At 34.5% G+C, this 70,671-nt stretch overlaps 2 long non-coding RNA genes across 2 annotated transcripts; one reads left to right on the top strand and one right to left on the bottom strand.

Annotated features, from left to right (window-relative positions):
- Nucleotides 1-42,825: 42,825 nt before the first annotated feature.
- LOC130048421 (uncharacterized) lies at nt 42,826-60,820 on the bottom strand. The gene is made up of 3 exons (XR_008797204.1): nt 59,220-60,820; nt 44,615-44,914; nt 42,826-43,576 (listed from the first exon to the last, which is right to left on the bottom strand). It is a non-coding gene; the product is annotated as an uncharacterized LOC130048421 (long non-coding RNA).
- Nucleotides 60,821-62,394: 1,574 nt separating this feature from the next.
- Nucleotides 62,395-63,930, top strand: LOC125660915 (uncharacterized). The gene is made up of 2 exons (XR_007364542.2): nt 62,395-62,621; nt 63,826-63,930. It is a non-coding gene; the product is annotated as an uncharacterized LOC125660915 (long non-coding RNA).
- The last annotated feature ends 6,741 nt before the right edge of the window (nt 63,931-70,671 follow it).

The raw sequence follows: 70,671 nt of genomic DNA, 5'->3' as shown, positions 1-70,671 counted from the left end.
TGAAGAACATGGTAGTAAAGAATTGACTAGATACTTCTTTATATAATGGAGGGTTAAAATATACTCAGATTTCAGATGTTAATTATGAAAATATAGCACAGCTATTAAGAGTTTTAACACTCCTATCATGGGCTGCAGTTACAATATATTTAAAGAGTTTCATGCAAAACTAATAACTGCATTTATTTAATGAGTTACGATATCTACCATAAAGGACATTTACTAGGAGAAACAGACCTTTGGAAACGGGTCGACAATCACCGGTCCTCTGTCAACACTAACACATATTTGCCAATGTTTACATCTGCCAATGTATTTCCTTATATAACAATAATTATGAAATTGGCAAACAGTTTCATATAACATGTTGTTCACGTGCTTTTACAATGCAGTAGGGGATTTAGATTTTTAAAAAATGCAAGTAAAAGTCCAGATTGGCATCAAAATGGCTGAGTAATTGGGCTAATTACTTTCAGGTGTCCCATCTCCTCTTGGAAATCCTGGTTCCTCCACTGCAATGACACAATAACAGAAAAAGTATTCTAAGAAACCTATCAGAATATTTATACAGAGATTATTTTGTAAACAGACAATACTTTCATCAATTAATACTAATTAATATTAAGCAAACTGTTTAGTTGTTTCATTTTAAATGCTGTCTGCAACTACTAGAACTAGGGCTAAAACTTCAACTTCTGCAACATGGTGAATTCATATGATGACTTTGATATTGGAAGACAGAGTTAGATGAAAGACGAATATAACGTACAGTGATCAATCTCATAACTCTTAACAGCAATAGAACACAGGGAGATGGGCAAACACGGACCCCAGGACTTTATGATAATAACATGTTGTTAGCCTGGTTAGTTTTGGACAAACAGGACAGTGAATCAGAGAGGAATAGTAACTGTTGACAATGAAATTGTTAATGATTCCCTCTGAAATCTGAAGAATATTCACAGTAAATCAAAATAACAACATAAACTTTAAATCAAGCCTATTGGATCAAGCACAAAGTTGGCAGGTCAACATAAGACTTAAATAATTGACATTGTCAGACACTATGTTACTGATTTATAAAATGCATAAGTAGCCTTATCTACTGCACAGGCAATATTTACATCTTATTATACCTGTTGGCATGGTTTTGCATATTCATAGAACATTACATATGGGGTGTTTTTCATACACTATCATGTGTTTCTTCTTTCGATACGAATGGAAATTCATCTGAAATTAAGACGATTAATATACAAATATAATATTGAGAATCTGTAAGATTGTACACTATAAGTCCAATAAAAGCTTCAAACACTCCCATCATCGCACAGGAAAGTCATCGTATAAACTTCAGCTATAACCTATAGTCTGATCAAATTAAAGCACGTCATTAGATCTATATGTAATAAAAAAAATGTCCAAAAATGAGTCGAGGAAATTATATCTGTTATTGTAGGTTCAAAATAGGAAAACTAGTGCGTGTTATTTATAAAACTCAGTATGTATCTTCACATGCAACCCATCAATAGTAGAAAAAACGAAGTGACACGGTTAGATTTAATTTAACACACCTGAAAAATACGCGATTTGGCGAATCACCTATTTACTTGAAAAAAAAAGGATACGACTCTATCAAACAAGCGTGTCACATGGAAAACCAAGTATTATACATTAATTCCTAAGATCTGTCTCTGGCAACTAATGACATAAAATCGAAAGTGACACAGCTAATTAAGCCATGATACGCTCATTTACGTACATTCCCATTACTTACCATTGAGTCCGCTATATTGGATTTAGTTCAGCGGAAGAATCCATTCGACAGCAGATACCTGGCCTTCGTTCTTTGAACATCGGAAGGCCTTGGGTACCAGACTAAGCCTGTTGTTTCCATGCAATAGTCATCACGTCCATGACTCGACATGAGATAAGCTGGTTTTAAGGCTCGAAAACATTGTCAAAGTCAGGGCACCATTTCGAGTCTTCATTAATATCATACTTCAGAAATCTTGCAAGTGAAGAAAAGCTGTCTGTCAGATCGTATTTATTTTCTCTTACACACCATGGAGGTAAAAAAGCAACCTACCTGCACTTCGTCTAAATCTGTCCTACATGGTTACAACCGCGATCATGATTCCTAACGATGAACATGCCGTTGTTCCTTTCCAAAACTTGCAAAAACCTGACCATAAGCTTAATGTTAACTTGATCTATCTATCTTCTACAAATTCTCCCATATCCTCTGAATTTAGGTCGAAATATGTATTCAACGATTGCGTTTCCAACTTCACATAGGCCAACGCCATGGTTCTCCATCGCAACCAAATGACACCACGTTCTTGTCTTCAATTCAGTTGACTTTACGCTTTAAATTACTTTTATTTTACGCCCATTTCGTTTTCTTAACCTTCTAAATTAAATATTTACATCTTACATAATCTAAGATAGTGTTCCTAATTATTCATTATTCATTCCATAAAAATTCTAAAGAACAGCACTTTATGGAAGTTCGGTAAGAACCGAAATCAAAATATAAATATAAATATAAGAATTAAAATATCATTTTTGAGTGCTATTGGGATTTGACATGAAACTAATATGTGCTCAAATATACTATAATTCCCTTCATATACCAAAAACAATAATAAATGATAACTTATTTCTTGAGTGACTACACATTTCAATGGCAGCAATCATTGGTGGGGGGACATTGCATTACTGGTTATTAATTATGACCCAAATTGGTTAAATTCCGAGAGAGAGCAAGAAGAAACCTTTTTGATGCACTGGATGAAGACATTTGACCCTCAAGGTTCCAACAAGCCTCTGACTCACAAGACTGTAACCATATTTTACATTTCATTTCTAGCTTAAATCCTAGTTTTCCAAGTTAATTTGTAAGATCGTATACTGGTTTACAGTACTATATGTCAGTCTAACTTTCAAAGCTTTACCTGCACCCTTCATGACAGAATAACCCATCAGTTGACTTAAGCTATCATTAAACGGAACAAAGATAACATCAATAAAGTTTCCATTAAGGCCATATCTTATGTAAATATACCAAACTCTCATGGATATATTATGGTTTTGTATGGATTCAAAATAACACATAAAAATTCCCTATCAAGATACTGTTTTGTAATTCAAGAAAAAAATTAACAGTAAGACACCTGGTTGTTACTACCTTAATAAACGCTGTACGGTGTGTCGCAGCCGTTTTACCGAAGGAAGCCTCATCAAGGTGACTTCACATGGCCTATATGATTTCCATTAGTATTAAGAGATTTTTTGTTACGAGTAAGAATAATATTGGATATTAGATTTTATAAAGCAGACTTTTTGCCGAGTATAAGGCAGAGGGTTGGGATGGGGATGTTATACACACAAGCATGTACGTCGTGTAAATATTATATCAAACTGAAGCACAAACTTTGTGTTTTGATTAGCCTTCTACCGACGATTGTATTGATTGATTGTATCTTGTTTAATGTCCCCTCGATAATTTTTCACCCATATGGAGATGTCACCAAGACCGATGAAGGGTTTCAAATTTAGGCCTATGCTCGGCGCTTACGGTCATTGAGCAGTGAGAGATTTTTTAGCGTGCCACACACACTGTGGCATGGACCATCCGGTATTAAGGTCATCTCAGAGGACCCGTGACATTCACCCCTGATGCCGAACCTTTGGCGATGGACTGTCACTACCCATTTTAACGACTTAGGTTTGTCGCGGCCGGGATTCGAACCCCGGCCTTCCGCATGCGGAGCGAACGCCCTTACTTCTAGACCACCGCATCATTAAATTACACGTTTAAAACAATCGTGAAGAAAATGTAGATTTTAGGAAAGAAATTTATTAACAAGAGGCAAATAAAACATAAAAAAAACAAGATAATAATCAAAGCCACACTTATATATGCTAGAAGGTCAAATTTTCAATCCATATGCCTTACTCAATACTGTTTAAAATAGAATCTATGGTTCAATTTTAAAGAAAAACTAACAAATTCAATTTCAAGACATATACACTACACACTATGAATTTAAAATAAATCAACCAAGGGATTTTATTTTAAAAGGTATTTTACAACTCCTTCCCCGATCAGCAAGAAAGGATCAGCATGCAGACTGAAAAATTCTATGTTAATGTTTTGAGTGTCATGCCTTATTTTACTTTTCAAAACTAATTGAACGTGATATTCGTCAATGTATTGATAACCTTCGACCCCCCCCCCCCCTTCTCTACTTTTAAAACCAATCTCTGAAGTGAACTTCCGGCCCCATATAAGTATATTGAAGCAATGTCGTAATCGAGATCAAAATATCCCTTCGTTCCCTGTAGTGACGTTGTGATATCGTCCGGTTTCACATTCGTCATTCCCTTAGGTTCTCGGAGGTCACACTATATAAGCCGGGGCAATTGGGATGATAAGCATTCTGTGTATGACGGCCGGGGTGAAAGGTAGCCAGAAAAGAATAAGGTTTTGCAAATATAAGCTGAATAAAGTCTTACGTGCCTGAAATAGGCTTTCGAGACTTTGAGTATATGAATATATACTGTTTATCTGGCTTGTATACTGAAGTGAAACTAGAGCGCTTTAGTCCCCGACAGGCGCGTGGGCTTTAGTCCTTGAAAAGCACATTCGCTTAATGCCCTGAAAAGTGCGTGCGCTACAGAGAAACGAAGTTATTATTATGTAAATACTTGTAATATAAATCTGTGATTCAGAAGTATGTTTTGCCGATCAATTCAGGTAGAATAGCCGAAGCCCAAGAACCAGAAACTTTCAATATCAATAAGCAGCTTTCGATACATGTGTATATTTAATCCGATCTTACTTTTAATGTAAGTTTATTGATTATGTGTGCAGTTACTAAGAAATACGAAATGTTTTACTGTCGTGTAATTCATGTCTAATTTATGTGAAAGCATAGTGATAGCGTCATAAATATATTTAGCGAGTAGTGGTGACACATGTGAAGGAAACTTTGCCATGTAACTATCGACAAAATATGGAGGATCTGAAATATATTTCAAGAGATACATGAACTATTTTTTTAAACACTTTATGCCGTGGAACACTGACTGGTAAAAGTAGACAGATTGTAAACACGAGTTCCTGGTATGTTTCGTCTGCTTTACGAGTTCGATAGCATGACGGAGCAAGCAGCGATTTTTGATCTAGGTGATATTAATGAAATTGAATAACGTTATATGGGGTTTTGTCAACGAAAGTAATTTAGATGAAGATTGATTGATTGAATATTATTTAACGTCCCTCCTGAGAATATTTCACTCACATGGAGACGTCACTACTGCCGGTGAACGGCTGCAAAATGTTGGCCTGTGTTCGGCGCTTATTGCCATTGAGCAGGGAACGATCTTTATCGCGCCACACCTGCTGTGACACGGGACTTCGGTTTTTGTGGTCTCATCCGAAGGACCGCCCCATTCAGTCGCCTCTTACGACAAGCAAGGGAGTACTGAAGACCTATTCTAACTCGGATCCCCACGGGAATTTAGATGAAGAGGTGTCGAGCTTTTTACTTCGTGTCGAGCTTTTTACTTGATATTGAAATGGAACCGAGTCGCATTCCACCGTTCCTACGACACAACCACTGTTCAACGTCTCCTCGAACGCAATACAGCATACATCCAGTCACCACTTGTTCTCTTCCTTTATATCTAATTCAGCTTTCAACGACTGCATATTTAATTTGCCGTACAATCCATTGAATTCTGCACAGTAACTCTACCTAACCCGATCGCACAGCCAGTTTTGTTGTTGTTTTCATGGTTACGGATGGGTATTCCTACCCGCAATTTCAAAAACATTAATTCAAACTCAAGATGGGAGAAACTTTTTGTTTTTCGATTTAAAAACATAATTCAATAAGTTTGTCATCAATGCGCTATGCTACGCGCATTGATGAAGCTTTCAGCCCAATGCATACATGCATCAAATAAAGAATTATTAATTTAATTTCTTAATTCCAAGTAATATTTTCTATTGCCTTTGAATTTGTTTAACCCGACTTCTATTATTTGTCATAAGGAGGTCAGCTCCAATTATTTTGTTCCTAAATGCAATCTTTTTTTTTAAGAAAAGAGATTTAGAGACAAGGTGCAAAATTGAGGAAACACTTCCGCAAATCCCCCAATCTGAAGCTTGTGATGAGCTGTGTATCATACGATTCCTATTCATTTACCTATCCTCTAACATCAATGTAAACATACCAACTTTGAATTTTTTTTTGCACTGTCTTCTGCGTTACTACATATGACAGGACATCAAACAATATACCATGAATGTAAAGTGCCCATTTTGAAAGTAATCACTCTTTCATCGGATGAAATGAACGATATAAAACGCGCGGTGCTAAGTTGTGTATTATTTGCTTTTTTTGTATTTATACAGAGAAAAAGAGAAGCAAAACCAGTTTACACTTTATTTGGAGAGCATTGGCCGTGGAATAAAGCAAGAATTTGTGGGATGTCATTCAATAACAACTCATATGGGCAAACCCACACAAAAAGCAACATCAACACAAAATACAACATCAACCAATAAGTTCAGAAATGACCACCCGGGTCAACCGCGGATGGTTACGTAATTAGAGTATGTTAAATTAAACCAATATTTAGCTCAATTATACGATGCATTATGTTAAAATCTCTGATTTTGTCAACAGGGAGTTTCAACAAATCACAGTCACCAATCACAGAACAGTTTCAAATTCACTGGCAACACAATAGATATGGATCATGGGAGTAGTGATAATAGCAATCATTTGACAACAGTCACAATTTCACAAATTCAGTCTCAGATTCATTGCACAGAAGAGCTTCAAATTCAATGCCAATACACCAATACATATAGAATCAGTTGACTTGATGTGCGCAAACGCCTCCATCACAAAAGACATGCCACGACAACATAACAAGAAACAGTTACCATCTCGTATACTAAGGCAAGGAACTAGTATCCGAAAAAACACAAAAGAACAGAAGCTTATAGACCTTGAAAATGTCCCTATAGCATATGGGATGGGTGGGTGGGATTTTGAATATATGCCACTTTCTGATGCTGACGTCAACCAGAGCAGCCAAAGAAATAATTTGAGAGGTGTCTTTTTGTGTTAGCCATTGTATTGTGACATCTGTTCAAAATTTAGTTCGATTGATATTATATAACTAATTATCTACTAATCGCATTAGGATTTTTAGAATATTAGGCACTCGATATATGTACGGATGGTTGTAGATTGTCTAATTACATATATCGGTATGATTGTACCGCATGTACAGTAACTTGGTTTCATGAAATTGATATGTGACTTTTGATTTTTCAGGTATATTCATCTGTTAAGGTGATATATAGTGTATCTTCAAAAAAATATCTGGTTGGGCAGGAACTGATAATTCATAGATCCGCAGCCATGTATTATTAAGACCATCATCTTTCTACCTTCAAAATTGTTATAGTTTCGCTTGCTTATTTCTTTTGAAATATTTGGGGGTGAGTGATTTTTATTAAATTTATTTCATGTGTCGCCTGCTTTGATATTAATAGTAGATAACTCCCATGGATCTTCATGTTACCCGACGTCCGCCTGTTGAGTCGTACTTTGATAATAAAACAGTCTTGCACAGGCAAGACATGCAAAGTCCCGGCTTTTCACCATAACATGCGGATAAATCGCCTTTCATATTGAGAACAGAAAAGGAAGTTTAATGAGTCTTTATTATTAAATTTTCATACACCCCCTCCAAAGTTTCCATTGCTATAAGGAACAGGGGAAGGGGGGGGGGGGTCGTCCTCAACTACATGGGCTCAAGTCTTAAATTCCAAGAGTCACATACTTATTAGTTCTTGTTCACCATTCTATATATAAAAAAATGAAAATGGGGGTCCAATATATCAGTTTTAATTAATTGCCAATGACCCCCCCCCCCTTTCACAATCTATTATACGTGCCTGTTGTATTGTATCTATTAAAAAGAAATGAAATATGGCATATTAACTGTATGCTGTTTTTATATTTCGAGTGACTGAGATCCCTCCAGGAAGAGGACCATCTCTCAACACAACTGGGTTTAAGCATAGAGAATAAGATTCACGAGCGTTTCATCAGAGCTGTGGCTGGACCAATTACAGGAACACGATCAAAATATGATATGCCTAATTGTGACATTTGGTCATCACTCTTGGGACAAGTACCAAGGGTGCAACCACATGCAGTCTGTTGTCTTTGGATGGTCAACAGGTACAAGTTGCATATACAATTGCATATACATATATAGGGATTTCCATTCCTGACGACACTAGTGTATTCTTAACTTTATCATTGTCTAGCAATGTGTTTCAAATTCAAGTACATTGTACATTGCTCTTGTCGTTAAGATTCTTTGCAGATAGTGATATAGTTGAAGTGAGAAAGGGGAGTTGAAAATTGTTTTATTTACTGTACATAACTTTCTTTAGTTAGTTTGGTGGTTGTTTATATACATGCATGATGCTGCTGGGGTAACATGGTGATATGAGTTGGAAGATGCATCGTGAGCAGTTCAGTCTTGGATGTTCATATTGTCACATTGTCAATGAATCAACAATTTGTTATTGTTTATATACTCCTCAACAACCCACTGACACAATGTTCATTTAGGCTATCAATTACAGTTATCATGTGATCTATCTGATTTGGTATTATATAGACACAAGTGCAGTGGGGATCTTCCACATATTTTGGTACCCATATTATTTTTAAGAATTGACAATATAATGGGCCCATCACAGCTGTCTTGCTATTTTGAATACCCAAACATCGATTCAGCTCATTTTCTTCAAAATTTGTGATGGGCTTTCTTTTGAATTTGTGTTTACTGGTCCCATTCTAGTTTATATACCGTTATCTACATTTTACAAACTCTTAGGCAAGTTGGCTGTCAAAGTGCTTTTCAATTGATTTGAAATTGGGTTCAGTTAGGAGTCTGATTAATATTTTTTTTAAAATATGTGCGCTATTTTGATAAATGCATCTCAATGGGTTGAATAAGTAGTCCTAAATCTGACAACTTTTTAGGCTAGCTTGGACACTTTTGATCATTACCTGGAAGATCTAACTTTTGTCGATAGGTAGAATTCAGGTAGTGCCAATCTCATGAGTTGGATTGAATTGCAAGTTTGAGTGAATTAAGTCTAAGATCGCGAGTTTTTAATTCATGCAGTTGAGATTACTATTTGCGTTCATATAACTCAGGTGAATTATTGCTGGTATAGTTTAATTAATCTAATTTCAATGGGTAAGGGGAAAATCCTATTTAAGAAATCCCTAGTTGGGACCAATTTCTCTTACAAATAAATTAGATCAAGCAGATTGATTGATTGTGTCTTGCTTTGGGTCCCTCTCGAGAGATTTTCAATCGTAGAGGCGCCGTTGTGGGCAGGGGGGGGGGACTTTGAATTTGGGACTGTGCTCGATGCTTGAGGCCATTGAGCAGTGGGGTTTCTTTGGTATGTGTCCTGCTGTGACACGGGGGATCAGTTTGTTTTTTCATTGTATCCGGGGACATATGGCGTTCACACCTGATGCCGAACGTTCGGTGATGTAGCTGTTACTGCCTATTTTTAGTGACTTGGGTCTGTTGCGGCCGGGGTTTGGGCATCTGACCTCCGGCATGGGGGACGAGCGCTCTACCTTTAGACCACCATGGCGGTCGGATCAAGCATACATTCATTTGGAGAGGGTATACTGTTTATTTTATTGCAACATACACTGTCATTAGTTATAATGCTATTTTGTATTCAACAATTTTGAAGATAAGCGATGTATAATATTGGAAGGACCTCTGGCATTCCGAAGCTCGTTTTTTTGTCACAGCTGAATATTATTATGATGAAATAACAATATTGTTGAGTGATTATGTCATTTATTGAAACAAATGACGACAGAGAAAAAAAATACATCATAGTTAAAATTTTTCACAAAATCAATTGGTCGAGACCACTTAATATGAATAATAGAACTAGATTTGCAACTGCGCAAATAAACATATATACTAATGATGTCAAAAAGGTCGCGCACAAAAAAGGACAAACACTATAAAGGGATATGCGCCATTACAAAAACCAAATGCAAAAGAGATCATCGAGTAATTATGCAGTAAAAATGGGATGGAGGAGGGGATGTTGAGGTAACTAAATTACATCAGTCTGCGTGAAATTAAAATCGTAAACGATACTGCTATGAATGAAATAATTTTTAAAAATTCGCAGACCAAATTACTTTGTTACCTTTTGTAAGTATTGGATTCAAAATGATAATGTCACATTAGCAAATCTGAGGTCATGAAAAAGTCTTACGACGTAAGAATGTATTGATGCATTGTGATTACAATGTAAGCATGAAAAATGTGAGTGTCTTTACTTTTACGAAAAATTGCATACAACATATTATTCACAATCATATCACTTGAGTACTTGTATGGACAAAGAAAGTAAAGAGGAGTACAAACTTATGAATATAAAATAATTTAACGTTCCATTAAATATTTATTGATGTGTTTCATATCAATTGTTAGACCGTTCTTTATATACATGTACTGATTTTGACTACGGGTGACTGTTTACCTGATTAAGATAGATATCTCACGGCAGGTGTGTCTGATAAACAGGGAGTATTTACACCCAATTATATATGTAATGATATATATGGGCTGGTGTTAATTAAGTATTTTTGAGAGATTTATAAAATTCATCACCGTCCATAATCATCAAGGGATCGCACGTGTATTTGTTTTAACAGCTTCTGCGGTGAGGCAAGAACACTTTTTTATAATTGCGATAAAATATGAAATTCTCTATTCAGCCGTTTTCATGTAGAGAAACAGGCACTACATGTGTAAATCATGATTACGACAAATAGTGCATGGGGTTCGAGTTTTAAATTTTGTAGATACGCTAACATACGTACATGTACACATTCAGTAATTATTCATTCATATCAGCAAATATAGTCACCTTTACCTGTGTTCTTCTCAAATATAGATGTATGAGTGTAAATAAATGCGTCACATGTATCATTTTCTATCAAATCTGATTATAATGTAAAAAAAAAAAAAGTCAGTGCTGTAGTTAGATATAGTAGACTTTAATTCAGAGATCTGATGTCAGAAATGGAGCAACACCTTACGAATCTTGCGTCTTAACATCATCACAATAACAACAAGGCTATGTCGTGTGGACCTTTGTATGAAATTTGATATGTTTGCAATTTAAATTTCTCAGTTACTAAAAGCACTATCCTATCTTTAGAAATAATTTTTTCCACATTGTTTGGAGTTTGTCTTTCTGATTTATTTTATCAAATGAAATCTCTTATAATATCATACTGCCACAGATACCTAAATTTATGGTTGTCAATGCAAAATCCGAACGTATCAGACTGGATTTGTGTGCGGAGAAAAAAGCATGTAACCGTGTGAAAAAGTGAATACTGTTAGAAACATGTAGAACATTGTTGACTTATCTAAATATCGAGTTGATGGCATTTTTACAGATTTTGTCTTCCAATGTAGAAGCTTATAAGTAAATATTTCTCATTAGTATACAAAAGCAATTAAGCTAATAAAAGGAAACAATTTGTTCCCATGAGAATGTAACAACAAAAAACCTGCTGGTATACCTGATCACAAAGGAATGCATGTATGTGGATATTGGCAATGAGGAACTGTAGCATATTTTGAATATCAACCAGATATTTTATTGAAGAAACAATTGTTTATGATCATGTCAAAACATTATCTTTCGTTTAGAGTCAAGTATTGAGAAGTCGTACGTACATATGATAATACACAACTTCACATATTCAAATTAAACCGTAATTCACAATGTACGAAGAAGTACAAGATCAAGATTACTCTGATTAACATATTGATTTATTTATCATTTCTTTTATCCTTTGAAATTTTCTTTCATCTCATCTGCCCCTAGGACCTACATTGTATAAAATTTAGAAGGGGAAAAACCAGTGCATATGCAAGGATGTGGAAAAATATATATTTGTATAATCATAGACCCAGCATCAGTGAACGGACACTGAACTATTTGGGAACAAACGGGTTTTATTAGGTAAAATGATAGCCAATATCAATGTGCAAAATAGAGTTGATTGTGTATATATCATGAAAAATATAATGTAATCAAAATGAATACCCCTCCCCCAGTCCAGCATTTAAAACTAGGAATTAACAGGAATGGTTTAGAAATAGCATTTAAAATGAAGAACGTTTACAAACACTGCACATGTACACTGTAGTTTGCGCTTTAATTTTTTAAGTTCGTACCAATATGATTTCAATATTTGTGATTATTGAATTGACGGTATATGTATGCAATGATATCCAACTTGTACATACACTCAGGTAAGGACTGCGTACAATGTGGATATTGTCAATGAGGAACTGTAGCATACTTTGAATACAAACTTCAGAGTACACAAACGAAGTATCAGAATGACGCATGATAAAGATTTTTTTGGATAGCTCTTCACAAAACATTTTATTGAAGAAAGACTTGTATATCATGTAAAAAACATGTATTTGATTTAGAGCCAAGTGTTGAAAAGTTGAACTTATAATAAACAATCTCCTATATTGAAATGTTATTCGCAATTTACGAAGAAGTACAAGATCAGGATTATTCTAATTAACATATTGATGTTCGTTATCAAAGTTTATATCCTTTGAAATACCATTGATTCAGTTTTTTCTCATCTGCCCCTAAGATCTACAATGTATCAGATTTATAAGAAAAAATCTAGAGCATATGCAAGGATGCGGAGAAAATGTATATTTGCTTCAGTACAGACCCTGCAGCAGTGGAACAGTAATCGGACACTGGACGGTTTGGGAACGGATGGTTTTGATTGTGGAACGAACATTGAACGGTTTTAACGGAACAGATCTTTCGTGGGAACGCATGGTTGTTATCGAGAACGGGAAGTAAAACGAACGGTTAGGTCAAGACGAGAACGATCGGGTTTAAAATTCTGTATTTTTGGACTCTTTCGGAACCATTCTAAAAGTGCAATGAATAGGGAGGAACAGTTATGTACTGTAACAATGCGTGTCTTTATAAAAGTTCACACAAACGAATTACATATACCTATATGCACCGTTATTCATAAAAACGGATTTTATTCACATTATTTATGCTTTGAAAATTTTCCTGGTTCCATGTAAGGAAACAGTTTGATAAAATTATGAAATATTAATTAAAGAATATCAATAGTTTCTTAGCTTATATGAAAGCAGTTTTCACCATGTATTATGGAAAAAGAAATTAGTATGCGAATCTCGTAGGAATTTGATCAGTAACTCGTAACTGTACGATATATAGCTTCATAGAATGTGTACATTGAATGAATTGATCAAAAAGTATATACATGTATCTTATGAAATAAAAAGTGTTTGGTACATATAATTACAATCTTTTATGCCTAGGAAAAGTGAATTAAACCAGCGAAATTCTTTTGAGATATGATATATTTACTGACCGGTCGTGGTAGCTCATTGTTAGAGCGTTCGCTTCTTAACCGGGAGGTCATGAGTTCGAGCCCCGCTCTTGTCATGGCCGCGTCAAACTTAAGACATTGAAGTAGGTAATTAAGCTCCTTCGCTCAATGCTCGACATTCAAATGTGAGGATCACGGATCTTTGTGATATGATCTTAAAATGAAGGTCCCGTGTCGCAGCAAGCACTGGTACGATAAAAAACCCTCACTAATACAAGACCATGGGCCAGTAACACATTACCTCCCCCCTCTAGGGATTTTTCTACACTATGATTTTTTGAAAGTGTGTATAAAATAAAGGTAAATGAAGGTTGTTTGATAAATTTATATAGGGGCGTTTTCAAGATATGGTCATTTGAATTTATAAATTTTTTGGCAAATTCAACATGGCTGTTACGGTGTTCCATACCGAATTAAAGACGACACAACGGGATGGGAGCTTCCCAGAAAGGACATTGCATTTGTAAGAAATACGTATAAAAATAGAAGACAGTGTATCATAGAAAGTTGTACATATTTCTAAATGCCTACAAATTCATGTCAAACGAAATTATACAGTGTATACTACATTCCCAAAATAACATACCTATTAACATGTTCAATATTAAATATGAAAAGTATGAAAAACGGTTCATTCCTAGATACTGTAATCCATAGACCCTATATATATATGATATATATGCAATATTGAGTTAGTAAATATAACTTACAACATAAAAATCGTTGTTCACATTTCCATGTCTTCACACGATATGTCTAATGCAAGGTGAATATAACGTATAGTGATCAATCTCATAACTCCTATAAACAATACAAAATAGATAGTAGGGCAAACACTGACCCCTGGACACACCAGAGGTGGGATCAGGTGCCTAGGAGGAGTAAGCATCCCCTGTTGACCGGTCACACCCGCCGTGGGCCCCATATCTTGATCAATTAATCGGAGTTATCAGCAGTCAAAATCAGTGTGCCAGGAACGGCTTAACAATCGGTTTGAAACACGTCAGACAGCATTTGACCCATTGATAGGTTGTACAAATGTATTGACAAGCTAGATCGTTATAACGACCATAGAATTTGCAAAATGCTGATTTCAATCGAGACTGTTGAAACCCCTGTACCATCAACTTGTTTGTGGGTAGCTTACATCGATTTAAAAACTGACTATACGCAGAACAAGCTCTTGCATATCGAAGCAGTTGAGATATATAAATACCATATGGAAGCCCATACATGTATATAATCAATACAAAGGAAGCACATGGATTACATTTGAATATACAATGCAAAAAATTGGGTAAACCCTGATAAATAAAAGCCATAAGATCAGTTCTCAACAGACATCCTAATGATATTGATGGAGATTTTGACATTGATAGGTATATGCATTTACAATCAGGAAATGCCGTCCTTGATGGCAAATTATAGCAAACATGAAATCTGGATTGGGTCGGCCTACATAGTACTAAGCAGTTGTTAACAGTAGTGACTTGCTGAAATTATCAGACTACCTATCCACAATTGATAGTCCCATGATTATGCGTTATCGGGTCTGGTATGACCGTTTGGTCCATTTTTTGTCACGGGGGTTGAGTTTCATCAACAGCTGATGAAAAACTCATTCGAGGTTTTGCATGATGAAAATGGCAGAGAGCATGCGGTAATTTTCCATGAAATCAAGCAGAAGAATTGACATGGTGATCTTGAGACATCTGATGCTCCACAGGATAAGCGAATGTACTCATCCAGTTTGCACCCTATGACAACTTCGTCCTGTCACAGACCCGAATATCACATCATTATTCAATCACTGTTCCAAAGCTGCACTGATGTTTCCACAATCAGAGAAAGTGTGGTTCACAGCAACGCCTGTCAACGCGTACTAGTTTTTGAAATTAATGCCTGACTTATCTAGAAATTCTGGATGTTCTCATTACATCGCATTCTGCCTCAGAACGACTGTAATTCAAGACTTTAACGACGATGGTTTTGTACTCCGACATATTATGTTCATGAGTGGGCACCAGAACGAGACGTCCATACGAAGTTATAGCAGGGTTTGCAGTGCCCATCAAAAGGGATACCTTAGTAATTCACTGGCAAAACGTGCAAGACCCTCTTCAACACTCACTCATCCCCCTGGAAACCGTAGCAACCCTCAGGAGAGCACTGTATATCTTGTCTCGGATCACATTCCACACCATACACATATCCAACGGTTACCATTCGAACCAACATTGAATTTTGGACTTATTAACAGTTCCACTCAACAAAATTCCAACAATTTTCTATTCATAGGATTCAACTAATGCTTCCAACGCTGCACCTTTCAGTTCACACGGAACCCGTTTTCGAGTAAACAGTTCGTGGAATCCGCTATTACCGATTTTTAATTGATGTTTTCATAAATTACTACGTCAATTTCGAAGTGGCATAGAATGCAATTCAAGAGGGAATCCTTAATTGCAATTAAATCATATGATGTTTTATCATTCAAACTCAATGTTTTAATGTATTGAAATGATAAGGACTGAATTTATTATTTATATAATTTGGATGGAGATATACCACGAATACAAAGATGAAAAACTTTGCATCATGCACTACGCGCAATAATGGAGTTTTCCTTCTTTTTTCATGGTATACTTCAATTCAACGGAAAAAAATTCCTTCCTTAAATCTAGCAGTTGGACGTTTCCTTCATGATACCTTTACCTTTGTCAACGTAAAGAAACCTTCCCCATGGTATAATGTTTCTTTTATTGCAAAATACACTGTCATTAGTTATAATGCTATTTTATATTCAACAATTTTGAAGATAAGCGATGTATAATATTGAAAGGACCTCTGGCATTCCAAAGCTCGTTTTTATTACAGCTGACTATTATTATGATGAAATAACAATATTGTTGAGTGATTATATCATTTATTGAAACAAATGACGACAGAGAAAAAATACATTATAGTTCAAATCTTTCACAAAATCAATTGGCTGGGACCACGTAATATAAATAATAGAACTAGATTTGCAGCTGCGCAAATAAACATAAATACTAATGATGTCAAAAAGATGGCACACAAAAAAGGTCAAACAATAGAAAGGCCTATGCACCATTACAAAAACCAAATGCAAAAGAAATTATCGAGTAATTATGCAGTAAAAATGGGATGGAGGAGGGGATGTGGAGGTAACTAAATTACATCAGTCTGCGTAAAAATAAATCGTAAACGATTCTGCTATGAATGAAATAATTTTTAAAACTTCGCAGACTTTGTTACCTTTTGTAAGTATTGGATTCAAAATGATAACGTCACATTAGCAAACTCGAGCTCATGAAATAGTTTTACGACGTAAGGATGTATTGATGCATTGTGATTACAATGCAAGCATGAAAAATGTGAGCGTCTTTACTTTTACGAAAAATTGCATACAACATATTATTCACAATCATATCACTTGAGTACTTGTATGGACAAAGAAAGTAAAGAGGAGTACAAACTTCTGAATATAAAATAATTTAACGTTCCATTAAATATTTATTGATGTGTTTCATATCAATTGTTAGACCGTTATTTATATACATGTACTGATTTTGACTACGGATGACCGTTTACCTGATTAAGATAGATATCTCACGGCAGGTGTGCCTGATAAATAGGGGGTGTTTACACCCAATTATATCTGTAATGATATATATGGGCTGGTGTTAATTAAGTATTTTTGAGAGATTTATAAAATTCATCACCGTCCATAATCATCAAGGGATCGCACGTGCATTTGCTTTAGCAGCTTCTGCAGTGAGGCAAGAACACTTCTTCATCATTGCGATAAATTATAAAATTCTCTATTTAGCCGTTTTCATGTAGAGAAAAGGCGCTACATGTGTAAATTATGATTACGGCAAATAGTGTATGGAGTCGAGTTTTAAATTTTGTAGATACGCTAACATACGTACATCTGTACATGTACATATTCAGTGTTTATTCATACAAATCAGCAAATATAGTCACCTTTACCTGTGTTCTTCTCAAATATAGATGTATGAGTGTAAATAAACGAGTCACGTGTATCATTTTCTATCAAATCGGATTATAATGTAAAAAAGGTCAGTGCTGTAGTTAGGTATAGTAGCGTCTCTTTGACTTTAATTCAGAGATCTCATGTCAGAAATGGAGCAACACCTTACGAATCTTGAGTCTTAACATCACCACAATGACAACAAGGCTATGTCGTGTGGACCTTTGTATGAAATTTGACATGTTTGCAATTTAAATTTCTCAGTTACTAAAAGCACTTTCCTATCTTTAGAAATATTTTTTTCCACATTGTTTGGAGTTTGTCCTTCTGATTTATTTTATCAAATGAAATCTCTTATATATCATACTTCCACCGATACCTAAATTGATGGTTGTCAATGCAAAACCCAAACGTATCACTAACGGATCAGACTGGATTTGTGTGCGGAGAAAAAAGCATGTAAGCGTGTGAAACAGTGAATATTGTTGTTAGAAACATGTAGAACATTGTTGACTTATCTAAATATCGAGTTGATGGCATTTCTACAGATTTTGTCTTCAAATGTAGAAGCTTATGAGTAAATATTTCTCAATATCATATACCTAGTAGTGTATCAGCCCTGATACACCTATCTTGGCTAGGGTCAGACAGCTGCAAGTAGGTAGGGTTGTCCCGCCGTAAGGGCCGAGATATCTCTGTCTCGGTCCGTTGTCAAGGGGCTGTCTCGTCCTCAAATTTCAAATGGCTATTTCTTCTTTAATCTTTTGAAATCTAACATAACTAGATGAAAAAATGAATTTAGACACATTTTTTTTTCAAATATAATACTTTCTTCCACGACAAAATTTAAATTAAGCAGAAAAATTAAATAAAAACGTTTTCAAAAACAGCGCTAAATTGTAGCGAGTATCTAAGCAAAGGGGGGTAACCCAAGTAAGAATTGTTTATTTAGAACAATAACACGTTTAACTTAATTTCAAAACAATCAACGTTCTAGGCGACAGAAAACAGTAGGAGGATTATGGAGGGTGTATCACCAAATGAAGCATTTTCAGAAATTCCCGGTCCTAATGGAGGTGTTAATTTACGGCAATTTTGATGTAGAAAACTGCTTTAAAACGATTTCTAAGATCTAAAATCCCGAGGACTTGGCAATAAAACGAAAAAAGCAGAACCATTATCTTCCGACGTATTTCAACGACTTATAGATGCGAAACAGATGGGAAACGGTAAAAAAAAATCTTACTTCAGTATAAGGTAACAATCCCTAAGCAAACAGATAGCAGCATCAGATCTGTAAACATTCCCGTTCATACGATGACTCCACGTAAACAAAGTTCTACACCTCTTACAAATTATATGAAATAATGAAAACGGGCGAGTTTGGTAAATCCGAAAAAATGAATAAAAATAATTCACTTATCTCCAATTTTAGTATTAATTAGCAAGCCCCTAGGAACTGCTTAATAGTATATATACATGTACATGAACAACACAGCGATAGATATGACGAGTTTCTCAGCCAAGCAGTTCAGTTAATTCTAGACCACACGTGGGGATGTCCATAATTAATTACCCAATTATCGTGACCAGCAATGGAATAAAGCTACAAAACACAGGCTTTAACATGTTTCACAATGCCAATAGTACTGGAAACATAACCATTAAGGTAAACACACTGAAGGAATGAAATAGTCAAATATCGTCGTACAGTATATCACGTATTTATGTTTGGGTCAATAACCCCCCCCCCCCCAATTTAAAAAAAAATGTTTATCAACTTGTTGTGTTTTAGGTATATGATATAAACAATATCACACTCTAATGTTGATCTCGGACCTGGGATTGCCCCTCGGGCTCGGGCCGAGATAAACTCTGGGGGCCAATCCCAGGTCCGAGATCAACATTAGAGTGTGATATTCTATATTTAGTATACAAAAGCAATTAAGCTAATAAAAGAAAACAATTTGTTCCCATGAAAATTTAAAAAAAAAACATGATGGTATACCTGATCACATAGGAATACATGTATGTGGATATTGTCAATGAGAAACTGTAGCATATTTTGAATATCAACCAGATATTTTATTGAAGAAACAATTGTTTATGATCATGTCAAAACATTATCTTTCGTTTAGAGTCAAGTGTTGAACATGCATACGTACATATGATAATACACAACTTCACATATTCAAATTAAACTCTAATTCACAATGTACGAAGAAATACAAGATCAAGATTACTCTAATTAAGATATTGATTTATTTATCATTTTTTTATCCTTTGAAATTTTCTTTCTTCTCATCTGCCCCTAGGACCTATATTGTATCAGATTTAGAAGGGGAAAAACCAGTGCACATGCAAGGATGTGGAAAAATGTATATTTGCATAATCATAGACCCAGCATCAGTGAACGGACACTGAACTATTTGGGAACAAAAGGGGTTTCATTAGGTAAAGTGAAAGTCAATATCAATGTACAAAAAAAAGTTGATTGTGTATATACCATGAAAAATATAATGTAATCAAAATGAATACCCATCCCACAGTCCAGCATTTAAAACTAGGAATTAACAGGAATGATTTAGAAATAGCATTTAAAATGAAGAACGTTTACAAAAACTGTACATGTACACTGTACTTTGCGCTTTAATTTCTTAAGTTCGTACCAAGATGATTTCAATGTTTGTAATGATTGAATTGACGGTATATGTATGCAATGATATCCAACCTGTACATACACTCAGGTAAGGAATGCGTACATGTGGATATTGTCAATGAGGAACTGTAGCATATTATGAATACAAACTTCAGAGTACACGAGCGAAGAATCAGAATGACGTTTTATAAGGATTTTTTTGGATAACTCTTCACAAACATTTTATTGAAGAAAGACTTGTATATCATGTAAAAAACATGTCTTTGATTTAGAGCCAAATGTTGAAAAGTTGAACTTATAATAAACAACCTCCTATACTGAAATATTATTCGCAATTTACGAAGAAGTACAAGATCGGGATTATTCTAATTAACATATTGATGTTCGTTATCAAAGTTTATATCCTTTGAAATACCATTGATTCACTTTTTTCTCATCTGCCCCTAAGATCTACAATGTATCAGATTTATAAGAAAGAATCTAGAGCATATGCAAGGATGCGGAGAAAATGTATATTTGCTTAAGTACAGACCCTGCAGCAATGGAACAGTAATCGGACACTGGACGGTTTGGGGACGAATGGTTTTGATTGTGGAACGAACACTGAACGTTTTTAACGGAACAGATCACGGCGGGAACGGATGGTTGTTATCGAGAACGGGAAGTAAAACGAACGGTTAGGTCAAGACGAGAACGATCGGGTTTAAAATTCTGTATTTTTGGACTCTTTCGGGACTTTTTAAATACATATAATTTTTTTTAGAGAGAGAGAGAGAGAGAGATCATCGAAAGGACCGCCCCATTTAGTCGCCTATTAAGATAAGCAAAGGGGTACTGAGGACCTATTCTAACCTGGATTTTCACGGGACAATGGTTTTCTTGCCCCATTATTCGCCTCTTACGACAAGCAAAATGTACCGAGGACATATCCCTTCTAACCCAGATACCCACGGGACAACAATAAGTAAAGTTCAGTATATTGATTTGGTTACTATAGGGGGAATGTTTTATCCAACCTGTAGAAAAACGTACACTAAGTCCGATGATCTAAACAAGTCAGAACCTAAAATTGATATAATTCTTGAGCAACATGGAAAAGTATTTGACTTTATCCGAATATGTGGATATAAATATCATGTAGAATTATGCGGTTGAGAGTATGACAATGCTCAGAGTAAAAGAATCTGCTATGATAATCAAAAGGCAGATTTTTGACTGCCACAAAATTGTCATGCAATAACTTACCATGGTCAACTCTCCATCATCTCTGAATACATGTGTATATAATATCTCATTGCATGTCTCTCTCAATTCGAATCAGACAACCCATCTTATTTTCAATGGCAAAAAGGTTTCCCAAATCGTACTCTCATGACATATGTGTCTCAGCTATGGATGGCAAATGCATATTTCCTAAGCACCTCACGTTTAAAATGACGATGCACCATCTGACGAGAAATACTAAGTTAATTACACTATCAAACAGGTTATGTCACTGTAGATTGATTGTTGTATCTTGCTTAACGTCCCTCTCGAGAATTTTTCACTCATATGGAGACGTCACCAAGATCGGCGAATGGCTTCAAATTTAGGCCTTTATTCGACGCTTACGGCTATTGAGCAGTGAGGGTCTTTAGCGTGTCACACCTACTGCGACACGGGACATTTGTTTTTAAGGTCATCTCCAAGGACTCGTGACATTCACACCTGATGCCGAACGTTTGACGATGGAACTTTCATTACCTGTTTTAACCACTTATGCTTGTCGCCGCCGGTTGTAGAAGTTATTCACAGATTCAAGAGTTTGAAACTACTAATTGCAATGCGACTACAAATTCTGGATTAATATTGTATGCAAGAATATCTCTTTCAAATAACTCAGTTATTCATATACCTCGCCTTCTAAAATGTCAAAGAACTTCATATATAAACAAGACGTTAAGTTCTTCAATGCAAAATACATTTTTACAAATGTTCATATTGTGCTTGTAAGATTCTCAAAGTTTTTCCAATTCTAAACAATATTTTAATTACAAAGTTCATGAGTTTACCCCAAAACTTGAAAATTTCCCCTTCCATTAATGTCAAACTCGAAATGAACTGCATCCACTTCACCCTCTTATCTGGATGTTTTAGAGCACGCATCTATATGCATTGAGATTATCCTATTACAATCAAAAGTCTTCGAAATATCTAAATGCCACAGCAAGGAATTTTTTTTTGCTTCTCACGTAGAAGTTTTTGAATAACTTCTTCTTCATATGAATATAAAAACAAGTCAGTTAAGAAAGGAGCACATATTCGTGTCCATAGAAATTCCAACACACAGCAGAGTTCAGGTGTCCCGAGTAAAGTTAAAAGAAATATCATAGAATGTGCCCCGGTGCATTTCACACTATACATGTATGACGTCACAATATAAAAGTACGTCACGACGTACAGGTATATAGCTGTATCGCGGGAAAAATGTCATAATGTTTTCTCGCTTATTTACTGCCGTTATCTAGCGTTCAAGCTGTATATGTTTAAATCTGTTTGTCAGATGATTTTTTTTTCACTTTTCTTTGATAATATATGTCTCATATTTTTATATATTGTTTGCACGAAAGACTGTAAAGTAATCTTTATATTACTTTGTGACTTTGAAATCAACCCCGATGTGTATATAACCATTTGGAATAACGAAAACCAACGGATGTACATATCGACTCGGCACATGTGCAAGATGACGATATTTCATTTCGATCAAGGCATATTCTTAAAGGTAACTAGTTGCAGATTTAAGATTTTGATAAGGAAGGTAAACTATTTTGCCTCGTTTAGATGCGATTACGATGTGAATATGGAAAATGCCCAACATTTGAGTTGAGATTATAGAAATTGCTATATTTGAGAGGATATTGTACGGATCCGTATCACTTTTTAAATCTACCATATCAATGTCGACATATCAAGCCCAAACTGCAAATGATTTGAGTGTATCTTTCACCTGTACCAAGGTGATAAAGAACTAAAAGTCTAGCGTATAGAAATAGCTCTACGTCACTTGTATGACGACGTAATAGTTAAGCGAAGAATTTCCCCACGTGATACGATGCTTCTTTATGTATTGACAAACGATTTTTACTAAAAATATGCGATGCTTGGAAGAATTTTACTTTAATATGAATATGTTTTTACTTGTTATTTTACTCGGAACACCTTAACCCCGCTTTGAGTCTGTTGGGAGACCTGATCACAAAAGACCACGAAGATATTGTCAATGAGGAATTCTAGCATATTTTGTATTTCAACTTCAGAGTACTTGAGAGTGAAATCAGAGTGATGTTTAAGAAAGTACCTTTTTGGATGACTGATCACTAAATATGAATATTTCCATTTTTCATTTTTATTGAAGATGTTAAAATCTAGTCTTTAATTCATCGTGAGGAATGGTTGTGTAAAGTGTTGAAAAGTCAAAGGTTTTGATGTTATTGATTTGTGAAAAGTTTGCGATTTCAAGTTTACTAAAAGTTCTTTAGAACGTTTTAGAATCCGCGTTTGATTAACACCACTTCTGGCATATGTAGTCTCACAGTAAGTTCCTCCTTCACATATGTTGATATGTTCGTGAGGAGGATAAAACGTCGTCGATCTAATTAAATTTTGTGTTGAAGGTTACAATAAGATTTGTTTCTCTTCTGATACAGAAGCTTTTGATAAATCATCCCTGGGGTCGGCTAATAAAGGAGCAGAGTTTGAGCGGATGGGAACCGAACATTTTACTAACACTTAATTTCCGTATTCCATCTAGAGTTCGTCGATGAGGAAGTCGACAACCTTTTTAATATCAACTTCAAACTGATTTGCGTAGAATTAGAATAGTGTTTAACAAAGAATGAATATGTTATAGAAATAAAAGCGAGTAATCTTAATTGACGAGTGATGCTTCTCGTGAAATGACACGGTAATATATTTATCGCTTATATTTAGATACTACAATTGTCAAATTAAATTCATTCCCCCGACGAGGCTTCTTTGTGTAGAGATTTGTCCCAGATGAGATGTCACATAAACAAATTTGTATATTGTGAGTTCACGATTCTCATGCGGGTAAATAACGCAAAACTGTTTCACAGATCTAAACAATGTTCAGAATAGAACATTCATATTAGTATGGATATTATTTTGAAATATAAAACAATTAAAAAAGTCAGAAAATACAGAAAATTCACTCAAAGCAATGCTTAAAAATTAACCTTTATTTGCACTTAACTACGAATAAGCATAAGTGATCTACTTATGAGAGCGAAAAGTATCATAAAAGGTGAAGATAACGAACAGTGATCAATCTCACAACTCCTATAAGCAATACAAAATAACTATACACAGAATAAGCTCTTGCGGATCGAATCAGTTGAGAGATATAAACGTCATATATTATACAAGTGATAATGGAATATTGCTACATAAATATGGGAAGTAAGTTGATTGAAAGAAAGAGCAGTATGATGCCATAGAAACATTTTCGAAAAAACGAGACATTGTTCTTTCTTTTCTCCCCAATGGATTTGGAAACGCGTTATTTTATACTTGATGCTTGTTCAAACAATATTGAAGTTATAGTGGATTTGTTTTCCTTATCATATTCTTCTACATGCAAATAAGGCAGCAACGTGTGTGTCTATATCTGTATTAACGTCCCTGCACTACTCTGCTTTGCACGGCGTAGCGTGAACGGAGGCAATTGGCGTGGTTTGCGACGAACACCTAACGCTGGCCTATCGTAGTTCCTGGGAAATCCTTATTCTGTAATTCCAAGCTTGAAGAGGTTGGTTTGTATGCAAACGAACTCTGGCGGAAATTTGTAACCAGATGCATGGGGGAAAGTATGTACGATATTTAACATTCGTTGCCACCTCCTATTGCTTGTTTGCACCGTTTAAACAACAAGGGCCATCTAACAGTAACTATACATTGAATAAAGGCTCTAGGTACTCCATATGTTCCATATTGCACTCTCTTCTAGTGTTAATACATTGATTATAGCCAAATATGGTTAAACACCATACTACATAGCTAATTTGACAATCACATGGATAGATAAAACGTGAGTTTTATTAATACATGAAACATATTTAATATGTATCTATATGTGTAATACTGTTCTTAGCTACAACGTTTATGTTGATGAAAGTTTGATATGTTTCAATTCAAATGTTTTACTTACCTTTAGTTATATGTATTAAAAAAATATGAATGTGTTTAAAACATACAATTTATATTTGTCGTCCACCATGCTATTTGGCACATGGTAAATCCTTGCTTGCGAAGAGTAAGATGAAAGGTGAAGATAACGACTAGTGATCAATCGCATAACTCATATAAGCAATACAAAGTGCAGTTATAAAAAATCAAGGAAATCAAAAAGAAAAATCAAATATCCTTACGCCTAAATCAGTATCTTCATCTGACTCCGTAGGGGTATTTTACACGTAATTGGGATTTATAGTGGATTAGATCTTTTTTCAAATTCTTTCTTTTTAATCGATTAATCAAAATAGCCACATCTAACATCTTAATGCTCTAATGATGTAAAGATTATTAGACTATGGAATGCCACGTATTCCAATTGTCACAGATGAATTCATCTGGTGGCAAATATAAAGGAGACAGTAAGTTGTACACATCATCCACAGCAGGGAAACCAAAACTCACAGAGGAGAGACAGTCAACCACATCACAGGAGCCAACACGTGTGGAAAAGAATTTTACAGGTTTGACTACGTTTCAGAATGTTTTATTTGTCATTATTTCAGTAAGAGTAAACATTCTTCTAAGCTTGATGTAACAACAAAATCAAGTTATTTACACGTTGTGTATTTACCCCTTTTTTCCATGACGTTCTGTTTTGACTTTTTCACAAACTTCCTGTAATCTGGAAAATTGAATTTTAAACATATCATTTCAAAAGCATGCGACGACCTCATTCCTATTAAACAGTGCTACTTATGAATGACCTTTACTATAATAATTATGATACAGTACCCGCAACGTTATTCTTGACATTCCTATCGTGTTCTACCGTGCGTGTATCCTATCGTATCATGCGTGTATCCTATCCTATCGTGTATCAGGTTTTCCGTTTTCTATCGTGTTTTGTGTTTATCAGGTCTATCGTGTATCGTATTTTGCGTGTATCAGGTTTTCCGTTTATCGTGAAAATCGTTTATCGTGTAGCTTCGGAAACTATCGGGATCGTATATTAAATCTAATGAAAAAGTAAGATACTTTCCGAAAGCTTTATTCGTTTTGTTAAAGAAGCTATTTTTAGGAATCGAGGAAAGACAGTATATTTGAAGGAGAACATAAAGCTGTTGATTTTAAAGCAGAAAAAGAGCTATATGTCTATCCAGAGAGGGTGAAAATTTATCGCAATTTCATTCTGTCTGGAAAGTAGGCAGTGGTTTGTCGAGCAAACCCAGGACAATAAAACTGAAAGCTCCTTCATCTGGAGTTCATAAACAGTTCCTTGTCTAGAAACAATTATTTGTAATTAACACTAACAGAGAAATAGAAAGTTCCCATCTGAAAGGAAAAATCAGTAAATTACATTGTTTATTGCATATATTTTAATAATGGTTCTTTTTCTTCGGATTTTTTTCACCTGTATTCAACTTATATACCAACTACTGAACTTGTGCGCGTTCTTATCTATCTGATTTTGTGTATCACCCGTGTTTTGACAGTAAACATTCTCAGGGGCATTGTATTTCACACATTTAGAAGATTAAGTTTTAAAAGAGTGCAAGGGTATATTGCATCTCCCAAAGTTCTGCTCAATTGGACACGATTCAGCTGTCATCGTTGGTTTTTTTATATTTGTACATGTACATGTACACATATACCAATAGTCGTACATGTAGATACTGGAAATGTATGCCGGTTTTGATGATTATTTGAATTTTTTACATGCTAAACACAAACATTTAATTTAAAGCGTTTCTAAATTGCGACTTTAAATCAAGCCTGGTTTCGTATATGTTTTTAATAGTTTATTTATTTTTTGTTAACAAAATATCAATTCATATGAATATGTTCCAATTACTTATGACTATCAGTTATCACTCATAGTGTAGAAATATCTAACATATGAGCATGTGGTGTAGTGCAGTGGATTGAATTTAAAGCGGTCATTATGAAAATAATTGTAGTTGTTGAAAGAGCGGTGAACTCGGAGCTTGATGCAAAATAACCCCCCTCCTCTCTACACACAAAATATTACTTAGTTTTATTTGATATCCAAGATAATAGACAATAGAATAAGAGAACTATTGAAGCATGATAACACTACATTATATTCCATTTTGTTAATTCCCTGATTAATTGCTAAATACTCGGCATCAAGTGTGAATACCACGGGTCCTCAGAGATGACCTTAAAAACAGACGCCCCGTGTCACGGTAGGTGTGGCACGCTAAAAAACCCTCACTGCTCAATGGCCGTAATTGCCGAGCATAAGCCTAAATGTAAAAGCTCTTCACCGGTCATGGTGATGTCTCCATATGAGTGAAATATTCTTGAGCGAGACGTTAAGCAAGATAAAAATCAATCACTCCATTTATGATTCATATATTAAACATTCAAGGTGACAATATACGTTTTAGAATCATTGGCTGAGAAAATTCATATAGATATCTAATAATGAATTCAATACCGTATATAGTTTAGCTTCCGGATTTTACAATGTAGCTGTAATGACGTTAAAGAAAACATAAATAGAATTTTTAAAAAATAAAAAATAAACGTACAACCGTGGATAATTACATTATATGCTTTAGGTATATATTAAGTATTGAAATCCTTCAATATTATTATCAACATAATGAAATTATTTTGTACGTATCAAACTTTCGTTCTGTCTAAATTGTTTCTAAATTTACAACATTTCTATCAGGTTTTCCGTTTATCGTGAAGATCGTTTATCGTATTTTGCGTTTATCAGGTCTATCGTGAAGATCGTTTATCAGGTTTTGCGTTTATCAGGTTTACCGTGTATCCTATCGTATCGTGCGTGTATCCTATCGTATCGTGCGGGTATCCTATCCTATCGTGCGTGTATCGTGTTCTATCGTTTATCATGTCAAGAATAACGTTGCGGGTACTGTATGAATAAAAGATATGGCTACCTATTTAGACAGCTTCATACCGAACTACATATAGAAACACACTTGTAAACGAAACCAGCATTCGATGAAAAATTACAAATCAATTAAACACGCAATTGTATTTTCCCCAAAACCATTGGATTTTAAAACGCATATACTTGTATCTATCCATTGCTGCGTTAAATTAAACCACTGGTAAATATTACAATCCATGTGTTTACAATTCATTTCCTAATTGTTTGTACCATCCGTATGTTCGGTCTGATAATTCGTTATCTTCACTTTGCACTAATGTAAGTTTTTTCTATCTTTTTGAAAAAAAATACCATGCAATTTGAATGCAAATATTTGGCAATCATTATCTTACATACATGTATAGCATAACCCCAGCATAACTTTATTTTCTTTTTATTTTGAAATAAAACTTTCAAGTAAAAGGATATGATTTCGTAATTATCATATTACATTGTTCGCCATCTTCACCTTTCACAGATTGTATAAATAATGATTTTTCCCATTTTTTTTCTATTTCAAAACATATCATTTAGTTACATGTAAAAGAAAGCACGATGAGATTTTTGTCTCTGCCTTGCACTCACCTGAGTGCAACTGTGTCCGGAGTAAGAATAGGGCTTCATCATCAACGTATGTACTACGTTGTGTTCATTCAGAAATATATGAGAGAATAATCATTAATGAATTACAGATCTTTATTTTTGCATCTTAATCGTATTATATATTTTGTGAAAAGGGTCACTGTTATGTATGAATTGGCTAGTTATGCTCATAAGAGATGAATATTCGGATGTAATTCTAAATTAATTCTCTCACGTGCTAACTGTGAACGAAAGCAAGAGTCTGGAACTAACATGCAGCTAAGAATAGATGTAATGTAACAGTTTTCCAAATGAAGTAACGACCACCCTCTGTTAGACTATGAAAAGTTTGTGAAAATGATTCCTCTTTTTACCTCAATATACATGTACCTACTTGATATTTTCTGATATTTAAAGTTAAGAATATTTGTCTCTTCATTGTTTTCATTTTTGATCTGCAATTGATCTTTTAAGCTAAAATGAAATAACCAAATGTAAAACTTATACGGTACCAATTTTGATGCACCGGATGTGCATTTCGACAAATAATGTCTCTTCAGTGATGCTCAACCGAAATGTTTGAAATCCGAAATAACTATGAAGTTTTAGATCTAAATATAGCCAAAAACAGCGTGCCAAACAAGTGAAGCCAAATTCGTCCAAGGATAAGAACTATGCATGAGGGAGATAATCCTTAATTTTGAAATGAATTTCTAAATTTTATAACAGCAATTAAATATACATCCGTATTTTCAAGCTAGTAACGAAGTACTTAGCTACTGGGCTGTAGAGACCCTCCACCAGCAGAGGCCTCGACCCAGGGGTCATAATGTAAAACTTATACGGTACCAATTTTGATGCACCAGATGCGCATTTCGACAAATGATGTCTCTTCAGTGAAGCTCAACCGAAATGTTTGAAATCCGAAATAACTATGAATATATCACTGTCGACTGTTCCCATACTGCTAAAATATAAAGAACGAAAGAACATTGTCCCGTAACAATGATATCCATGGGTGTTTCAGAAATTCAGCTTCTCTATGTTCAACGTTCCGCAATTACATAACAATAGTTTATTGTCACCTGTTTATAGTGTTGCTATTTCTCATTCCTGGTCAATCGAGACAACAATTTCACGGAAAACAGGTATCATGACCCTTGATACACATCAACAATAGATTTCTTATTGATATTCCACTAAGCCTTTTTACTTACTCCTCTAGAAAGTTTTAACCGCTGTGAAGGAGAAACTTATTTTGGATCACAACATGTGCAAAAAGTGGTGTTAATAAAATATGGATTCTAAAACTTCCAAAAGAACATTTAGTACCTTTGAAATATTTTTGTCCAAAATGAACAGCATCAATATGTACAAGTTTTCAACATGTATTAATCGCGTTGTGGAGAAACCTTTGATACGGTGTGTTACAGCAGTGATGTTAATGAAATCGCCGAATATATCACTGTCGACTGTTTCAATACTGCTAAAATATAAAGAACCAAAGGACATTTTCCTGTAACATAGGTATTCATGGGTGTGTTTTTGGGGGGGGGGGAATTCAGCATCTCTATTTTCAACGTTCCGCAATTATATAACAATATTTTATTATCACCTGTTTATAGCGTTGCTATTTCTCATTCCTGGTCAATCGAAACAACAATTTCACGGAAAACAGGTATCATGACCCTTGATACACATCAACAATAGATTTCTTATTGACATTCCACTAAGCCTTTTCCCTTACTCCTCTAGAAAGTTTTAATCGCTGTGAAGGAGAAACTTATTTTGGACCACAACGTGTGCGAGAAGTTGTGTTAATAAAATAGGGATTCTAAAACTTCCAGAAGAACATTTAGTACCTTTGAAATATTTTTGTCCAAAATGAACAGCATCAATATGTACAAGTTTTCAACATGTATTAATCACGTTGTGGAGAAACCTTTGATACATTATGTTACAGCAGTGATGTTAACGAAATATAGGTTCAAAATATTTAGTACATTTGAAATAACATTTTTTTGAAAATGAACAGCATCAACATGTACACGTTTTCTACAATCTACACGAACATTTCCAATGTTGAATTAAATACTAGCCCTTTAAACTTTGCAGACTACTGTTTAATCAATATAATTGGAACTCGGCAATATTTATATAGTATGACCAGTCATCAAAAATTACTTTGCTAAACACCACTTCAATTCTACACAAATGTGCTATGAAATTGATATTAAATGAATTTTGAATCCCTCTCCAATAATATCTAGTACATATGTATCTTTTGGTGATCAAATCTTCTCGAACTAAGTTCCCTTTTATCTGACCTGATTATATATTCTAATGAGGCAAAATAAATCAAACGTTTAAACATCTCTATATCAGAAAAAAACCCACATTTATTACTGTGTTCTTTAACATGATATTTAGAAACACTCGGACGTTACACCAATTAATAAAACTCACATTCATTCATATGTCTATTCTATATATTGCAGTGAACTCAAAATTAAGATAGACCACGGATACTTTTACATATAGATCTGCTTCATATCAATATATTTTACTGCAAAAACCAGTAATTTAACTTTAGAGAAGATAGAATGACTTTAGCCTTTTCATTGTCAGCTTCTTATTTTAAACTAATGATTGAAAATCCTATTGTTTAATATTATTGTAATTGTCTCAAAGAGCTGAAAAACAATATCCATATGATGAACATTTGTTTTGAAAAAAGTCAAATACCAACGCTATCATGTTTGATGTGCTGACAGCCAGTGATGGAGCGGTGATCGATTATTATCGAAAGTTGATTGGTTTAACCTTTCCGATTATTGATTGTCAAATCTTATAACCGGAAATAAAAATGGCGAATAACAAGGACCTAGTTGGTTTCAAATAATAGTTCATTTCAAAATGGCGAGCGCGAGTAAAGCCATGCCAGTTCCAGACAGTGACAATTTCGCTGTTAAATAAAACAAAGCATTTATCTTTTTATGTTCAGCACAGTTTTGTATGTGTAATTTTTAAAAACAAATATATGTTTCAATCCCAAAGTTAGTGCCAGTTTTCTTGCAGTTGGAATTTAGATAAAAAATGAATAATGCATGAATGACTGGTTTTGTTCATTTATGCAGTATTTCAAACAAATAATATTGAATGAAAAATATATTTCTGAAATATCATAGAAAAAAGAGTATTAATCAAAAATCGATAGGTTTTCTACTCCAGATTACAAAACTATTATCAATTATGATTTTAAACCGATTGACCATCACTTTCCATGGTCCATTTACACACCTCCTGCAAGAAAGAAAGGGTTACTTGAAGAGATAAGTGTACATAAATGTGGAGGGCTTATTTTAAATCTAAATAACACTCAAGAAAATTGATGCATTTTCAACCATTTAAATGACCTAAACAATTCTACAGGCGACTTAATTACATATGATCATTGTCTAATTCACCATTGTTATGCATTTGTATTCATGCCATGATGAGCTAAACATTTCGAGAAACAAATGAAATTACTTACAACGTATTGATACCGACGTACTTTGTACCCAATGTAGGATACCAATCATGCAGTTGTGTGTGGTTATTATTGTCATGACATTGACTCTGACACAAACGATTGATGCTCAGAAGTCATCATATGGGTATTACGATGCTAAAGATATGTGCTTCCGGAAACCTCCAATGAATTTCCAATTGCCAATTAGGTCAACGTGCCAGACACCAAAAGTCAGGTAAGTATTGAAATATCTTCATATTTATATCATCATCAAATGGGAGAAGATAAAGTTTCTTTTTCAGACAGTATAATGGTTCATTGTAATGCATCCTCTTTCTCCCTTTATTTTTCACGGTGTGGGTAAATTCATTGTTATTAAAAGTTTTTCTTGTTTTTCCCGTCAATGTTGGACATCGTGGACTGTTTCCAATTGTATATTTTACATTACTTGTAGACGCGAACTCGAATATGCATTGAAAAAAAATCCGGCAGTCGAAGAATCCTTGAGGAGCAGTTATATCAAATGCAATATGGCGTAAGTATATATAAAATAGCATTTGATATTGATTTGGCACTAATATTTTACAAGATTCTGCTTTCGTATTCGTTCAATTTCCTACTAAGTATTCTTAATGTAAGTTTTGTTACTAGATTCCTTGTAGATATAATTTGTATTGTATTATTTCTGCTCATCTGCGCGTAAAACTGAAGGGAAATACGGTTTTTTTTGGTGGTGAGATATCCGTCCTATAGTAACTTTGTATCTGTTCTGGTTTGAAAGGTGAAGATATCGAACAGGGATCAATCTCATAACTGCTATAAGCAATACAAAATAGAGTTGGGCAGACACGGAACCACTGATATACCAGATGTGGGATCATGTGCTTAGGAGCAACATCCTCTGTCGACCGGTAACACTTGTCGTGAGCCCTATATCTTGATCAAGTAAATGGAGCTATCCGTAGTCAAAATCAGTGTGCCAAGAACGGCCTAACAATCGGTATGAAAGACGTATGACAGCATTTGATACAATGATATATTGTATTTGCGAAGTATATCGTTATAACGACCATAGAATTTGCGAAATGCTGACTTCAATCGAGACTGTTGAAACCCCATTTCGCAAATATCACAGTACACTTTGTGCCTTTACTTCTCCTATCTACCAATATATGCCGTCATAATGGAAAATGACGTCAAATCATTGCATACTTGAGCTGTTATGACGGGGATAGTTTCAAAAAACTTTAGACTTCATTTCAAACTGCCTATAAGATGTCGGAACACTATTGCAAAATTCAGGTGTCTGAATTGTATTTTAAAATCTTATATGTCCGAATGTTTTAAAATAGTTTGATTAATTACTCTTGATTGAAATTCAGCTTGTTCAAACTGTTTTGGAAAAATATACTTTTGAAAGGTAAATAAATATTATAAGAGTCTACCGCAGGAAATTAATAAGGAGTCATTTGAGATATTTTTCGAAAATCCTTAGAGGAGTTTGTTCTCTACCTGAAATCTTGGTTGGAAAAATGTGTGATGGCTTTTTAAAAATACATATTACCCTCAAATGTGTCGGCAAGTGTGTCGGTAAGTTGATTTCTATGAAATGCATGTATTCTAGCACGCAAGTAATACTACCATATTTCCCAAGCACATTCCGGGTACAAAAGGATATCTATAAAACAAAAAGTTTTAACATAATTGTTTAATCAGCTGCGCTGACGCGATTTATGTGAAACACTTCACACAATTATAAATGACCGTCACGTGATCAACAAAGTCATGTGATATCATACAAAATATGTTAATATGTAGCCGAGAGTACCTTATATATCAATTGTCTGTACTTAAGTATATGAATTACAAGTTAAAATCATAACCATAAGTCAAAGCTCCGGGAAGCCTTAACATAGCTTAAACCCATCGTATAATCAAAGTTCAAATTTCTTGAAGTCATTGTCACTGGATGTAGGCTTAGAGCACAATTAAAAAATGCATAGTGGAATATTTAGACACAGACATAGTCTTATCAAGGGCCATATTCTGTTAAGTTGATCCAAATGTGTTCAGTATATTTACATCATAGCCCCTAGGGCCAGGACAGAGACACAGTGGGAAATCAAAGTCTTATATGCTAAATCTTTTAAACTGTTATAAGTGCACAATGAAAACGTAAAGATAACGAACATATATCAAACTAATAAATCCAACCAGAAATACACAATTGAAAGTAGGACAAACAGGGACTCTTGGAAACGCTAGAAGTATCACATTGCTATGCAGATAATTTTACATGACGAATGTGCATCATTTGTCTACGAACAGTGTACATGATGTACAATATATACAATGTACGAGATTGAGCAATGGTGATCGCCATGTGCACAAATCCCGATTTCTCGACGCGTGGTTCTCTTGTGTGCTGAGGTATTACTTTTAAGCTATTATCAATAAAACTTATGCCATGTAACATTTTAAGTAAAACTCGAAAACATTAGAAGTATTAAGGTAATTAAACTAAAAACGGCAGTGAGGTTTTAATTTTAAGATAATATTAACGTGTGTCTCCATCGTTCAGAAAATTCGAATTAGGACACGATGTCAGAAATAAAAGAAGTTTATAGAACGCCAAAACTTAGCATTGATAATTTATATGAATGATACATGAATGATACTGTGTGTCTAGAAATGATCTTTCAATGGAAAGCAGTCAAAAATATGACTACGAAAATAGGGTGACTTGATCGAACCTGTTATGTCTAGTTAAATAGAGGCTGAAATAAATGTCCGAAATTACGTCCCTACACTTGTCTAGAGGAGAACAAAGTTCACAACATTAAAACATTTTGAGGCGGAAAATCGAACATTCGACAATATAACTGCTGGATCATGCGTAAAAAATTCCCGTGGTTTTTGTTTAATATTCATCTGGCGTCGACGCAGAAAAGAAGTAAGCGAGGTTTAATCGGATACTATGACCAGGGCTGAGTTTAAGATCGTAACGGCTGTATTGGCTGTTTCGTGTCATTCTACAAGGCGTGTTTCCGTTATTTGGAGACGAAAAGTACGAAATATCATCATGTCGTCTATTCATTCTGTTGGGATTAAACGTCGCTTAATATCGTTTTGTGGTATTTCCTCCTCGGAATAGCAAACAAAAAAGACAGGGTATAAAATGGCACATATCAATCGCCATACCCCGCCCTAGATTAGCCGCTACGATGTTAAGCGCATCACACCTTAGGAATGTACAATTTTTCACCGGAGCCAATCGGAACATCGATCGGCATTTTTCGTTAAGTCTAGGAAGGTGTGGGTTTTTTTCTTAGAGAATTGATGGAAAAGACCGTGCGATACTCCGATATTGCACGGGAGCTTGGTGAAGCGATCCTTAGTTATAAAATGGGACCCTACAATGTAGCACGTATTCAGGGGGTCAGCTTGTGCATGCATAAGTACATGTTTATTTTAATCAGCAATGTTTCATAAACAACTCTCAAGAGAATTAAATTAGAAAATGGTCGTTATGTTTTGTAAAAAAAAAGAAGATTTCTAGTATTCTTATTGTTACGAAGTCTAATTTATCCATAGTTACATGACAACATATCACATTAGCCATTATCGTCAAAAGAAGTAATATTTGTGTTGTTCACATCTGTGAAGTTGTGTCGAGTTGTGTTCCCTCTTGAATTTGTACTTACGGTTCAGATCAAATACAAGGATGACTCTTCATGCCGAAGTTAAACGTCAAAGCTACACATAATTCATATTCATTAGTCATATATATCATTTAAACTCTAGAATAAAAAAAAGAAATATCTGCATGCTTCAAGATTGGAAAGAAAATCTGCTTTAAAACACATTTTTATTTCAACCTAGAATATAAGGATTTTGTTAAAAACACAAGTCTACGGTAAACGTATTGTAATCCGTTTTTAAAGGACATCAACTTGTTCATTCGTTCGAATTTCTTCTTTACTGTTGCTAACAATTCAGACTGCACTCGCCGTGTTCATTTTCCTGTTAAGCCTATTATGTAAAACCAAACCCACGAATGTTTACAAATGATGTATGGAAAGAAAACAACAAACTAACAATCTCTTGTACGACACAGATATGTCAATGATATTGGCCTTGATGAAACTTGTCCGACCTACCTACAACAAATCACCCAGGTATACCTTGGAAAAGAACGGTGCGATGTGGTTAGGCCGCATTTCCAGTGTGCTACATTTGCAGTCTGCAAAGGAACAGGGTGTGCCACTCTACTTCTCTCTTATTCTTTCTCCCTTTCTCATTGTGTCCTTTGGTTAAGGAGTACATTACAAATATTTGAAATCGCCAAGGAATTGATTTCTTCACCTAGACAATGTTCATTATGAAGCATTGCATTTTATACCATGATTTTTATTTTACTAGATCTTGTGCCGGACCCCTAGAAGATCCATATTCCAGTACCTGCTTATATGACGGCTTCCGCCACTTCCGTGTCTGGGTCTACTGTAAAAGTTGTGGCTTCAAGTTGATCAGACTGAAATTGCCCCAATGCTGCTCTTGCAGAAAATTCAAACTTTGTGGCACTATGGGAGGACGAGCTGGTAACCAGGAATAATGTTTGATTGCTATCCAACTCTCAATAAATATCCAGCAACCCTAATAACATAGTTTGTCATTACACACACACACACACACACACACACACACACACACACACAGACGCATACGTGTAACGCGTGTCAAATGAACACCTTAACTTCCTACCTGCAACTGAACACTTCTACAGTTATTGGTATTTTAGTACGAAAATTTACTATTTGGTACTAAAAACAACATAGAAGACATTGCTGCGGTCGAAATTTGTGAAATATCGTTTTATTCACTCCTTGAATTTTTGCTTATCAAGTGAACACTTTCCTTTACACACGGTCAATTGAACACTTTCCTTTACACACAGGCAATTGAACACTTTCCTTTACACACGGGCAATTGAACACTTTCCTTTACACACGGGCAATTGAACACTTTCCTTTACACACGGGCAATTGAACACTTTCCTTTACACACGGGCAATTGAACACTTTCCTTTACACACGGGCAATTGAACACTTTCCTTTACACACAGGCAATTGAACACTTTCCTTTACATACAGGCAATTGAACACATTCCTTTACACACGGTCAATTGAACACTTTCCTTTACACACAGTCAATTGAACACTCTGGCACACACGGGCAAATGAACACTCTGATACACACGTGTAATTGAACACTCTGACTCACATGGCCAATTAAATACTCTGATACACGCAGCCAGCTAAACACTCTGATACACACGGGCAATCAAACACTCTGAAACATCCAAACAATCATTCTCACCACGTTAAATAAATAAGGCCAAATCTCTAAAGCTTACAAAAAAGCGTGAAACGATGACATAAATCGAAATTGGGATGGGATAGACAGGGAATCCACACATTTCGTTGAAATTATCGCCGCAAGAAAATAAAAAATAAGGGGGGGGGTAGTATTGATTGGATGATTGATTATATATTTTACGTCCCGTCGAGAATATTTTATTCATATTGAGACGTAACCAGCTTTAAGCGGAGTACCACGAATTTAGACCTATCCAATGTATCCATAGGGTTCAGGGTCGTAGCAGTGAGGGTTCTTTGAAATATCGTGCCAACACCTACTACATGTACGACAAGGGATATACGTTTATAAGGTCACATCCGAAAGATCCGTGATTCTCACTTCTAAATGTCGAGCGTTTGGCGAAGGAGCAATTAACACTACCAATTTTAACGTCTTAGGTTTGACGCATGAACGATGCTTGAACTCACGACCTCCCGGTTACGAAGCGAACGCTCTACCATTGAGCTACCGCGACCGGTCGGGGGGAGGGGTAGTAGTGTCCATAATGATGACTTTTAATGTAATAATAACTTATGATAATCATCATTATTATATATATATATATACTTCTATGATTATAGACTCCCTCGTTTGCCAATGCATGCTGTACGGGCCAGACTCTGTAGTAATTCGACCAAAAAGTATGATAAATAAAATCAAAATTCTGTAATACAGTGCCTAAAGGATCTAAAACAAGTATTCATAATTATATACATTTTTTGTATCACTTTAAGTTTTTTGTTGACTTTTGACATGAATAAAAATTAGATATCTTTGTAAAGAAATGTTACGCGATATCTTAATTCCACTCTAAAAGGGAACATTTTCATGAACATTCTGTTTATATATGTAAGTACATAGATGTGACCTTACAGAAAACTTTAATCAAACGTTGCAAAAACCATAAATTCTTTGAAAATCCGGTTTATAACACCAGTTTATATAACATAACTTCAGAATCAGGATTTGTTTCCGGTTCCTTTATATACTGTTACAAAAATATCTACATGTTTATGATATGTACATGCACATTATGTCAATTTTGACTATCATCTCACCTTGAAATATGAGGACAAAATTGTAATAGAGAACCCCCAAAAATCACGATTTTGCTTCATCTTAGATATTTTTGTTTAGAGATTTCGTGCCTTTGGCACTCATTACGCCCTTCCCTAAACGTGTTACGTGTTGGACCCCCCCCCCCTCATTAACCACGTCTGAAACACACCGACAATTGAACCTGGTACATTGCGCATAAATTGAACTATTATAACGAAAGGTAAAATTCAAGTTACATATTTGGAAGTTTTATTGATGAACTTCGTTCAGTCTCGAAAGGCAAGTAGAGATTTAAAACATTCCCTGAACATTGGCAATTCGCGCCTTCGAATGAGAAATAATCTCCCTCATAAAAGTGATTTGGACCCCCACTCCTTTCCCTGCCGATCTGAGGACAGAGATGACCAATTGCAAATTCAAGGGAATATATTACCTTCTGTTTTTGTTCAAAAACTGGACGTGTCCTCTCATGACCTTTATAATACAAATTCACCAGGTTGATTTTTAAAATCTTATTAATGTTTTACATCAGCTCAAATTGAAGTCCAATAATATACGCGCATCAAATCAATTATCGCTCTCATTAATTCAATTGATGCGCACATCCATGTGGTGGAAATATTGCTCGCAAAAATTAATTTAGAGCTCTGTATGAATGACTTGATTATCTCTTTTAATTCAATGGAGGATCTTTTTAATTATATATACAAGGCTATTTCATAAGCAATTAATGCGCGCATCATTTTTTTTTTAAAAGAGCAACAATTCAATTAAAGAAATCATTCAATTGTGGATATCTTGAATAGAAGATTATATCTCAATTAGATAATCTCTCTAAAATAATTATTCCACGCATCAATTTAATTAATGATATCATTAATTCAATAGAAGAGAGCAATAATTCAATTATTGTGCACATTAAGTGATGTTAGCATTAATGAATTATTGCTCTCTTCAATTGAATTGTAGCAATGCATTAATTCTATTGTTGGTATCATTAAATTATAATTCATTTGAGGAGAGCAACAATTAAATTATTGCGTGCATCAATTCAGCAGAATAAATAATGATATCAATAATTCAATTCATGCTCGCAATATATATATAATGCAGAATTGAATATATTAATTATTTGAAGAGATCTTTGATTGCGTGCATGAAATGAATTGATAATATCTTCAAATAATTAAAGATATCTTCAAATATTTGAGTTTGTTGATTTGGCGCTCCATAGATCTAAAACTATTCCTAGTGGATTCTGGTGCTTTCTGACTCGAGACATCATAACAGCTCTTGCCACAAATGAATCTCACCATACAAGTGATAAAAACACACTTGAATATGTTGCAGAAAAATAAAGATCAGGTGGGTCGCATATACCTATAGCCACCTCTCTTTTAATTTCTTCATAGGATTCATATACTTAAAGGGATTTTTCTCCTTGAAAAGGCGATATTTAAAAATATGTCACTTTTTAAGGAATTTTATAATCCCCCAATAGTATGTACCGGGGTAATTTCTAAACTGTTTGGTGAAAATGTTGATAATTAAGAATCAGTCACTGGTTATCCATGTGGAATTTAGCTATCTCATATGAATAAACTCTTGATTATTTCACTACAATGTACCATATTAACCAATTTCGGAAATAATTCCTTATTTGTCTTAAATTTTGATTTGATATAAAGAGCAAACTGAAATGATAAACCAAAGTTCACATTGAACACCAGTGAGGCAATTGTATACAAATATCAAATTCATATATTACAGAATTCATTAAGATATTTGAATTATTCTAATCTTTTAATGTTCCATGGTAGCAATGAAAACAGCAGGTCTTTTATTCTCAGTCATATATTTTATTATATTACAGGAGATGTTATATGTACAATTAGTATATATATATATATACATTATATATGTAATTGCATGTGCCAAAAAAATGTATACATACATGAGTAATTCAACCACAGACATATCAATAAATTTGCATTTAATACATTGAATGTAGTCCTTTGATTAAATAATCAACACAGATGGATCCATATGATAATACACGTATTTGTAAAAGAAAAAAAAAAAGAGTTCCATTTCTCATACAAACGATATCTGTACAAATATCAAAATCAACAAGAGGCCCAGGGACCACATCGCTCACCTGAGTCACCTTGGCCCTGCTGCTTTGATTTTTAAATGCTATTTTATCAATCTTTATTCTCATGAATAATGTGGCCCAAACCTACCTCTAAAGAACACAACATTACTAAAATGAAATCATATAACACAAAGATATGACAAGCATGATATTGATGTTCTGGATAAGATCAAGGTATGAAGTCATAGGTCTTGGAATGATATGAAAGACCTTCCCATAAGTAATCTATATACAATACATGAAAGCCCTATCTAAAATAGTCCTGGATATACTTAATAAGTTATACTTTCTTAAAAGTAGGTCAAACTCAGAGTTCAGGGTCACAAGGTCAAAGAACATAATATGATTGATTGTTTTAGCTGTTTTCCGCCACACTCAACAATTTTTCAGTTATCTGGTGGTGCCCACTTTTTATTGGTGGAAGAGAGAACCCAGATACAATGTACCTGGGAAGAGACCACTGACCTTCCGAGAGTAAACTGGGAAACTTTCTCACTTACCGGTGCAAGCAGGATTCGAACCCACGCCAACCACTGAAGAGACATTATTTGTCGAAATGCGCATCTGGTGCATCAAAATTGGTACCGTATAAGTTTTACCTTAAACACAATGTAGTTCAGGACACACTGAATAGGTCAGATTTGTTTTGCCATAAAAATTGTATATACAAGATATGAAAGCTCTAGCTTAAATAGTTCAAGATATATCTTTAAAGATTTTTCCTTTAAATATATCAGCATATAAAACTTTGATCCCCTATTGTTACCACACCATACCTCCCGGGAAATGATTTTAACAAACTTGAATATGCACTATGTCAGGAAGGTTTAATGTAAATTTGTGTGCTTCATACTAAATTTGAAAATAAATCTGTTATTCGAATCGTAGATTGATCGCTGTTCGTTATCTTCACCTTTCAGTTATAGAATTTAGTTAAAAATATTCAATTCTTATCATCGACGGACTACAACGGACGCAGACCAATAGCAATATGTCATCTGAGTTTACTCAAGTGACCTAAAATTGTATAATTTTTCTAAAGCTTTTGAAAATTGATAATGCTATTAAAGCCTAGTCTGATCCCTTACACTCCATTTCAATAGTTAAGCGTAAAAACAGACTAGAGTGGATGGGGACCAAACTTAAGAAAGCTGTGAGATTAGTTCAATATTCAAACCTACAGTTTTTGAATAATAAGTATTTAACCCAACTGGGATGATTTCATCCAAAATATTTCACTAAAAATATTTGTGGGGATATTAGTTCACACAGACATTATGTTTCAAAATGAGTATGAGTATGGAAATGAACTGGGGTTCAAATTGACTGGCTACGTATACCTAACATGGCTACATCAACAAAGAAAATCACTTGAAGCTCTGAGTTTTTAGGTTATATGTGGGTTTAAGGAATATTTGAAAGTATGCTTGGAAACAAGTATAGTGGGAAAATATGTTAGGAATTATTTAATATTAAATTCATGAGACAGCGATGCAGGAATGCAGTGATAGAGGGACTTAACCATGCACTTTTTTCTGTGCCGTAAATTGAAGATTTTTAATAAGGGGTTCATATAAAGCTCTAGCGCTCTGACTTGCCCCAATATCTTCTCAAAGAGCTACGATTTGGGGTTTAGTTCTGCATCTAGTTTTTTAGGAGAAGATTTGAAAAGATTTTCCTTGTATATATTTCACATATAAAACTTAGATCCCCTATTGTGACCCCACTCTACCCCTGTGAGCCATGACCTTTAACAAACTTGAATCTGTACTATATATGAATGTAAAACTTTGATCCTCGATTGTGACCTCACCCTACCCCCGGATACCATGATTTGCACAAAACAGGAACCTTTTATGTGAATTCAACTTTCCTGGTCCAGGGGTTCTTGAAAAGGTTTTTTAAATGACCTCACCCTATTTTTGCATACCCTTTATCTATTGATGATGCATACCAAGTTTGATTGAAACTGGCCCAGTGGTTCACTCTGGAGAAGAAAATGAAAATGTGAAAAGTTTACAGAGAGACAGACGACAGGCAAAGGTGATCAGAAAAGCTCATTTGAGCCTTTGGCTCAGGTGAGCTAAAAAAGTATATAAACATGTTCAATGTTAAACCTGTTTGTTGTATTGCTTAACAGCTCCATTGCCAGCATCTACCCTTACTGAGCTTACAGTGTCAGACCTTAATATCATCATCATCACTCATTTTGACTATCCAGGCCAAATTAATATTTTTGCAAGGGTGAGGCCTGGCTGTCCTGTCGAGGTTGAAGTTTGTACTTCCACACTTGGCGACCCAGTGGATTGATCCTATCCAATCCTCTAAACTCTAGGTCTCGTTTTAGGATCTCACCCCATGTCAGCTTTGGTCTACCTGTGAAGTTTTTTTCTGTTGATCATGATGCATAACATTCTGACAAATCTGCAAAAATATTTAGAGAAGTGATTAGTAAAAGGTCTTCGTAAAAGGTAGCAAGAAATGTACAATTAGATAAAAATCATAATTTCTATTTCTACAAAGTAAGTGTTTATCAAAAGATCAGCTGTAAATATTAATTCACATATCAATTATCATTTTTAAAGATTCAAAGTGATACGGATATCATAAACATTTTATGACAAATATATCATAACTTCAGATTGTTTTTATGAAAAACAAATGTATCCTCAGCTCCCCAAATTGGAAGTGCTCCAAATGAAACCTCCAACCCCTTAATGTACTGCATGGTAAGGAAGATAAAGCATGAGCAGGAACATAGACATTATGAACTCCAATAATTAAGCCACATAGGAGAAGGGTTCACAAACTATTTTACACCCTCCACCCCTACAATCCACTATATTATGGACAACATTTGGATCTTTGATCTGTCCCTGCAATATGCACATCGCAAATGGCATTGAAGTATTCTACAAAATTTCAAGTCTATCGGATAAGCCGTATAGGAGAAGTATTCACAAGCTATTTTAACATCCTCCACACCTCTCAGATCTACTATTAACTTTTAGAAAAATAATTGGACCCTCCTGTCCCGACAATATGCACATCTACAAATGGCAATGAAGCATTGTACAAAGTTTCAAATCTATCCAATAAGCCATATAGGAGGAGAAGTGTTGACAAGGTATTTTACATCCTCCACCCCTCTTAGATCTACTATTAACTTTTAGGAAAATAATTGGATCCTTCCGTCCCACCAATATACACATCTACAAATGGCAATGAAGCATTGTACAAAGTTTCAAGTCTATCCGATAAGCCATATAGGAGAAGTGTTCACAAGATTTTGTGGCAGACGGACAGAAAGTACAAAAACAATATATCTCCCCTAAAAGAAGGGAGACATAATTACAGTACTGCAGCAATATTTTCATTGTATTTCAGTTGGAGGCTGTCAAAATACAAATTATCAATATACTCTTAAGGTGCAAATCAAAACATATATATATATATATATACCTTTTCTCAATACATTTTAATGAGTTTTATTTCATCTCTAGTGGACTCTCTTTAGGACTGGCTCATTTTGCTAGGAATATGGGCATCTAGCTATCCTGGTGCCATGCTCTGTTTAATGAATATTGTATTTTCTAGGTTATGTCAAAGCCACTTTTTCTCTTTGATGCAAAATTATGTTTGACTGAAATTAAAGTGAAGGTTATTTAACAAGAAATATAGTAGACACATTCAAACAATACCTGTTCCCTACCACTACTAACTATATATTTATTCAACATATGTTCAAATTCAATGGAACCACTGGACTTCATATACTATTTTGTCAAAATGCACAGTATTAATGAAGAGGGTGTTACAACTTACATATACCAGACGTATCATCAATGTTCTACCTAATATATTAATATCTGCTCTAGAACCTGATTTTCATGCACCCATGTTATGATGGACTGTATTATGGTATTTATCAAGCTCTTTCATCTGTCTGTTAGCTTTTTTAAAAATTCAAAATCTTAGTTTATCAATCCTTATACCCACTCAGGTGATCTAATCAGTAATTTAAAAAACTGATTAATCTTTTTGAACATCATATCTACCAAAGATACTTACGTACATGTGTAGCTTTAAAATGATACTTATGCCTTGTTCAAACAGCGGTTTTAATGCATATTTTGAATTAAAATTTTCAAACTTTAAATATGCATGTACTTCGTAGAATAGATATAGGCCCCTGCATAATGACAAATTTGGGTCACATGCATCATACCCCTGGTTAGCTATAGATTTATATTTATGCTAATTTTGATTGAAAAACTAATTTTAAAAAGCTTAATTGATCGCTAAAAATAGTGAACATTAAGTCATTAGAAAATGCCAGATGTAGATCTGTGCTCTGCAGAGACATACTGGGTCATATATGCATAAAGAAGAAAAAAACTATAAAACAATTCTCTTTGATCCACTGTAAATTGTAGGAAAATATTCGATCCCTGGGTCAAAAGAACGTGAACAACATTAAATGATAATGAAGTATTGTACACAATGGCCTTCATTTTTGCAGTTACTGCCATTACACCGGAAGTAGGGGGCGTGCTTACTGATGGGGTCCCCCCCAATTGTGGCCCCATCCTACCCCCGGGGGCCATGATTTGAACAAACTTAAATCTGCACTATGTCAGAAAGTTTTCATGTAAAAATCAGTTTTTCTGGCTCAGTGGTTCTTGAGAAGAAGATGTTTAAAGATTTTTCATATATATTTGTATGTAAAACTTTGATCCCCTATTGTGGCCCCATCCAACCCCCGGGGCCCATGATTTGAACAAACTTGAATCTGCATTATGTCAGGAAGCTTTCATGTAAATCTCAGGCCATCATTAAAAATATTTTTGTTTGATGTACTCCGACTCACATTTTTCAAGGCGGGTCGGTAGGTAGGGTTTTTTTTTTTTGGTTTTTTTTAACGTCATGAAAATTTGTAATATTTTCTTTTAGAATAAGGAGAATTTTCTATTTTTCAAGGGACCCCCCCCCCCCAAAAAAAAAGTTTTAAATTGCTGGGGAAAATGGTCGGGTAGGAGCAAATTTGATTGGTCGGTCGGAGTACATCAAACAAATCAATTTTTATTTTTGGCCTCAGCTTTTCTGGCTTAGTGGTTCTTGAGAAGAATATTTTTAAAGTTTTTCCGTATATATTTGTATGTAAAACTTTGACCCCCCTTGTGGCCCCATCCTACCCCCGGGGGCCATGATTTGAACAAACTTGAATCTGCAATATGTCAGGAAGCTTTCAGGTAAATTTCAGCTCTTCTGGCCCAGTGGTTCTTGAGAAGAAGATTTTTAAATGACCCCACTCTATTTTTGTGATTATCTCCCCTTTGAAAGGGACATGGCCCTTCATTTGAACAAACTTGAAAGCCCTTCACCCAAGGATGCTTTTGGCTAAGTTTGGTTGAAATTGGCCCAGTGGTTCTGGAGAAGAAGTCGAAAATGTGAAAAGTTTACAGACCGACAGACAGACAGACGGACAGACGACAGACAAAATGTGATCAGAAAAGCTCACTTGAACCTTTGGTTCAGGTGAGCTAAAAATCAATTAAAATATGCAAATTCATTTTTGGGTTGAATGTATTAATTGTTACACAAATTTACTACATGTATATGTATCTATAGTTTACAAATCATTACATTTTGCTAAATGATATAATTATTCTACATATATCATCTAAGATTTTAATTATACAAAATAAGATCATATAAAATCTGTAAATAAATTATGGATCAACAAAATTGTTAAATACTAAGATCTGCTTTCATATTTACTGTACTTAAGGCCACATAGAATTTCATATTTACAGATCCACGCCCACCCCTCTCAAAATTATCCACCCCATTATTTTTTATTGTACCTTTTTTAAAAAAAAAGAAGTTGAGAACAAATATTTGGCTTGTATATCAAACATTTAGAGCATTTCAATGACTGACCCTAACATTTTGGCATGTTGTGGTTATATTTGACATGTTTCTATTACAAGGGTACCCAAAGATGTGGTAGTTGTGAAGGACTGTTGCAGTGTGATATGCATTTGGTCAAGTGACTGCACATGTATGCCTTGTTAAAATTGATTAATAGAGATGCTATTGAATGTGAAAGTATGTGATACCATGCCATTTCCCAATTCTGTGTTTGAAACTTTTATTATTGAGTGTGCGTGTCTTAGACTAGAAGAAGATGATGGCAAACTGAATTGAATAATGTTAAGCAAAAGAACTACAGTACAGTGACTGTTGCTTTGTGGTACAATGATGGTAATTATGACTCATTAATTAGCGGATACGGTAATAGCATATCCTGATCCTGCATAAACTGCATATTCAAACAAGAGGTCCATGGGCCACATCGCTCACCTGATTCACCTTGGCCCATATTTAAAGATTTGTTCTACATATTCGCTTCTAAAACTTTGATCCCTATTTAAGTATTGTGGCCCAACCTACTCACGGGGCCATGATTTCTCCTACCTAAAATCTAACTCCAAAAAACCCCACACAAACATAGCTTGTAAAGGGGATCGGAGGACGTGCCTGGTGTTTAATAATTCAATGTGTACAGGCATTAGAAAAATGTGTATATGCAAAAACATACTTTAAATTGTATGCAAAATGATACCCATGTCTAGTCCTATTATAACATTGGAAGGAAAATTTGATCTGGCCACCATTGCTACACGACATTTTAAGTTACGAAAAATAAAAAAATTACATATGAACACCTAGGCTGTGTCAAGCTGAGTGAGCAAGTTTGTGCAGAACGAACAAAAATTACACCAAACACAGCGACACCTTTTCGAAATTTTATTTTTACAAACTTGAATCTGCACTACAGAGCTGTATGTCAGGAAGCTTTCATGTAAATTATGTAAACTGCTCTGGCCTAATGGTTCTTGAGAAGATTTTTATGGCCCCATTCTACCCCAGGGGGTCATGATTTTAACAAACCTGAATCTGCACTATGTCAGGAAGTTTTTATGTGAATTTGTACTTTCCTAGCCCAGTGTTTCTTGAGAAGATGATTTTTAAAGATTTTCCCTTTATATTTGTATGTAAAATATTTAATCCCCTATTGTGGCCCCATCCTACCTATGGGGGTCATGATTTGAACAAACTTCAATCTACACTATATCAGGAAGCTTTCATGTAAATTTCAGCTCTTCTGGCCCAGTGGTTCTTTAGGAGAAAATTTTTAAATGACCCAACCCTATTTTTGCAATTTTGTAATTATATCTTCCCTTTGAAAGGGGGTGTGGCCCTTTATTTGAACAAACTTGAAAGCCCTTCACAAAGGATGCTTTTTGTCAAGTTTGGTTGAAATTGGCCCAGTGGTTCTTGAGAAGAAGTCAGAAATGTGAAAGTTTACAGACAGACGGACAACAGGGGATTGGAAAAGCTCATTTAAACTTTCAGGTCAGGTGAGCTAAAAATTACTATTATTCAAAAAAGCACAAAAGAATGTTCAACTTCAGTGTTACATGAAAATGTACTTCAAAATCACTTAAAAACAATTATAATATTGCTATATGAAAATTTTCTGTCCAAAGAAAACAATGTAAAAAAAATATGAAGTAATCTACACTCTACAGCAACATGCGAGTATAATGAACGGGAAATATATATTCTGAAAAATAAAAAATACACCACCTGCCCTATTTTTTTCCAAGCAAGGATGGAAATCTAAAAAATAATTGTATGACTATGTGGCCTAAAATATTTTGTATACTTACTAATTTCAAAACTCGAAAAGGAAATGTTATCCATGTGAAGCACTCTGTTCATCCTCTGGGGAAGACAATCTTTGATTTGCAGTTTGTGTCATGACTACACCATGATATCTTCTAATCTCGTCATACTATCAGAAAGTAGTTTTGGCAGTTGGCAAGTGCATCAATGGTGTAACTTCTTCATGATCAGATCTTCTATACTGTGTCATATTCAGCATAAAGTAACAAGGGCTATCATCTAGTTCTGAGGTACTGAGGAAGGGCTGTTTTTCTCAACACAGCTTTTCTTCTGGTATTCTTAGGGATACTTTATTCATCTTTTAATTACATTTCCTTCTTGGAGATTAAAAGTTGAAGACCACTGAAAGAAAAAGAAGTGATTTAATGAGTTCCATGTACAACTGTAGTTTATCGAATGTGCTGACCAGAATATTATCTAACTGTAGCCCCCCCTCCCCGATCAAGCATGCAATGTCATACATGTATCTGAAATCAATACTTATAAAAATTAATTAAAATTAAAATGTTCAAATCTACAATCTTGTTACACATCTCCTATATTTTTTACTTATCATAACTTTGAATTTTTAATAAGTGTGTCCTTTTGTCCACAAACTTTAACAACCCCTCATAAACAATTTACAAATATGATATCAGAAATAATAATCTAAAAACATTATCCTGTTGTTCATAGATACCATCAACACTAAGAGTATAACAAATAAAAAAAGCTCTCCTGACATTGTACCATTCTGAAAGAAATGATGTGCTTATATCCCCAAAGGCAGGGGGTTACCCAGAATTGTGTCTAGAGAGAGGAATAATATTTATGGAATTAACCAAAAAATTAGTTATAAATTTTTAAAATTTTTAGCTATGAATTCATGTTAAAAAATTGGTAGCTCAGTGGTAACAGAGCATTTGCTTCATGATGAAGAAATCATGGTTTCGAGCCATGCTAATGTACTTTATTTAGGGTGTAAATGTAGGTAGTGAGGTGAATGCTCCATCATCATATTTAGTATTCAAAAGAGAAAGTTGCTGGTCTTTCAGATGAGACCTTTAAACACCACATGCATGCGTCTAAATGTGTCGCACTTCATATTACTGAAATATTCTCTACAGGTATTATACTAAAATCAAACAAACACATATAATCATATACATGTTAAAAATCTTAATTTTAGAAATTTCTTCTTCTGACAAAATGATGCGCAAGCATATAAATGGAAGCTATGCCACTATATGTCATGACACTGTACAGCTTGATCAGTTTATACATCACATAAACAATCACTGATGTAAACAATCAAGCAAAACTCAGTACACAACATCATCCCTTAATTTTGTATTGTTGCTGAAGATCATTCTTCCAAGATCGAAATGCAGCTTGGAAATGATTAGCGAGGGTTGAATCATTCTTAAAAAGTAGATTGAAAGCAAAAAGTAACTGCCAAAGCAGGGCTCACACTGGACCAACATTTTGTGTCGCATCCTGGCGCGCATGCATCGACTCGTACACGTTTACTGTAGATTTATATTTCATGTATATCATTCAAGAGGCATATACAACATATCAAATCTCTGATTATTCTTACACGATGTATACAACATAGCTTTGTTTAGCTTTAATCACAAATCATTATAATTATTAGGATATTGTGAAAATCGATTGTATTTCAGTAGATTGCTTTTTAGTCAGTCTGATGACATTGCAGCACAATCATGGTTTTATTTCTAAAATTGTTTTTGGCTAAGTTGACTTAATTCTATTTCATACCAGAAAAAATTAGGAGTATTTCATAGCATATAAACTGGCTATATATATTAAATAAAGACAAGAAATGAGTTTCTAAATGTTTATTAATCATTTTAGTAGTGTAAATGACATATATTACTCATTAAATTTGCAGTCTAGAAAAAGTCACTGATGACAAAGTTACTGAAAATTAATTACTGTAATACATAACACATGATCATAGTTTCACACCATGCACATTTTCACTGAAGAATCCTGTTTTCATCTTGAAATCCAGAATGACAAAGTGGTCCTTTGGTGAATCTCATCATGTAGAGGAGAAGGGAATTCATGAAGTCTGAAACAAATTTTAAATGGCTTAAGATGATGTGAGGTCAAAAGATGACAGCATAGTAATTTCAGAAGAATTAAACCTTCTGTTTTGCGTTTCCTCGTAGCCATTTTCTAAATAGATCAAACCAAAGACCTAAAGAATAATGCAATTTCCCAACATTCATCTATTTATACACTAGACTACCGTCAAATGGATTAGAAAATATAGCTGAACATTCTAGTTTAACTTTCTAGATGAAATCGCTTTTGTATTGTGATGAACCGACAAATTAAATTATATATATTTTTATTACCACGGAAGTATCTTCCATTGACTAGCTTGTGTGCACAATCACACGCTTTTTATTCCATCCAGTACAAAACAGGTAGCTCCCCATTAATGACTCGGGTTATCTCCCCAGTGTATTACAATATACTGTATAGGCAACTCGCACGTGCAAAGTTCATTTCATTCACACCTACCTGTACATAGAGGATCAACCCTTTGTTTTGTGTAAACTGCTAAATAAACAAGACGCCCCTAAGTCTTATTGCTCCGATGCGACAGGGTATCCAGATTCTGCATAGGTAAAACTGCCCTAAGGCTGTTTGGATGCCAACAGCTGAAATTCAAAATGGCGCGCGAATTATAAAATACGAAATTTCCGTGTCGTATTTCCGGAATTTCTGTCGCATTTTTTTCTGAAAAATCGCAAAATGCGACAAATGCGATGGGCAGCGTGAGCCCTGCCAAAGTTACCAGGAGACAATAATCCATACATCGTTCGAATTTCCTCCACTGCCACCTAAAGTGCACATGTAAACCACGCGTGTGACACCACAGCCCGACAGGCTACATTGTAAACAAGTAAAACGCATTCAGAGTAATAGTTTTACATATCATATTCTCTTTGGTTTATAGTCTTAGTAGTTACATACCTATGCGGTACGCCTGTACCATGTACGTACTGCAAGCAGTGCGGCGTAATGTACATTTGCATCCTCAGGGATTTCAACCCGGACAAAGTGGAACATGCCAATCCGAATAAATATACATCTTTCTTTTTTATTTTTGCATTTTTATTTATTTATCTATTTATTATTTATGTCATGGCGTTGGAAAAAACTTCAAAGTAGGGAGACAGATGTAAAGGGGTATACGTTCCAATCATCCAAAAAATGTGCCGTGTGGGGGGGGGGGGTGGGGTAGGGGGGTTGATTCCTAAGGACCTGGCGCAAATCTTTTTGTGAAATTCTATCCGAAATCAATATGAATTCTTAGTATACAGAGTACATTAACTGAAAAGATTATATTTCAAAAAGAAAAAAAAAACCAAACAGTTCACGCAGATTTATCACTTTTATCATCGAAATTTTCAGTAACTTGGGTACTCGCTTGTACATAACACGATCGGTATGAAACACCATTTAATCAGTCTATCTAATAAAAAACCCATTGATAATATGCAAAAAAATTCTTTCAACCGTGTTTACTTACCTCAGATGGGCCAACTTCTTTCCCTGGAAAACTCCATTATGATGATATCACAAATGACGTCATTTAAAACAGAGCATGCGCACTTCGAAAGTGTGTAAGCCATGCTCGCAAGGGAAAAAGATGGACGAGTGCTAAATCTTTACACACTTGTTACACACATCTCATAAATCCTGTTAAGTAAACACTTCAGGATTTTGATGGTAGATGACCCATTTAATGATTTTATGTTGATTTTTATAAAAATCCAACTGAACACCACCATTTCCGTGTTCCTTTGGCCGACCCCGTGTTGACTTACACGTGTGCCTTCTTATTCACTGGTTCAATTGACAGGGCTCACACACACACACACACACACACACATACGTGTAACGCGTGTCAAATGAACACCTTAACTTCCCACCTGCAACTGAACACTTCTACAGTTATTGGTGTTTTAGTACGAAAATTTACTATTTGGTACTAAAAACAACATAGAAGACATTGCTGCGGTCGAAATTTGTGAAATATAGTTTTATTCACTCCTTGAATTTTTGCTTATCAAGTGAACACTTTCCTTTACACACTGTCAATTGAACACTTTCCTTTACACACAGGCAATTGAACACTTTTCTTTACACACGGTCAATCGAACACTTTCCTTTACACACAGGCAATTGAACACTTTCCTTTACACACAGGCAATTGAACACTTTCCTTTACACACGGTCAATTGAACACTTTCCTTTACACACAGGCAATTGAACACTTTCCTTTACACACAGGCGATTGAACACTTTCTTTTACACACGGTCAATTGAACACTTTCCTTTACACACGGTCAATTGAACACTTTCCTTTACACACAGGCAATTGAACACTCTGAAACACGCGGCCAGTTAAACACTCTGAACATCCAAACAATCATTCTCACCACGCTAAATACATAAGGCCAATCTCTAAAACTTACAAAAAAGTGTGAAACAATTACATAAATCGAAATTGGGATGGGATAGACAGGCATTCCACACATTTCGTTGAAATTATCGCCTTAAGAAAATCAACCAAAACAAAGGGGGGGGGGATAGTATTGATTGGATGATTGATCGCTTATATAATTTACGTCCCGTCGAGAATATTTTATTCATATTGAGACGTAACCAGCTTTAAGCGGAGTACCTATCCAATGTATCCATAGGGTTCAGGGTCGTAGCAGTGAGGGTTCTTTGAAATATCGTGCGAACACCTATTACATGTACGACCTGGGATCTACGTTTATAAGGTCACATCTAAAAGATCCGTGATTCTCACTTCTAAATGTCGAGCGTTTGGCGAAGGAGCAATCACTACCAATTTCAACGTCTTAAAATTGGGTTTGCGCATGAACGGTGCTTGAACTCACGACCTCCCGGTTACGAAGCGAACTCTCTACCAATGAGCTACCGCGACCGGTCGGGGGAGGGGTAGTAGTGTCCATAATGATAACTTTAATTGTAATAATAACTTATAATAATTATCATTATATATATATATATATATATATATATATATATATATATATATATATATATATATATACTTCTATGATTATAGACTCCCTCGTTTGTCAATACATGCTGTACGGGCCAGACTCGGTAGTAATTCAACCAAAACGTATGATAAATAAAATCAAAATTCTGTATAATGCAGTGCCTAAAAGATCTAAAACAAGTATTAATAATTATATACATTTTTTGTATTACTTTTAAGTTTTTTTTTTTACTTTTGATATAGATAAAAATTAGATATCTTTGTAAAAAAAAAAAAAAAAATGTTACGCGATATCTTAATTCCACTCCAAAAGGTAATATTTTCATGAACATTCTGTGTAAATGTAACTACATAGATGTGGCCTTACAGAAAACTTTAATCAAACGTTGCAAAAACCATAAATTCTTTGAAAATCCGGTGTATAACACCAGTTTATATAACTTCAGAATCAGGATTTGCTCCAGATTCCTTCATATACTGTTACAAAAATATCTACATGTTTATGATATGTACATGGAAATTATGTCAATTTTGACTATCATCTCACTTTGAAATATGAGGACAAAATTGTAATAGAAAAACCCCCAAAATCACGATTTTCCTTCATCTTAGATATTTTTGTTTAGAGATTTCGTGCTTTAGGCACTCATTACGTCCTCCCCTTGGATAATTCCTGGTTTCGCTCCCGCCACATGCCAACAACTAAATATCCGCTAAACATGTTGGACCCCCCCCCACCCAAACACGTCTGAAACACACTGAGGACAGGGATGACCAAATTCAAGGGAATATATTACTTTCTGTTTTTGTTCAAAAACTGGACGTGTCCTCTCATGACTTTTGTAATACAAATTCACCAGGATGATTTTTAAAATCTTAATGTGTTACATAAGCTCAAATAATTGAAGTCCAATAATATCCATGTGGTGGAAATATTGCTTGCAAAAATTAATTTAGAGCTCTGTATGAATGACTTGATTATCTCTTTTAATTCAATAGATCTTTTTAATTATATATACAGGGCTATTTCATAAGTAATTAATGCGCACATGGTTGTTTTTTTTTGTTTTTTTTTAAAGAGAGCAACAATTCAATTAAAGAAATCATTCATTCAGTTGTGGATATGTCGAATTAATTAAGGATTATATCTCAATTAGATAATTACTCTCTCTAACATAATTATTGCACGCATCAATTTAATTAATGATATCATTAATTCAATAGAAGAGAGCAATAATTCATTTATTGCGCACATTAAGTGATGTTAGCATTAATGAATTAATGTTCTCTTCAATTGAATTGTAGCATGCATTAATTCTATTGTTGGTATCATTAAATTATAATTCATTTGAGGAGAGCAACAATTAAATTATTGTGTGCATCAATTCAGCGGAATAAATAATGATATCAATAATTCAATTCAAATGAAGATATCATTAATTATTTGAAGAGATCTTTGATTGAAATGTTGCATGCATGAAATGAATTGATAATATCTTCAAATAATTAAAGATATCTTCAAATATCTGAGTTTGTTATTTTGGCGCTCCATAGATCTAAAACTATTCCTAGTGGATTCCAGTGCTTTCTGACTCAAGACATCATACCAGTTCTTGCCACAATTGAATCTCACCATACAAGTGATCTAGCCACCTCTCTTTCAATCTCTTCATAGTATTCATATACGTAAGAGGATTTTTCTCCTTGAAAAGGTGATATTTAAAAATTTGTCACTCTTTAAGGAATTTTATGATCCCCTAATAGTATGTACATGTACCATGGTAATTTCTGAACTGTTCGGTGAAAATGTTGACAATCAAGAATCAGTCACTGGTTATCCATGTGAAATTTGGCTATCTCATATGAATAAACTCTTGATTATTTTACTACAATGTACCATATTAACCAATTTCGGAAATAATTCCTTATTTGTCTTAAATTTTAATTTGATATAAAGATCGAGCAAACTGAAACGATAAACCAAAGTTCACATTGAACACCAGTGAGGCAATCATATACAAATATCAAATTCATATATCATAGAATTCATTGAGATATTTGAATTATTCTAATCTTTCAATGTTTCATGGTAGCAATGAAAACAGCAGGTCTTTTATTCTCAGTCATATATTTTATTATATAACAGGGGATATTATATGTACAATTAGTAAATATATATACATCATATATGTAATTGCATGTGCGAGAAAATTGTATACATACATACATAAGTAATTCAACCACAGACATATCCATAAATTTACATTTAATACATTGAATGAATTGAATATGTCCTTTGATTAAATAATCAACAAAGATGGATCCATATGATAATACATGTATTTGTAAAAGGAAAAAAAAGGAGTTCCATTTCTCATACAAATGATATAGGTAGAAATATCAAAATCAACAAGAGGTCCATGGGCCAAATCGCTCACCTGAGTCATCTTGGCCCTGCTGTTTTGATTTTTAAATGCTATTTTATCAATCTTTATTCTCATGAATAATGTGACCCAAACCTAGCTCTAAAGAACACAACATTACTAAAATGAAATCATATAAGACAAAGATATGACTAGCATGATATTGCTGTTCTGGATAAGACCAAGGTAAAAAGTCGTAGGTCTTGGTATGATATGAAAGACCTTGCCATAAGTAATCAATATAAAAAACATAAAAGCCCTATCTAAAATAGTCCTGGATATACTTAATACGTTATACTTTCTTAAAAGTATGTCAAACTCAGAATTCAGGGTCACAAGGTCAAATAACATAATATGATTGATTGTTTTAGCTGTTTTCCGCCACACTCAACAATTTTTCAGTTATCTGGTGGTGCCCAGTTTTTATTGGTGGAAGAGAGAACCCAGATACAATGTACCTGGGAAGAGACCACCGACCTTCTGAGAGTAAACTGGGAAACTTTCTCAATTACCGGTGCGAGCAGGATTCAAACCCGCGCCAACCAGAGGTGAGAGGCTCCTCAACAAGATGAAAGGTTTTATCATAAGAAATTCATAATATATAATATATATGAAATATCTACCTTAAACACAATGTAGTTCAGGACATACTGAATAGGTCAGATTTGTTTTGCCATAAAAATTGTATATACAAGATATGAAAGCCCTAGCTTAAATAGTTCAAGAGATATCTTTAAAGATTTTTCCTTTATATCAGCTAGCATATAAAATTTGACCCCCTATTGTTACCACACCATACCTCCCGGGGAAATGATTTTAACAAACTTGAATATGCACTATGTCAAGAAGGTTTCATGTAAATTTGTGTGCTTCATACTAAATTTGAAAAGAATTCCGTTATTCGAATCGTAGATTGATCGCTGTGCGGTATCTTCATCTTTCAGTTATAGAATTTAGTTAAAAATGTTCAATTGTTAACGTCGACGGACTACAACAGATGCAGATCAATAGCAATATGTCATCTGAGTTTACTCAAGTGACCTAAAATTGTATAATTTTTCTAAAGCTTTTGAAAATTGATAATGCTATAAAAGCCTAGTCTGATCCCTAACACTCCATTTCAATAGTTAAGCGTAAAAACAGACTGGCGGGGATGGGGACCAAACTTAAGAAAGCTGTGAAATTAGTTCAATATTCAAACCTACAGTATTTGAATAATAAGTATTTAACCCAACTGGGATGATTTCATCCAAAATATTTCACTAAAAATATTTGTGAGGATATTAGTTCACACAGACATTATGTTTCAAAATGAGTATGAGTATGGAAATGAACTGGGGTTCAAATTGACTGGCTACTTAACATGGCTACATCAACAAAGAAATTGAAATCACTTGAAGCTGTTTTGGGGTTATATGTGGGTTTAGAAAATATTTGAAAGTATGTTTGGAAACAAGTATAGTGGGAAAATATGTTGGGAATTATTTAATATTAAATTCATGAGACAGCGATGCAGGAATGCAGTGATAGAGGGACTTAAACATGCACTTTTTTTCTCTGCCATAAATTGAAGTTTTTTTTATAAGAGGTTCATCTGAAGCTCTCTTTTCAAAGAGCTACGGTTCTGCATCTAGTTTTTGAGGAGAAGATTTTAAAAGATTTTCCTTGTATATATTTCACATGTAAAACTTAAATCCCCTATTGTAATCCCCACCCTACCCCTGTGAGCTTTTTACAAACTTGAATATGCACTGATATATGAATGTAAAACTTTGATTCTCTATTGTGACCCCACCCTACCCCCAGAGACCATGATTTGCACAAAACAGGAACCTTTCATGTGAATTCAACTTTCCTGGTCCAGTGGTTCTTGAAAAGGTTTTTTAAATGACCCCACCCTATTTTTGCATTTCCATGATTATTTCCTTTTGAAGGGTGCATGATCCTTTATATGAACAAACTTGAATACCCTTTATCTATTGATGATGCATACCAAGTTTGATTGAAACTGGCCCAGTGGTTCACTCTGGAGAAGAAAATGAAAATGTGAAAAGTTTATAAACAGACAGACGACAGGCAAAGGTGATCAGAAAAGCTCACTTGAGCCTTTGGCTCAGGTGAGCCAAAAAAGTATACAAACATGTTTAATGTTAAACTTGTTTGTTTTATTGCTAAACAGCTCCATTGCCAGCATCTACCCTTACTGAGCTTCCAGTGTCAGACCTTGATATCAATCATCATCACTCATTTTGACTATCCAGGCCAAATTAATCTTTTTGCAAGGGTGAGGCCTGGCTGTCCTGTCGAGGTTGAAGTTTGTACTTCCACACTTGGCGACCCAGTGGATTGATCCTATCCAATCCTGTAAACTCTAGGTCTCGTTCTAGGATCTCATCCCATGTCAGCTTTGGTCTACCTATGAAGTTCTTTTCTGTTGATCACGATGCATAACATTCTGACAAATCTGCAAAAATATTTAGAGAAGTGATTAGTAAAAGGTCTTCATAGAAATAGCAATAAATGTATAAATAGATAAAAATCATAATTTCTATTTCTACAAAGTAAGTGTTTATCAAATGATCAGCTGTAAATATTAATTTAAATATCAATTATCTTTTTTTAAAGATTCAAAGTGATACAGATATCATAAACATTTTATGACAAATATATCATAACTACAGATTGTTTTTATGAAAAACAAATGTATCCTTAGCTCCCCAAATTGGAAGTGCTCCAAATGAAACCTCCAACCCCTTAATGTACTGCATGGTATGGAAGATAAAAAATGAGCAGGAACATATAGACACTATGAACTCCAATAAGCCAGTACTGTACCACTGCACTTCATGTACCATTTTGTCAAAATGCACAGTATTAATGAAGAGGGTGAACATTACAACTTACATGTACCAGATAAGACGTATCATCAATATTCTACCTATTAATATCTGCTCTAGAACCTGATTTTCATGCACCCTTGTTATATGATGGACTGTATTATGATATTTAACAAGCTCTTTCATCTGTCTGTTTGCTTTTTAAAAAATTCAGAATCTTAGTTTATCAATCCCTATACCCACTCAGGTGATCTAATCAGTAATTAAAAAACTGATTAATCTTCTTGAACATCATATCTAGCAAAGATACTTACGTATATATGTAACCTTAAAATAATACTTATGCCCTGTTCAAACAGCGGTTTTAATGCATATTTTGAATTAAAATTTTCAAACTTTAATGCGCATCAAATATACTTCGTAGAATAGATATAGGTCCCTGCATAATGACAAATTTGGGTCACATGCATCATACCCCTGGTTAGCTATAGACTTATATTTACGCTATTTTTGATTGAAAAACTAATCTTAAAAAAGTTGATTGATCACTAAAAAAATTTAACATAAAGTCATTAGAAAATGCCAGATGTAGATCTGTGCTCTGCAGAGACATACTGGGTCATATGCATAAAGAAGAAAAAATACTATAAAACAATTTTCTTTGATCCACTGTAAATTGTAGGAAAATATCACAGTCATCCCTGGGTCAAAAGAATGTGAAGAACATTAAATGATAATGAAGTATTGTACACAATGGACTTCATTTTTGCAGTTACTGCCCTTAAACTGGAAGTAAGGGGCGTGCTTACCGATGGGGTCCTAAGATTCAGATAAAATAGTGGTAACAAATAGGATATTGTAAAGCTTATGGGATCAAAATCTTTATTATGGGTTGTATCATATCTCTTATACTGTATAGGGGAATAATTTCACGGGTTGTAATTTTCGCGTTTTTTTCTTCATTTTAAACACATTTGCGGATTCATAAATTCGCAAATTCGAATCACTATAAGCCCCCTCCCCGTTTTTAAAACACATTGTGTATCAAAGAATAAAAAAAAACAAAAATATTCACAGTTTCTTAAATTCACGGATTTGTTTAGACCACGAGTATAGCGAAAAATTTTCACCGTGATTTAATTTCCCCCTATACAGTAATTAACAAAGCTTATAGTTTATCCAATTCTACTAAGAACACTTTAGAATATATTCATTTCGTTAAATTGAAGGGATGGGAAGGGGGGAGGGGGGGAGAGAAGGACTATAGACAAGACCTATATCCAGTAGGTCTATTTAGTGCCTAATCTGTCCAAGTAATGATACAATTAATACCAAAACTTTCATGAGTAATCTGTAAAAAAAAAAATTTAAAAAAATTAATAGACCCCTGGGAACAAAAGCACCATGAAACCATAATGGCATATGATGATATAAATTTAATCGTCGGGTATGTAGCATTATTTTCAAAAAGGGAGAGGCAAGGTGAAGCTGACTTTACAATTATTGTCTGAAAATTCTTGAAAAGCAAAAACAAACAAAAATAACAAAACGAAAAGCTTCAAATCCTAAATCGTGAAGGGGGGTGGGGGGGGGGTGTAAAGGTTAGTCCTGAACTGAAATTCAATTATTTAGTTCCTTAAATTTTATAGTTCCACTATAATTTTATTAATTTTATACTATACAATATATTAGAAAACAGATTTCAACAGAAAATTTGCATTAGAGATACGCATTCAATATACTTTAACATGTTCCGTTTATTGACACCAGGTGTACATATTTTTGTCCACAGTGTGAAAGGATTACAAGTTAATTATTGCATGTGTTGGTTGCACATGTACTTTCTTGCATATTCATTGTGGATTTTTTTGGTCATCAATAATATTGATAAAAAGTATTAATGAAAGAATTGCTCATCCTTATTCTGATCTTAGCTGAGATATCGTGAAAAGTGAAAAATCCTGAAATTCAATCAATTAGTTCCTTAAATTTTATAGTTCCACTATAATTTTATACTATACATTAGAAAACAGATTTCAACAGAAAATTTGCATTTGAGATACGGATTTAATATACTTTAACATGTTCCGTTTACTGACACTAGCTGGTGTACATATTTTTGTCCACAGTGTAAGGATTTCAAGTTATAAATGATTGCATGTGTTGGTTGCACATGTAATTTCTTGCATATTCATTGGATTTTTTTTTTGGTCATCAATAATATTGATAAAAAGTATCAATCAAAGAATTGCTCATCCTTATTCTGATCTTAGCTGAGATATCGTGGAATGTGAAAAATCCCATACAGGACATATAAATGACTAAACATTTTGTAGTCATATCAACATTAGTAATTACACTTAATTTCTACAAAAATTCCTTTACTTGCATTTAATTACAATCAGAAAGAGTAAATTTTCTATCTATTCCTTATAATAATAAAATCACTTGAGGACCTCACCATGTTGTGCGCCCCCTGTATTCAGGTGGAAATAACTCGTGCTGGACTGTGAACAATTGTATCCCATTCCCTGGCTATTCGATAAACCATATAAGAGGAGAAGTGTTTACAAGCTATATAACATCCTCCATCCCTCTTCTGAATCAATATATGCACATCTACAAATGGCAATGAAGCATTGTACACAGTTTCAAGTCTCTCCAATAAGCCATATACGGGAGGAGAAGCGGTCACAAGATTTTGTGACAGACAGATGGAAAGACTGACAATATAAACTTCAGTACAAGTTTCAATCAGAAAAGCTCAGCTAAGCTAAAAAACAAATTATTCATAATTTGTTGGTGGTCATTTTAAGTTGAAAAAATATGGAAATGATAAGAAAAAAAAATCAATTAAAATATGCAAATTCATTTTTGGGTTGAATGTTACACAAATTTACTACATTTTATATGTATCTATAGTTTACAAATCATTACATTTTGCTAAATGATATAATTATTCTACATATATCATCTAAGATTTTAATTATACAAAATGATATAATATAAAATCTGTAAATAAATTATGGATCAACAAAATTGCTAAATACTGAGATCTGCTTTCATATTTACTGTACTTAGGCCACATAGAATTTGATATTTAGATTATCATCCAAGCCCACCCCTCTCAAAATTACCCACCCCATTGTTATTTATTCTACCTTTTTTAAAAAAAAAAACAAAACTTGTATATCAACCATTTAGAGCATTTCAATGACTGACTATAACATTTTGGCATGTTGTGTGGTATATTTGACATGTTTCTATTATAAGGGTATACTCTAAGATGTGGGCGTTGTGAAGGACTGTTGCAGTACATAATATACATTTGATCAAGTGACTGAAAATGTAGGCCTTGTTAAAATTGATTAATGGAGATGCTATTGAATGTGAAAGTATGCGATACCATGCCATTTCCCAATCCTGTCTTTGGAACTTTATTGAATGTGCATGTCTTAATTAGACTAGAAGATGATGGCAAACTGAATTGAACAATATTTAGCAAAAGAACTAGAGTAAAGTGACTGTTGCTTTGTAGTACAATGATGGTAATTATGACTCATTAATTAGCAGATACGGCAATGGCATATCCTGCATATTCAAACAAGAGGCTCATGGGCCACATCGCTTACCTGATTCACCTTGGCTCATATTTAAAGATTTTTTCTACATATTCGCTTCTAAAACTTTGATTCCTATTCAAGTATTGTGGCCCAAACCTACTCACTACCTAAAATCTAACTCCAAAAGAAAACACAAACATAGCTTGTAAGGGGGATAGGAGGGCATGCCTGGTGTTTAATAATTGTGTACAGGCATTAGAAAAATGTGTACATGCAAAATCATACTTTAAATTGTATACAAAAATGATACCCATGTCCAGTCCTATTATAACATTGGAAGGAAAATTTGATCTGGCCACAATTGCTACACGAAATTTTAATTTACGAAAAATTAAAACTTTATATGTAAATTACCTAGGCTATGTCAAGCTGAATGAGCTAGTTTGTGCAGAACGAACAAAAATTACACCAAACACAGCGACACCTTTTGAAAATTTTATTTTTACAAACTTGAATCTGTACTACAGAGCTGTATGTCAGGAAGCTTTCATGTAAATGTAAACTGCTCTGGCCTAATGGTTCTTGAAAATTCTCTATACTTATTTGAATGTAAAACTTTGATCCCCTATTGTGGCCTCGGCCAACCTTCCCTGGGAGGCATGATTATGACAAACTTGAATCTGCACTATTTCAGGAAGCCTTTACGTAAATTTGTATTTTACTGGCCTTGTTATTTTCCTACTTCTTGTGAAGATTTTCCCTATATATCTGTACATGTAAAACTTTGATCACCTAGTGTGGCCCTATTCTACCCCAGGGGGGTCATGATTTGAACAAACTTCAATCTACACTTGTCCGGAAGCTTTCATGTAACTTTCACATCATCTGGCCCAGTGGTTCTTTAGAAGAAGATTTTTAAATGACCCCACCCTATTTTTGCAATTTTGTAATTAGATCTTCCCTTTGAAAGGGGGTGTGGCCCTTTATTTGAACAAACTTGAAAGCCCTTCACCAAGGATGCTTTTTGTCAAGTTAGGTTGAAATTGGCCCAGTGGTTCTTGAGAAGAAGTCAGAAATGTGAAAGTTTACAGACAGACGGACAACAGGGGATTGGAAAAGCTCACTTGAATTTTCAGCTCAGGTGAGCTAAAAATTACTATTATCTAGAAAAGTGAAAAAGAATGTTCAACTTCAGTGTTACATGAAAATGTACTTCAAAATCACTCAACAACAATTATAATATTGCTGTATGGAAATTTTCTTTCCAAAGAAAACAATGTAAAAAAAAAATGAAGTAATCTACACTCTACAGCAACATGTGAGAATAATGAACGTGAAATATATATTCTGAAAAAAAAAAAAAAATCCACCCACCTGCCCATTTTTATTTCCAAACAAAGATGAAAATATAAAAAATAATTTTATGACTAGGCCAAAATTAAAAAATATGTTTGTTTCAGGTCGCCTGCCCGACCCTATATATCCACCGACCCTATTAATTTTTTTCAATTTTCCGATTTCAATTCATCGATATACGAACTATTACCCGAAATGCCAAGACATCTATAATTGTAATATTAAAACTCCATCACATACTGTGTATTTTGTCAATTAAACATTGTGCTCTGAACCCATTTTTTATCTGTTAAACACATTATATTACAACTTTAACTATAAAATTTTCATTGATTCGAAGGCACTTATTTATTTTTATAAAAAAAAATATTTAAAAAAAATAAAATAAACCTACCTACCAACCCTTTTTTTAAAAATTAGAGGCGACCTAAAACAAACATTTTTTTTTGCCCTATGTGGCCTAAAATATTTTGTATACTTACTAATTTCAAAACTCGAAAGGAAATGTTATCCATGTGAAGCCATTGTGCTCTGTTCATCCTCTGGGGAAGACAATTAATTCTTTGATTTGCAGTTTGTGTCATGACTACACCATGATATCTTCTAATCTCGTCATACTATCAGAAAGTAATTTTGGCAGTTGGCAAGTGTATCAATGGTGTGACTTCTTCATGATCAGATCTTCTATACTGTGTCATATTCAGCATAAAGTAACAATTAAGGGCTATCATCTAGTTCTGAGGTACTGAGGAAGGGCTGTTTTTCTCAACACATAGCCTTTCTTCTGGTATTCTTAGGGATACTTTATTCATCTTTTAATTACATTTCCTTCTTGGAGATTAAAAGTTGAAGACCACTGAAAGAAAAAGAAGTGATTTAATGAATTCCATGTAGTTTATCGAATGTGCTGACCAGAATATTATCTATTTTGGCAGTTGGCAAGTGTATCAATGGTGTGACTTCTTCATGATCAGATCTTCTATACTGTGTCATATTCAGCATAAAGTAACAATTAAGGGCTATCATCTAGTTCTGAGGTACTGAGGAAGGGCTGTTTTTCTCAACACATAGCCTTTCTTCTGGTATTCTTAGGGATACTTTATTCATCTTTTAATTACATTTCCTTCTTGGAGATTAAAAGTTGAAGACCACTGAAAGAAAAAGAAGTGATTTAATGAATTCCATGTAGTTTATCGAATGTGCTGACCAGAATATTATCTAACTGTAGCCCCCCCCCCCCCCCCCCCCCCCCAAGCATGCAATGTCATACATGTATCTGAAATCAATACTTATAAAAATTAATTAAAATTAAAATGTTCAAATATACAATCTTGTTACACATCTCCTATATTTTTCACTTACGATAACTCTGAATTTTTAATAAGTGCGTCCTTTTGTCCACAAACTTTTAACAACCCCTCATAAACAATTTACAAATATGATATCAGAAATAATAATCTAAAAAATTATCCTGTTGTTCATAGATGCATGCCGTCAACAGTATAACAAATAACAAAAGTTCTCCTGACATTGTGCCATTCTGAAAGAAATGAGGTGCTTATACCCCCAGAGGCAGGGGGGTTACCCAGAATTGTGTCTAGAGAGCGGAATAATATATTTATGGAATTAAACCAAAAAATTAGTAATAAATTTTTTCTAGCTATGAATTCATGTTAAAAAATTGGTCATGGTAGCTCAGTGGTAACACAGTCTTCGACATTAACCAGTGGCCCGATGCCCGGGGCCAGTAAAATCGGGATCGGGGCTTCTTAAAATATTAAACCCTGGAGTCCGGTGGGCCTGTAAATGTTTTCTTATATGTTCTGTATATATTACAAATAAAGCGTGAGATTGACTCAGACTAAATGTCATGACTTAGTAGTCAAATTTCGCATAGAAAAATTATCAACCATGCTGCCTTTTCTGAAGTATAGGGAGGGGGCTCGTCCGGGAAATTCAAAACGACCCAAGCGTATTTCACAATCACAACCATCCGATAAAAAAAACCCAAATAACTGTCGTACGAGGAGAAAAAAACGAAAATTCATGCCCCATTGGACCGAGGGCAGTGTTCGAAATTAACCATAGACCGAGTATATGTCAAATGGCACTGGTCTATGCCAACTGTAATTGAGATAGACCAAATTGTCTATGCCAATTTTCTAGATTTAAAGCAATTATAAAGTTATCCAAGAGGGCCTTTCATGGTCAGTCGACGTCTGATAAACATTATGAGGAAAGGATGATATTACAGAAATGGAAAGAAAATACACTTTCTAAGTATATTAGAAGTATATGAAAATGTTTTAAATTTGTGTTATTATTTTTTCAATGTTGTGGTCTATGCCAATTCGATGAGGTCTAAGTCATCTTATTTTTGGCATAGACCTGTGGTCTATACCAAGTTTTAAACCAATTTCGAACACTGCGAGGGTAGGCCTTGGCTAACATTTAAGTGATTCTGGAGAAAACAAAATGTTTTGTACGTGGTGTATACAAAACAGAGTTGAACATGAGCTGCTGATGTATCTGCGAGATTAATCAGTCTATGCGAAAGACATCGGACCGTCGGACCTGACCGATGTGCAGTGCCTCAGGTCCGATGCATCATTTTTTACACCGGACCAGAATGTTCGATGTCTCAATGTCCGGTTTTGAGCTTTACTATCTTGATGCAGAGTTTGTTATAAGTAAAAAAATAGCACACATCCAAATACGTAAATGAATTGATTAAAACTGCATGGACTGTCTAAAGTATTATACGGGAAGGATTCCTGGAATAGTATTACAAGTATAATAAATAAGATTCCCTTGGTTTTGCATTTTCACGTGTTTCCCTTTTTTACATTAGGTTTTTCGGTCTGACAAAATTTGGTTCGGTCCGGTGTGTTCATTGATTACACTGGACCGAATGTCCTGTGTGGTCCAAAAACTTTCGCATATACTGGATTAATATGTTGAAAAATAATATAATCCTTTTAATGTCAGTTGTTCTTTAACTATGATCATCTTGACCTGTATTTTCCTACAGTAGAAGAACTGTGCATGTGTCTATAGAGTAGAATCAGCAAATAACAAGAGGTCAAATTAGAAAATAAACATTTTGGGCCTGCAAAATATTGTTCGGGCTTGCACAATTATTATCCTGGGAGGCCCGAAGGGCCTGTGCTTTACAAAGTTTTTCGTGAAGACTGGTAACAGGATCAAGAAATCATGGTTTCGAGCCATGCTTGTACTTTATTTAGGGTGAAAATGTAGGTAGTGAGGTGAATGCTCCATCATCATATTTAGCATTCAAAAGAGAAAGTTGCTGGTCTTTCAGATGAGACCTTTAAACACCACATGCATGCGTCTAAATGTGTGGCACTTCATACTGCTGAAATATTCTCTACAGGTATTATACTAAAAATCAAACATACACATACATGTATATTCATATACATGTTAAAAATCTTAATTATCATTTTAGAATTTTCTTCTTCTGACAGAATGATGCGCAAGTACATAAATGGAAGCTATGCCACTATATGTCATGACACTGTACAGCTTGATCAGTTGATACATCACATAAACAGTCACAGATGTAAACAATCAAGAAAAACTCAGTACACAACATCATCCCTTAATTTTGAATTGTAGCTGAAGATCATTCTGCCAAGATCGAAATGCAGCTTGGCAATGATTAGCGAGGGTTATATTATTCTTAAAAAGTAGATTGAAATCAAAAGTTAACTGCCAAAGTTATCAGGAGACAATAATCCATACATCGTTCGAATTTCCTCCTCTGCCACCGAAAGTGTACGTGTAAATAACGCGTGTGACATGCACCACACCCCGACAGGCTACATTGTAAACAAGTAAAATGCATTCAGAGTAATAGTTTTACATATGATATTCTGTTTGGTTTACAGTCTTAGTAGTTACATACCTATGCGGTACACCTGTACCATGTACGTACTGCAAACAGTGCGGCGTAATGTACATTTGCATCCTCGGGGATTTCAACCCGGACAAAGTGGAACATGCCAATCCGAATACATATATATATATTTCGTTTTTATTTTTGCATTTTATTTATTTATCTATTTATGTCATGGCGTTGGGAAAAAAAACTTCAAAGTAGGGAGACAGATGAAAAGGGGGATACGGTCCAATCATCCAAAAAAAAGTCCCGTGTGGAGGGGTGGGGTGGGGTTGATTCCTTAGGACTTGGCGCATATCTATTTGTTTTTAAATGTGAAATTCTATCCAAAATCAATATGAATTTTTAGTATACAGAGTACATTAACCGCAAAGATTAAATTTTAGAAAAAAACCAAACAGTTCACGCACTAGATATATCACTTTCATCATCGGAATTTTCAGTAACTCGGGTACTCTGTCGCTTATACATAACACGATCGGTATGAAACACCATTTAATCAGTCTATCTAATAAAAAACCCATTGTTAATATGCAAAAATTTTCTTTCAACCGTGTTTACTTACCTCAGATGGGCCAACTTCTTTCCCTGGAAAACTCCATTATGATGACATCACAAATTACGTCATTCAAAACAGAGCATGCGCACTTCGAAAGTGTGTAAGCCATGCTCGCAAGGAAAAAAGATGGACGAGTGCTCAATCTTTACACACCTGTTACACACATCTCATAAATCCTGTTAAGTAAACACTTCAGGATTTTGATGGTAGATGAACTATTTAATGATTTTATGCTGATTTTTATAAAAATCCAACTGAACACCACCATTTTCGTGTTCCTTTGACCGACCCCGTGTTGATTTACACGTGTGCCTTCTTATTCACTGGTTCAATTGACAGGGCTTACAAACACACACACACACACACACACACACACACACACACACACACACACACACACACACATATATATATATATATATATATATATATATACATACATACATGTATATAAAGAGAGTTTTCAATTTGAAAACGTAATTTGAAACAGTTTGAATGACTTTTTTCCATTGATCACGAGACAAATTTCCAGAGCTAGTACCATTGATAGATCCCAATTTGTTTTTATTTCAACAGATAATGAAGGTAGCTCGCATTGCAGAAAAAGGTCATTAACTGTGGGTTATGCAATTTTTTATGCAATGATTGCTACCTTCATCACCCAAATGAAACAACAAAGAAAGACATTTTATTGTTTCTATTTATATTTTTATGATTTTATTTTAAATTATGAGATTGATCACTGTTCATTATCTTCACCTTTCATCAATGATAGCGTTATTGATGTCTTTTGTCACAATGACTGTAGACTAAAAGAGTTTTATTATCTGCATAATATTCACGAAGACATGTCACACCTTTAAATGGTTAGTGCCATATGGTCATCCGTATCTAATTCATTCAATTATCTTTTGCCCGAGGACATATTCCAGCCTCAGGACAAAATAAAACGATTTACATCAGTATATTTAAATAAAACGGGATAGTATTGTCCTCCAAATGGCTGACAAAGGTTCTATTGTTACTTTTATGAACAAATAAATACTTAACAGAGGTTCATTGCCAGTTTTCGGACGAAAAATTTTATAAAAAGTTACGATATGGCCCCAATAATGAGTTCTTGGTCGATTCTTACAGAAAATATACCAAAGGGGTGAGATTAGTCATAGCGTTATTGATGTCTTTTGTTTTAATAAAACTCACAAATAAGACATATTAAACCTTCCATCAGATTGCCATCGGACATCCAACAGAAAAAAATCTCCGAATTCATTCAATTAAATTCAAATTTAGTCAGGATATAGAGAATCCCCAGGAGATCTAAAGAATATGACTAATTACCTCCTACCAATGTATGCCCTCCTTGTGACCGTGGGTGTACACTACACTTTACACTAATACCCCATATGACGAAAGTAACAAGGTGTTTCATAGTTTTGGAAATATAGAGTTACTCAAATTCCGTCTACTGAATCACTCAACCAGCTTGAACATATTCACTCAAAGTCAATAAAAGCGTGCAATCAATGTCGCCGGCACTTTATTAGAAAATAAGCTATATCAAATCATATATTTTGTGTGCTATACATTCATGGACCCATAGCCTCCCTAGGCATGGCATACTTTTTATTCCCCTTTACTTATAAACTTGGTAGGAAGCGTAGATACCCTAATTTTGTAACATACGTGACTGTCGCCGACTCAATTCTTAAAATTGAACAAGTAAATATAAAAATCTGAGAGCGTATTTTTTAATTTTATTTGCGTTTATATCATTTGTATTTCCTAAATTTTCATTCAATAAAAGTTTAACACCTTTTGCGTATGATTTTAAGCAGTGGTATATATAACTCCATGTCGCCAGATTATATTATGTGATCATAGGGTCAACTAAACACCCAATGTATGAACACAGATTTCGTATTATCTTTATGTTTTTGATCTATTTTGGCGCTAAAATATTCAAAAACTTTGGGAAAATATTCATCAAGCGATATTTGGATGTGGCATTGAGAAGAAGTCATCATTATTCTCAAAATTTTGCA

The sequence above is a fragment of the Ostrea edulis genome, chromosome 7, assembly GCF_947568905.1.
Source record: "Ostrea edulis chromosome 7, xbOstEdul1.1, whole genome shotgun sequence".
Lineage (NCBI taxonomy): Eukaryota > Metazoa > Mollusca > Bivalvia > Ostreida > Ostreidae > Ostrea > Ostrea edulis.
Note: the sequence above shows the minus strand (reverse complement) of the source record. Positions and strands in the feature narration are given on the sequence as shown.